The sequence below is a fragment of the Cavia porcellus genome, unplaced genomic scaffold (genome assembly GCF_034190915.1).
Source record: "Cavia porcellus strain 051 isolate PalLab524CR breed Dunkin Hartley unplaced genomic scaffold, mCavPor4.1 scaffold_19, whole genome shotgun sequence".
In the NCBI taxonomy this organism is placed as follows: Eukaryota; Metazoa; Chordata; class Mammalia; order Rodentia; family Caviidae; genus Cavia; species Cavia porcellus.
This window is the reverse complement of record NW_026947502.1, coordinates 68416060-68488148: the sequence shown is the minus strand read 5'-3', so window position 1 is coordinate 68488148 and position 72089 is coordinate 68416060.

Genomic DNA, 72089 nt, shown 5'->3' with positions numbered 1-72089 from the left:
TTCCCACCACCCCGTGATGTTTTTCTCACTCCTAATAATGAATGGCCTATTAGAAACCCTTCCAATGCACACCACCCTGCCATGTTTTTCAGAAAACTATCCTACATTGCGCCTGCATGTTTCCTGACCTCCCCATGCTGACCATCCCGAGGTGCTTTTCTCCATCCTACATTGCCCCTCACTGCCTATCCTCATTCAGGCCCTACGATGCACACCACCCCGTGATAATTTTCTCACTCCAACTAGTGAATGGCCGGTTAGAATCCGTTACAATGCGCACCACCACGGGACGTTTTTCAGAAACCTATCAGATATTGCCATTGCAAGTTTCCTGACCTCCCCCTGCTGACCAACGCATGGGGCTTTTTTCCATCCTACATTGACATTCACTGCCTGTCCTAATACAGGCCCTCCGATTCACACCCCCCCGTGAAGATTTTCTCACTCCTACTAGTGAATGGCCTGTTAGAAACCCTTACATTGCGCACCACACCGCGATGTTTTTCCAAAACCTATCCTACATTGCCATGACATGTTTCTTGGCCTCCCCATGCTGACCCCCTGTGGTGCTTTTCTCCATCCTACATTGCCACTCACTGCCTATTCTAATTCTGACCATCCAAATCACACTACCCCGTGATGTTTTTCTCACTCCTACTAGTGAATGATCTGTTAGAAACCCTTACAATGCGCACCATCCCGCGATGTTTTTCAGAAACCTATCCTATATTACCACTGCATGTTAACTGTCTTCCCCATGCTGACCACCCTGTGGTGCTTTTCTCAATCCTACATTGCCCCTCACTGCCTATCCTAATTCAGGCCCTCCGATTCACACAACCCCGTGATGTTTTTCTCACTCCTACTAGTGAATGGCCTGTTAGAAACCTTTACAATGTGCATCACCCCTCGATGTTTTTCAGAATCCTATCCTACATTTCCACTGCATGTTTCCTGACCTCCTCATGCTGACCAACGCGTGGTGCTTTTCTCCATCCTACAGTGAAACTCACGGCCGATCCTAATTCAGGCCCTCAGATTCACACATCCCCGTGATGTTTTTCTCCCTACTGCTAGAGAATGGCCTTTTAGAAATCCTTACAATGCGCAACATCCGCGATGTTTTTCAGAAACCTATCCTACATTTCCACTGCATGTTTCCTGCCCTCCCCATGCTGACCACACCTTGGTGCTTTTCTCCAACCTACATTGCCACTCAATGCCTATCCTAATTCAGGAGCTCTGGTTCACACCACCCCGTGATGTTTTTCTCACTCACTCTAGAGAATGGCCTATTAGAAACACTTACAATGCGCACCAACCCGCAATGTTTTTCAGAAACATATCCTAAATTGCCAATGCATGCTTCCGACCTCCCCATGGTGAAAAACCAGTGTTGCTTTTCTCCTTCGTACATTGCCACTCACTGTCTATCCTAATTCAGGCCTTCCAATTCCCACCACCCCGTAATGATTTTCTCACTCCTACTAATGAATGGCCTGTTAGAAACCCTTCCAATGCGCACCACCCTGCGATGTTTTTCAGAAACCTATCCTACATTGCCACTGCATGTTTCCTGACCTCCCCATGCTGACCACCCCGTGGTGCTTTTCTCCGTCCTACATTGCCTCTCACTGCCTATCTTCATTCAGGCCCTACGATTCACACCATCCCGTGATGATTTTCTCACTCCTACTATTTAATGGCCTGTTAGAAACCTTTCCAATGCGCACCACCCCGCGATGTTTTTCAGAAACCTATCCTACATTGCCACTGCATGTTTCCTGACCTCCCCCTGCTTACCACCCCGTGGTGCTTTTCTCGGTCCTACATTGCCTATCACTGCCTATCCTCATTCAGGAACTACGATTTACACCACCCCGTGATGATTTTCTCACTCCTACTATTGAATGGCCTGTTAGATACCTTTACAATGCGCACCACCCAGCGATGTTTTTCAGAATCCTATCCTACCTTGCCACTGCATGTTTCCTGACCTCCTCATGAAGACGACCCCGTGGTGCTTTTCTCCATCCTACATAGATACTCACTGCCTATCCTAATTCAGGCCCTCCGATTCACACAACCCCGTGGTGTTTTTCTCCCTACTGCTAGAGAATGGCCTTTTAGAAACCCTTACAATGCGCAATACCCCGCGATGTTTTTCACAAACCTATCCTACATTGCCACTGCATGTTTCCTGACCTCCACTTGCTGACCAGCCCGTGGTGCTTTTCTCCACCCTACATTGCCACTCACTGCCTATCCTAATTCAGGCTCTCCGATTCACACCACCCCGTGATATTTTTCTCACTCCTACTACGGAATGGCCTGTTAGAAATCCTTACAATGCGCACCTCCCTGCGATGTTTTTCACAAACCTATGCTACATTGGCACTGCATGTTTCTTGGCATCCACATGGTGACACCCCATGGTGCTTTTCTCCATCCTACATTGCCACTCACTGCCTATACTAATTCAGGCCCTCCAATTCACACCACCCCGTGATGTTTTTCTCACTCCTACTAGTGAATGGTCTGTTAGAAACCCTTACAATGCACACCATCCCGCGTTGTTTTTCAGAAACCTAACATACGTTGCCACTGTATGTTTCCTGTCTTCCCCATGGTGACCAACCGTGGTTTTTTTCTCAATCCTACATTGCCCCTCACTGCCTATCCTAATACAGGCCCTACAATTCACACAACCCCGTGATGTTTTTCTCACTCCTACTAGTGAATGGCCTGTTAGAAACCTTTACAATGCGCACCACCCCACGATGTTTTTCAGAATCCTCTCCTTAATTGCCACTGCATGTTTCCTGACCTCCTCATGCTGACCACCCCGTGGTTGTTTTCTCCATGCTACATTGCCACTCACTGCCTATCCTAATTCAGGTCCTCTGATTCACACCACCCCGTGATGCTTTCTCACTCCTACTTGTGAATGGCCTGTAATAAACCCTTACAATGCGCACCACCCTGCGATGTTTTTCACAAACCTATACTACATTGGCACTGCATTTTTCTTGGCCTCCTCATGTGACACCCCACGGTGCTTTTCTCCATCCTACATTGCCACTCACTGCCTATCCTAATTCAGGCCCTCCGAATCACACCACCCCGTGATGTTTTTCTCACTCCTACTAGTGAATGGTCTGTTAGAAACCCTTACAATGCACACCATCCCGCGATGTTTTTCAGAAACCTAACATACATTGCCACTGCATGTTTCCTGTCTTCCCCATGCTGACCAACCGTGGTGATGTTCTCAATCCTATATTGCCCCTCACTGCCTATACTAATACAGGCCCTACGATTCACACAACCCCGTGATGTTTTTCTCACTCCTACTAGTGAATGGCCTGTTAGAAACCCTTACAATGCATACCACCCCGTGATGTTTATGAGAAACCTATAATACAATGCCACTGCATATTTCCCGACCTCCAAATACGGACCACCCCATGGTGCTTTTCTCCACTCTACATTGCCACTCACTGCCTATCCTAATTCAGGCCATCCGATTCACACCACCCCGTGATGTTTTTCTCACTCCTACTAGTGAATGGACTTTTAGAAACCCTTACAATGCACACCACCCCGCGATGGTTTTCAGAAACATACCCTACATTGCCACTGCATGTTTCCTCACCTCCCGATGCTGACCACCCCGTTGTGCTTTAGTCCATCCTACATTGCCACTCACTGCCTATCCTAATTCAGGCCCTCCGATTCACACCACCCCGTGATATTTTTCCCACTCCTACTAGGGAATGGCCTGTTAGAAATGCTTACAATCCGCACCACCCTGCGATGTTTTTTCACAAACCTATCCTACACTGGCACTGCATGTTTCTTGGCCTCCCCATGCTGACACACCATGGTGCTTTTCTCCATCCTACATTGCCACTCACTGCCTATCCTAACTCAGGCCCTCTAAATCACACCACCCCGTGATGTTTTTCTCACTCCTACTAGTGAATGGTCTCTTAGAAACCCTTACAATGCACACCATCCCGCGATGTTTTTCAGAAACCTAACATACATTGCCACTGCATGTTTCCTGTCTTCCGCATGATGACCAACCATGGTGCTTTTCTCAAGCCTACATTGCTACTCACTGCCGATCCTCCTTCATTCCCTCCGATTCACACCACCCTGTGATGGTTTTCTCACTCCTACTAGTGAATGGCGTGTTACAAACCCTTACAATGTGCACCACCCCGCGATCTTTTTTTCAGAAACCTATCCTACATTGCCACTGCATGTTTCCTGAACTACCCATGCTGACCACTCCGTGGTGCTTTTCTCCATCCTACATTGCCACTCACTGCCTATCCTAATTCAGGCCTTCCGATTCACTCCACCGGGAGATGTTTTTCTCACTCCTACTAGTGAATGGCGAGTTAGAACCCCTTACAATGCGCAGCACCCGGCGATGTTTTTTTTCAGAAACCTATCCTACATTGTCACTGCATGTTTCCTGAACTACCCATGCTGACCACCCCGTGGTGCTTTTCTCAAGCCTACATTGCCACTCACTGCCTATCCTAATTCAGGCCTTCCCATTCACTCCACCGGGAGATGTTTTTCTCACTCCTACTAGTGAATGGCGAGTTAGAACCCCTTACAATGCGCAGTACCCCGCGATGTTTTTCAGAAACCTATGCTACATTGTCACTGCATGTTTCCTGAACTCCGCATGCTGACCACCCCGTAGTGCTTTTCTACATCATACATTACCACTCACTGCCTATCCTAATTCAGGTTCTCTGATTCACACCACCCCGTGATATTTTCCTCACTCCTACTAGTGAATGACCTGTTTGAAACCCTTACAATGCGTACCACCCCTTGATGTTTATGAGAAACCTATACTACTATGCCAGTGCCTATTTCCCAACTTCCAAATGCTGACCACCCCATGGTGATTTTCTCCGTCCTACATTGCCACTAACTGCCTATCCTATTTCAGGCACTCCAATTCACAGGACCCCGTGATGTTTTTATCACTCCTACTAGTGAATGGCCTGTTAGAAAACTGTACAATGCACACCACACCGCGATGTTTTTCAGAAACCTAAACGATCTTGCCGATGCATGTTGCTTGATCTCACCATGTTGTCCACCCCGTGGTGCTTTTCTGCATCCTATATTGCCACTCACTGCCTATCCTAATTCAGGTTATGTGATTGACACCAGCCCGCAATGATTTTCCCACTCTTACTAGTGAATCGCCTGCTAGAAACCCTTTCAAAGCGCACCACCATGCGATGTTTTTAAGAAACCTATCCTGCATTGCCACTGCATGTTTCATGACCTTCTCATGCTGACCACCCCTTGGTGATTTTCTCCATCCTACATTGCCACTCACTGCCTCTCCTAATTAAGGCCCTCTGAATCCACCACCCAGTGATGTGTTTCTCACTCCTAGTACTGAATGGCCTGTCAGGAACCCTTACAATGGGCACTACCACGCGATGTTTTTCAGAAACCTATCCTACATTGCCACTGCATGTTTACTGACCTCCCCATACCGACCACCCCGTTGTGCTTTCTCCATCCTATATTGCCACTCAGTGCCTATCGTAATTCAGGCCCTCTGATTCACAGCATCTTGTGATTTTTTTCTATCTCCTACTAAGGAATGGCCTGTTAGAAACCCTTACAATGCGCACTACGCCGCAATGTTTTTCAGAAACCCATCCTACATTTCCACTGCATGTTTCTTGACGTCCGTATGCTGACCACCCCTTGGTGCTTTTCTCCATCCTACTTTGCCACTCACTGCCTATCCAAATTCAGGCGATCCGACTCACACAACCCCGTGATGTTTTTCTCACTCCTACTATTGAATGGCCTTTTAGAAACACTTACAATGCGCACCACCCTGCGATGGTTTTCAGAAACATATCCTACATTGCCCCTGCATGTTTCATGACCTCCCCATGCTGACCACCCTGTTGTGCTTTAGTCCATCCTACATTGCCACTCACTGCCTGTCCAAATTCAGGTTCTCTGATTCACACCACCCCGTGATGTTTTTCTCACTCCTACTAGGGAATGGCCTGTAAGAAACCCTTACAATGTGCACCACCCTGCGATGTTTTTCACAAACTTATCCTACATTGGCAGTGCATGTTTCCTGGCCTCACCATGCTGAACCCCTTGGTGCTTTTCTCCATCCTACATTGCCACTCACTGCCTATTCTAATTCAGACCATCTGAATCATACTACCCCGTGATGTTTTACTCTCTCCTACTAGTGAATGTTCTGTTAGAAACCCTTACAATGCAAACCATCCTGCGATGTTTTTCAGAAACCTATCCTTCCTTGCCACTGCATGTTTCCTGACCTCCTCATGCTGACCAACCCGTGGTGCTTTTCTCCATCCTACATTGCCACTCACTGCCTATCCTAATTCAGGTTCTCTGATTCACACCAGCCCGCAATGATTTTCCCACTCCTACTAGTGAATCGCCTGCTAGAAACCCTTTCAATGCGCACCACCATGTGATGTTTTTAAGAAACCTATCCTACATTGCCACTGCATGTTTCTTGACCTTCTCATGCTGACCACCCCTTGGTGATTTTCTCCATCCTACATTGCCACTCACTGCCTCTCCTAATTCAGGGCCTCTGAATAGACCACCCAGTGATGTGTTTCTCGGACCTAGTAGTGAATGGCCTGTTAGGAACCCTTACAATGCGCACTACCACGCGATGTTTTTCAGAAACCTATCCTACATTTCCACTGCATGTTTCTTGACGTCCGTATGCTGACCACCCCTTGGTGCTTTTCTCCATCCTACTTTGCCACTCACTGCCTATCCAAATTCAGGCGATCCGACTCACACAACCCCGTGATGTTTTTCGCACTCCTACTATTGAATGGCCTTTTAGAAACCCTTACAATGCGCACCACCCTGCGATGGTTTTCAGAAACCTATCCTACATTGCCACTGCATGTTTCATGACCTCCCCATGCTGACCACCCTGTTGTGCTTTAGTCCATCCTACATTGCCACTCACTGCCTGTCCAAATTCAGGTTCTCTGATTCACACCACCCCGTGATGTTTCTCTCACTCCTACTAGGGAAGGGCCTGTAAGAAACCCTTACAATGTGCACCACCCTGCGATGTTTTTCACAAACCTATCCTACATTGGCAGTGCATGTTTCCTGGCCTCACCATGCTGAACCCCTTGGTGCTTTTCTCCATCCTACATTGCCACTCACAGCCTATTCTAATTCAGACCATCTGAATCATACTACCCCGTGATGTTTTACTCTCTCCTACTAGTGAATGTTCTGTTAGAAACCCTTACAATGCAAACCATCCTGCGATGTTTTTCAGAAACCTATCCTTCCTTGCCACTGCATGTTTCCTGACCTCCTCATGCTGACCAACCCGTGGTGCTTTTCTCCATCCTACATTGCCAATCACTGCCTATCCTAATTCAGGTTCTCTGATTCACACCAGCCCGCAATGATTTTCCCACTCCTACTAATGAATCGCCTGCTAGAAACCCTTTCAATGCGCACCACCATGTGATGTTTTTAAGAAACCTATCCTACATTGCCACTGCATGTTTCTTGACCTTCTCATGCTGACCACCCCTTGGTGATTTTCTCCATCCTACATTGCCACTCACTGCCTCTCCTAATTCAGGGCCTCTGAATGCACCACCCAGTGATGTGTTTCTTGCACCTAGTAGTGAATGGCCTGTTAGGAACCCTTACAATGCGCACTACCACGCGATGTTTTTCAGAAACCTATCCTACATTGCCACTGCATGTTTACTGACCTCCCCATACCGACCACCCCGTTATGCTTTCTCCATCCTACATTGCCCCTCAGTGCCTATCGTAATTCAGGCCCTCTGATTCACAGCACCTTGTGATTTTTTTCTATCTCCTACTAAGGAATGGCCTGTTAGAAACCCTTACAATGCGCACTACGCCGCGATGTTTTTCAGAAACCTATCCTACATTTCCACTGCATGTTTCTTGACGTCCGTATGCTGACCACCACTTGGTGCTTTTCTCCATCCTACTTTGCCACTCACTGCCTATCCAAATTCAGGCCATCCGACTCACACCACCCCATGATGTTTTTCTCACTCCTACTATTGAATGGCCTTTTAGAAACCCTTACAATGCGCACCACCCTGCGATGGTTTTCAGAAACATGTCCTACATTGCCACTGCATGTTTAATGACCTCCCCATGCTGACCACCCTGTTGTGCTTTAGTCCATCCTACATTGCCACTCACTGCCTATCCAAATTCACACTCTCCGATTCACACCACCCCGTGATGTTTTTCTCAACCCTACTAGGGAATGGCCTGTGAGAAAACCTTACAATGTGCACCACACTGCGATGTTTTTCACAAACCTATCCAACATTGGCAATGCATGTTTCCTGGCCTCCCCATGCTGAACCCCCTTGGTGCTTTTCTCCATCCTACATTGCCACTCACTGCCTATTCTAATTCAGACCATCCGAATCATAGTACCCCATGATGTTTTACTCACTCCTACTAGTGAATGTTCTGTTAGAAACCCTTACAATGCACACCATCCTGCGATGTTTTTCAGAAACATATCTTTCCTTGCCACTGCATGTTTCCTGACCTCCTCATGCTGACCAACCCGTGGTGCTTTTCTCCATCATACATTGCCACTCACTGCCTATCCTAATTCAGGCTTTCTGATTCACACAATCCCGTGATGTTTTTCTCCCTCCTGCTAGAGTATGGCCTGTAAGAAACCCTTACAATGGGCACTACGACACGATTTTTTTCAGAAACCTATCCAACATTTCCACTGCATGTTTCCGACCTCCCCATGGTGACAAACCAGTGTTTCTTTTCTCCTTCGTACATTGCCACTCACTGTCTATCCTAATTCAGGCCGTCCAATTCCCACCACCCCGTGATGTTTTTCTCACTCCTACTAATGAATGTCCTGTTAGAAACCCTTCCAATGCACACCACCCTGCGATGTTTTTCAGAAAACTATCCTACATTGCCACTGCATGTTTCCTGACCTCCCCATGCTGACCACCCCGTGGTGCTTTTCTCAAGCCTACATTGCTACTCACTGCCGATCCTAATTCATCCCCTCCTGTTCACACCACCCTGTGATTGTTTTCTCACTCCTACTAGTGAATGGCGTGTTACAAACCCTTACAATGTGCACCACCCCGCGATGTTTTTTTTCAGAAACCTATCCTACATTGCCACTGCATGTTTCCTGAACTCCGCATGCTGACCACCCTGTAGTGCTTTTCTACATCATACATTACCACTCACTGCCTATCCTAATTGAGGTTCTCTGATTCACACCACCTCGTGATGTTTTCCTCACTCCTACTAGTGAATGGCTTGTTAGAAACCCTTACAATGCATACCACCCCTTGATGTTTATGAGAAACCTATCCTACTATGCCAGTGCCTATTTCCCAACTTCCAAATGCTGACCACCCCATGGTGATTTTCTCCACACTACATTGCCACTAACTGCCTATCCTAATTCAGGCCCTCCAATTCACAGGACACCGTGATGTTTTTTATCACTCCTACTAGTGAATGGCCTGTTAGAAAACTGTACAATGCGCACCACACCACGATGTTTTTCAGAAACCTAAACGACATTGACAATGCATGTTGCTTGATCTCACCATGCTGTCCACCCCGTGGTGCTTTTCTGCATCCTATATTGCCACTCACTGCCTATCCTATTTCAGGTTCTCTGATTAACACCAGCCCGGGATGATTTTCCCACTCCTACTAGTGAATCGCCTGCTAGAAACCCTTTCAATGAGGACCACCATGCGATGTTTTTAAGAAACCTATCCTACATTGCCACTGCATGTTTCATGACCTTCTCATGCTGACCACCGCTTGGTGATTTTCTCCATCCTACATTGCCACTCACTGCCTCTCCTAATTCAGGCCCTCTGAATGCACCACCCAGTGATGTGTTTCTCGCTCCTAGTAGTGAATGGCCTGTTAGGAATCCTTACAATGCGCACTACCACGCGATGTTTTTCAGAAACCTATCCTACATTGCCAATGCATGTTTACTGACCTCACGATACTGACCACCCTGTTATGCTTTCTCCATCATATATTGCCACTCACTGCCTATCCAAATTCAGGCTCTCCGATTCACACCACCCCGTGATGTTTTTCTCACTCCTACTAGAGAATGGCCTGTAAGAAACCCTTACAATGTGCACCACCCTGCGATGTTTTTCACAAACCTATCCTACATTGGCAGTGCATGTTTGCTGGCCTCCCCATGCTGACCCCCCGTGGTGCTTTTCTCCATCCTACATTGCCACTCACAGCCTATTCTAATTCAGACCATCCGAATCATACTACCCCGTGATGTTTTTCTCACTCCTACTAGTGAATGTTCTGTTAGAAACCCTTACAATGCACACCATCCTGCGATGTTTTTCAGAAACCTATCCTTCCTTGCCACTGCATGTTTCCTGACCTCCTCGTGCTGACCACCCCGTGGTGCTTTTCTCCATCCTACATTGCCACTCACTGCCTATCCTAATTCAGGCTTTCTGATTCACACAATCCCGTGATGTTTTTCTCCCTCCTGCTAGAGTATTGCCTGTAAGAAACCCTTACAATGGGCACTACCACGCGATTTTTTTTTCAGAAACCTATCCTACATTTCCACTGCATGTTTCCGACTTCCCCATGGTGACAAACCAGTGTTTCTTTTCTCCTTCGTACATTGCCACTCACTGTCTATCCTAATTCAGGCCGTCCAATTCCCACCACCCCGTGATGTTTTTCTCACTCCTACTTATGAATGGCCTGTTAGAAACCCTTCCAATGCACACCACCCTGCGATGTTTTTCAGAAAACTATCCTACATTGCCCCTGCATGTTTCCTGACCTCCCCATGTTGACCACACCGAGGTGCTTTTCTCCATCCTACATTGCCCCTCACTGCCTATCCTCATTCAGGCCCTACGATGCACACCACCCCGTGATGATTTTCTCACTCCTACTAGTGAATGTCCTGTTAGAATCCATTACAATGCGCACCACCCCGCGACGTTTTTCAGAAACCTATCCTATATTGCCACTGCATGTTTCCTTACCTCCCCATGCTGACCAACACATGGGGCTTTTTTCAATCCTACATTGACATTCACTGCCTATCCTAAAACAGGCCCTCCCATTCACACCCCCCCCCGTGAAGATTTTCTCACTCCTACTAGTGGATGGCGTGTTAGAAACCCTTACATTGCCCACCACACCGCGATGTTTTTCCAAAACCTATCCTACATTGCCATGACATGTTTCTTGGCCTCCCCATGCTGACCCCCTGTGGTGCTTTGCTCCATCCTACATGGCCACTCACTGCCTATTCTAATTCTGACCATCCAAATCACACTACCCCGTGATGTTTTTCTCACTCCTATTAGTGAATGATCTGTTAGAAACCTTTACAATGTGCACCATCCCGCGATGTTTTTTAGAAACCTATCCTACATTGCCATCGCATGTTTCCTGTCTTCCCCATGCTGACCACCCCGTGGTGCTTTTCTCCATCCTACATTGCCCCTCACTGCCTATCCTAATTCAGGCCCTCCGATTCACACAACCCCGTGATGTTTTTCTCACTCCTACTAGTGAATGGCCTGTTAGAAACCTTTACATTGTGCATCACCCCTCGATGATTTTCAGAATCCTATCCAACATTTCAACTGCATGTTTCCTGACCTCCTCATGCTGACCAACGCGTGGTGCTTTTCTCCATCCTACAGTGATACTCACGGCCGATCCTAATTCAGGCCCTCTGATGCACACAACCCCGTGATGTTTTTCTCCCTACTGCCTTTTTGAAATCCTTACAATGCGCAACACCCCGCGATGTTTTTCAGAAACCTATCCTACATTTCCACTGCATGTTTCCTGCCCTCCCCATGCTGACCACACCTTGGTGCTTTTCTCCATCGTACATTGCCACTCACTCCCTATCCTAATTCAGGCCCTCTGGTTCACACCACCCCGTGATGTTTTTCTGACTCACTCTAGAGAATGGCCTGTTAGAAACACTTACAATGCGCACCACTCCGCGATGTTTTTCAGAAACATATCCTAAATTGCCAATGCATGTTTCTGACCTCCCCATGGTGACAAACCAGTGTTGCTTTTCTCCTTCGTACATTGCCACTCACTGTCTATCCTAATTCAGGCCGTCCAATTCCCACCACCCCGTAATGATTATCTCACTCCTACGAATGAATGGCCTGTCAGAAACCCTTCCAATGCGCACCACCCCGCGATGTTTTTCAGAAACTTATCCTACATTGCCACTGCATGTTTCCTGACCTCCCCATGCTGACCACCCCGTGGTGCTTTTCTCCGTCCTACATTGCCTCTCACTGCCTATCCTCATTCAAGCCCTACGATTCACACGATCCTGTGATGATTTTCTCATTCCTACTATTGAATGGCCTGTTAGAAAACTTTCCAATGCGCACGACCCCGTGATGTTTTTCAGAAACCTATCCTACATTGCCACTGCATGTTTCCTGACCTCCCCATGCTGACCAACCCGTGGTGCTTTTCTCCATCCTACATTGCCACTCACTGCCTATCCTAACTCAGACCCTATGATTCACACTACCCCGTGATGTTTTTCTCACTCCTACTAGTGAATGTAATGTTGCACACCCATACAATGCGCACCACCCCGCGATGTTTTTCAGAAACCTATCCTACATTGCCACTGCATGTTTCCTGACATCCCCATGCTGACCACCCCGTGGTGCTTTTCTCCGTCCTACATTGCCTATCACTGCCTATCCTCATTCAGGACCTACGATTCACACCACCCCGTGATGTTTTTCTCACTCCTACTAGGGAATGGCCTGTGAGAAACCCTTACAATGTGCACCACCCTGCGATATTTTTCACAAACCTATCCTACATTGGCAGTGCATGTTTCCTGGCCTCCCCATGCTGAACCCCCTTGGTGCTTTTCTCCATCCTAGATTGCCACTCACTGCCTATTCTAATTCAGACCATCCGAATCATACTACCCCATAATGTTTTACTCACTCCTACTGGTGAATGTTCTGTTAGAAACCCTTACAATGCACACCATCCTGCGATGTTTTTTAGAAACCTATCCTTCCTTGCCACTGCATGTTTCCTGACCTCCTCATGCTCACCACCCCGTGGTGCTTTTCTCCGTCCTACATTGCCACTCACTGCCTATCCTAATTCAGGCTTTCTGATTCACAAAATCCCGTGATTTTTTTTCTCCCTCTTGCTAGAGTATGGCCTGTAAGAAACCCTTACAATGGGCACTACCACGCGATTTTTTTCAGAAACCTATCCAACATTTCCACTGCATGTTTCCGACCTCCCCATGGTGAAAAACCAGTGTTTCTTTTCTCCTTCGTACATTGCCACTCACTGTCTATCCTAATTCAGGCCGTCCAATTCCCACCACCCCGTGATGTTTTTCTCACTCCTACTAATGAATGTCCTGTTAGAAACCCTTCCAATGCACACCACCCTGCGATGTTTTTCAGAAAACTATCCTACATTGCCACTGCATGTTTCCTGACCTCCCCATGCTGACCACCCCGTGGTGCTTTTCTCAAGCCTACATTGCTACTCACTGCCGATCCTAATTCATCCCCTCCTGTTCACACCACCCTGTGATTGTTTTCTCACTCCTACTAGTGAATGGCGTGTTACAAACCCTTACAATGTGCACCACCCCGCGATGTTTTTTTTCAGAAACCTATCCTACATTGCCACTGCATGTTTCCTGAACTCCGCATGCTGACCACCCTGTAGTGCTTTTCTACATCATACATTACCACTCACTGCCTATCCTAATTGAGGTTCTCTGATTCACACCACCTCGTGATGTTTTCCTCACTCCTACTAGTGAATGGCCTGTTAGAAACCCTTACAATGCGTACCACCCCTTGATGTTTATGAGAAACCTATCCTACTATGCCAGTGCCTATTTCCCAACTTCCAAATGCTGACCACCCCATGGTGATTTTCTCCACACTACATTGCCACTAACTGCCTATCCTAATTCAGGCCCTCCAATTCACAGGACCCCGTGATGTGTTTTATCACTCCTACTAGTGAATGGCCTGTTAGAAAACTGTACAATGCGCACCACACCACGATGATTTTCAGAAACCTAAACGACATTGACAATGCATGTTGCTTGATCTCACCATGCTGTCCACCCCGTGGTGCTTTTCTGCATCCTATATTGCCACTCACTGCCTATCCTAATTCAGGTTCTCTGATTCACACCAGCCCGGGATGATTTTCCCACTCCTACTAGTGAATCGCCTGCTAGAAACCCTTTCAATGAGGACCACCCTGCGATGTTTTTAAGAAACCTATCCTACATTGCCACTGCATGTTTCATGACCTTTTCATCTGACCACCCCTTGGTGATTTTCTCCATCCTACATTGCCACTCACTGCCTCTCCTAATTCAGGCCCTCTGAATCCACCACCCAGTGATGTGTTTCTCGCTCCTAGTAGTGAATGGCCTGTTAGGAACGCTTACAATGCGCACTACCACGCGATGTTTTTCAGAAACCTATCCTACATTGCCACTGCATGTTTACTGACCTCCCGATACTGACCACCCCGTTATGCTTTCTCCATCATATAGTGCCACTCACTGCCTATCCAAATTCAGGCTCTCCGATTCACACCACCCCGTGATGTTTTTCGCACTCCTACTAGGGAAAGGCCTGTAAGAAACCCTTACAATGTGCACCACCCTGCGATGTTTTTCACAAACCTATCCTACATTGGCAGTGCATGTTTCCTGGCCTCCCCATGCTGACACCCCGTGGTGCTTTTCTCCATCCTACATTGCCACTCACAGCCTATTCTAATTCAGACCATCCGAATCATACTACCCCGTGATGTTTTTCTCACTCCTACTAGTGAATGTTCTGTTAGAAACCCTTACAATGCACACCATCCTGCGATGTTTTTCAGAAACCTATCCTTCCTTGCCACTGCATGTTTCCTGACCTCCTCATGCTGACCACCCCGTGGTGCTTTTCTCCATCCTACATTGCCACTCACTGCCTATCCTAATTCAGGCCCTCCAATTGACAGGACCCCGTGATGTTTTTTATCACTCCTACTAGTGAATGGCCTGTTAGAAAACTGTACAATGCGCACCACACCACGATGATTTTCAGAAACCTAAACGACATTGACAATGCATGTTGCTTGATCTCACCATGCTGTCCACCCCGTGGTGCTTTTCTGCATCCTATATTGCCACTCACTGCCTATCCTAATTCAGGTTCTCTGATTCACACCAGCCCGGGATGATTTTCCCACTCCTACTAGTGAATCGCCTGCTAGAAACCCTTTCAATGAGGACCACCATGCGATGTTTTTAAGAAACCTATCCTACATTGCCACTGCATGTTTCATGACCTTCTCATGCTGACCACCCCTTGGTGATTTTCTCCATCCTACATTGCCACTCACTGCCTCTCCTAATTCAGGCCCTCTGAATCCACCACCCAGTGATGTGTTTCTCGCTCCTAGTAGTGAATGGCCTGTTAGGAACCCTTACAATGCGCACTACCACGCGATGTTTTTCAGAAACCTATCCTACATTGCCACTGCATGTTTACTGACCTCCCGATACTGACCACCCCGTTATGCTTTCTCCATCATATAGTGCCACTCACTGCCTATCCATATTCAGGCTCTCCGATTCACACCACCCCGTGATGTTTTTCTCACTCCTACTAGGGAAAGGCCTGTAAGAAACCCTTACAATGTGCACCACCCTGCGATGTTTTTCACAAACCTATCCTACATTGGCAGTGCATGTTTGCTGGCCTCCCCATGCTGACCCCCCGTGGTGCTTTTCTCCATCCTACATTGCCACTCACAGCTTATTCTAATTCAGACCATGCGAATCATACTACCCCGTGATGTTTTTCTCACTCCTACTAGTGAATGTTCTGTTAGAAACCCTTACAATGCACACCATCCTGCGATGTTTTTCAGAAACCTATCCTTCCTTGCCACTGCATGTTTCCTGACCTCCTCATGCTGACCACCCCGTGGTGCTTTTCTCCATCCTACATTGCCACTCACTGCCTATCCTAATTCAGGCCCTCCAATTGACAGGACCCCGTGATGTTTTTTATCACTCCTACTAGTGAATGGCCTGTTAGAAAACTGTACAATGCGCACCACACCACGATGATTTTCAGAAACCTAAACGACATTGACAATGCATGTTGCTTGATCTCACCATGCTGTCCACCCCGTGGTGCTTTTCTGCATCCTATATTGCCACTCACTGCCTATCCTAATTCAGGTTCTCTGATTCACACCAGCCCGGGATGATTTTCCCACTCCTACTAGTGAATCGCCTGCTAGAAACCCTTTCAATGAGGACCACCATGCGATGTTTTTAAGAAACCTATCCTACATTGCCACTGCATGTTTCATGACCTTCTCATGCTGACCACCCCTTGGTGATTTTCTCCATCCTACATTGCCACTCACTGCCTCTCCTAATTCAGGCCCTCTGAATCCACCACCCAGTGATGTGTTTCTCGCTCCTAGTAGTGAATGGCCTGTTAGGAACCCTTACAATGCGCACTACCACGCGATGTTTTTCAGAAACCTATCCTACATTGCCACTGCATGTTTACTGACCTCACGATACTGACCACCCCGTTATGCTTTCTCCATCATATAGTGCCACTCACTGCCTATCCAAATTCAGGCTCTCCGATTCACACCACCCCGTGATGTTTTTCTCACTCCTACTAGGGAAAGGCCTGTAAGAAACCCTTACAATGTGCACCACCCTGCGATGTTTTTCACAAACCTATCCTACATTGGCAGTGCATGTTTCCTGGCCTCCCCATGCTGACCCCCCGTGGTGCTTTTCTCCATCCTACATTGCCACTCACAGCCTATTCTAATTCAGACCATCCGAATCATACTACCCCGTGATGTTTTTCTCACTCCTACTAGTGAATGTTCTGTTAGAAACCCTTACAATACACACCATCCTGCGATGTTTTTCAGAAACCTATCCTTCCTTGGCACTGCATGTTTCCTGACCTCCTCATGCTGACCACCCCGTGGTGCTTTTCTCCATCCTACATTGCCACTCACTGCCTATCCTAATTCCGGCTTTCTGATTCACACAATCCCGTGATGTTTTTCTCCCTCCTGCTAGAGTATGGCCTGTAAGAAACCCTTACAATGGGCACTACCACGCGATTTTTTTTTTCAGAAACCTATCCTACATTTCCACTGCATGTTTCCGACTTCCCCATGGTGACAAACCAGTGTTTCTTTTCTCCTTCGTACATTGCCACTCACTGTCTATCCTAATTCAGGCCGTCCAATTCCACCACCCCGTGATGTTTTTCTCACTCCTACTAGTGAATGGCCTGTTAGAAACCTTTACATTGTGCATCACCCCTCGATGATTTTCAGAATCCTATCCAACATTTCAACTGCATGTTTCCTGACCTCCTCATGCTGACCAACGCGTGGTGCTTTTCTCCATCCTACAGTGATACTCACGGCCGATCCTAATTCAGGCCCTCCGATGCACACAACCCCGTGATGTTTTTCTCCCTACTGCCTTTTTGAAATCCTTACAATGCGCAACACCCGCGATGTTTTTCAGAAACCTATCCTACATTTCCACTGCATGTTTCCTGCCCTCCCCATGCTGACCACACCTTGGTGCTTTTCTCCATCGTACATTGCCACTCACTCCCTATCCTAATTCAGGCCCTCTGGTTCACACCACCCCGTGATGTTTTTCTGACTCACTTTAGAGAATGGCCTGTTAGAAACACTTACAATGCGCACCACTCCGCGATGTTTTTCAGAAACATATCCTAAATTGCCAATGCATGTTTCCAACCTCCCCATGGTGACAAACCAGTGTTGCTTTTCTCCTTCGTACATTGCCACTCACTGTCTATCCTAATTCAGGCCGTCCAATTCCCACCACCCCATAATGATTATCTCACTCCTACGAATGAATGGCCTGTTAGAAACCCTTCCAATGCGCACCACCCCGTGATGTTTTTCAGAAACCTATCCTACATTGCCACTGCATGTTTCCTGACCTCCCCATGCTGACCACCCCGTGGTGCTTTTCTCCGTCCTACATTGCCTATCACTGCCTATCCTCATTCAGGACCTACGATTCACACCACCCCGTGATGTTTTTCTCACTCCTACTAGGAAATGGCCTGTGAGAAACCCTTACAATGTGCACCACCCTGCGATATTTTTCACAAACCTATCCTACATTGGCAGTGCATGTTTCCTGGCCTCCCCATGCTGAACCCCCTTGGTGCTTTTCTCCATCCTAGATTGCCACTCACTGCCTATTCTAATTCAGACCATCTGAATCATACTACCCCGTGATGTTTTTCTCACTCCTACTAGTGAATGTTCTGTTAGAAACCCTTACAATGCACACCATCCTGCGATGGTTTTCAGAAACCTATCCTTCCTTGCCACTGCATGTTTCCTGACCTCCTCATGCTGACCACCCCGTGGTGCTTTTCTCCGTCCTACATTGCCACTCACTGCCTATCCTAATTCAGGCTTTCTGATTCACACAATCCCGTGATGTTTTTCTCCCTCCTGCTAGAGTATGGCCTGTAAGAAACCCTTACAATGGGCACTACCACGCGATTTTTTTTTTCAGAAACCTATCCTACATTTCCACTGCATGTTTCCGACTTCCCCATGGTGACAAACCAGTGTTTCTTTTCTCCTTCGTACATTGCCACTCACTGTCTATCCGAATTCAGGCCGTCCAATTCCCACCACCCCGTGATGTTTTTCTCACTCCTACTTATGAATGGCCTGTTAGAAACCCATCCAATGCACACCACCCTGCGATGTTTTTCAGAAAACTATCCTACATTGCCCCTGCATGTTTCCTGACCTCCCCATGTTGACCACCCCGAGGTGCTTTTCTCCATCCTATATTGCCCCTCACTGCCTATCCTCATTCAGGCCCTACGATGCACACCACCCCGTGATGATTTTCTCACTCCTACTAGTGAATGTCCTGTTAGAATCCATTACAATGCGCACCACCCCGCGACGTTTTTCAGAAACCTATCCTATATTGCCACTGCATGTTTCCTGACCTCCCCATGCTGACCAACACATGGGGCTTTTTTCAATCCTACATTGACATTCACTGCCTGTCCTAAAACAGGCCCTCCGATTCAAAACCCCCCCCGTGAAGATTTTCTCACTCCTACTAGTGGATGGCGTGTTAGAAACCCTTACATTGCCCACCACACCGCGATGTTTTTCAAAAACCTATCCTACATTGCCATGACATGTTTCTTGGCCTCCCCATGCTGACCCCCTGTGGTGCTTTGCTCCATCCTACATGGCCACTCACTGCCTATTCTAATTCTGACCATCCAAATCACACTACCCCGTGATGTTTTTCTCACTCCTATTAGTGAATGATCTGTTAGAAACCTTTACAATGTGCACCATCCCGCGATGTTTTTTAGAAACCTATCCTATATTGCCATCGCATGTTTCCTGTCTTCCCCATGCTGACCACCCCGTGGTGCTTTTCTCCATCCTACATTGCCACTCACTGCCTATCCTAATTCAGGCCCTCCGATTCACACAACCCCGTGATGTTTTTCTCACTCCTACTAGTGAATGGCCTGTTAGAAACCTTTACATTGTGCATCACCCCTCGATGATTTTCAGAATCCTATCCTACATTTCCACTGCATGTTTCCTGACCTCCTCATGCTGACCAACGCGTGGTGCTTTTCTCCATCCTACAGTGATACTCACGGCCGATCCTAATTCAGGCCCTCCGATGCACACAACCCCGTGATGTTTTTCTCCCTACTGCTTTTTTGAAATCCTTACAATGCGCAACACCCGCGATGTTTTTCAGAAACCTATCCTACATTTCCACTGCATGTTTCCTGCCCTCCCCATGCTGACCACACCTTGGTGCTTTTCTCCATCGTACATTGCCACTCACTCCCTATCCTAATTCAGGCCCTCTGGTTCACACCACCCCGTGATGTTTTTCTGACTCACTCTAGAGAATGGCCTGTTAGAAACACTTACAATGCGCACCACTCCGCGATGTTTTTCAGAAACATATCCTAAATTGCCAATGCATGTTTCCGACCTCCCCATGGTGACAAACCAGTGTTGCTTTTCTCCTTCGTACATTGCCACTCACTGTCTATCCTAATTCAGGCCGTCCAATTCCCACCACCCCATAATGATTATCTCACTCCTACGAATGAATGGCCTGTTAGAAACCCTTCCAATGCGCACCACCCCGTGATGTTTTTCAGAAACCTATCCTACATTGCCACTGCATGTTTCCTGACCTCCCCATGCTGACCACCCCGTGGTGCTTTTCTCCGTCCTACATTGCCTCTCACTGCCTATCCTCATTCAGGCCCTACGATTCACACGATCCTGTGATGATTTTCTCATTCCTACTATTGAATGGCCTGTTAGAAACCTTTCCAATGCGCACGATCCCGTGATGTTTTTCAGAAACCTATCCTACATTGCCACTGCATGTTTCCTGACCTCCCCATGCTGACCACCCCGTGGTGCTTTTCTCCGTCCTACATTGCCTATCACTGCCTATCCTCATTCAGGACCTACGATTCACACCACCCCGTGATGTTTTTCTCACTCCTACTAGGGAATGGCCTGTGAGAAACCCTTACAATGTGCACCACCCTGCGATATTTTTCACAAACCTATCCTACATTGGCAGTGCATGTTTCCTGGCCTCCCCATGCTGAACCCCCTTGGTGCTTTTCTCCATCCTAGATTGCCACTCACTGCCTATTCTAATTCAGACCATCCGAATCATACTACCCCATAATGATTTACTCACTCCTACTAGTGAATGTTCTGTTAGAAACCCTTACAATGCACACCATCCTGCGATGTTTTTTAGAAACATATCCTTCCTTGCCACTGCATGTTTCCTGACCTCCTCATGCTCACCACCCCGTGGTGCTTTTCTCCGTCCTACATTGCCACTCACTGCCTATCCTAATTCAGGCTTTCTGATTCACACAATCCCGCGATTTTTTTTCTCCCTCTTGCTAGAGTATGGCCTGTAAGAAACCCTTACAATGGGCACTACCACGCGATTTTTTTCAGAAACCTATCCAAAATTGCCACTGCATGTTTCCAACCTCCCCAAGGTGACAAACCAGTGTTTCTTTTCTCCTTGGTACATTGCCACTCACTGTCTATCCTAATTCAGGCCGTCCAATTCCCACCACCCCGTGATGTTTTTCTCACTCCTACTAATGAATGGCCTGTTAGAAACCCTTCCAATGCACACCACCACGCGATGTTTTTTAGAAACCTATCCTACATTTCCACTGCATGTTTCCTGCCCTCCCCATGCTGACCACACATTGGTGCTTTTCTCCATCGTACATTGCCACTCACTCCCTATCCTAATTCAGGCCCTCTGGTTCACACCACCCCGTGATGTATTTCTGACTCACCCTAGAGAATGGCCTGTTAGAAACACTTACAATGCGCACCACTCCGCGATGTTTTTCAGAAACATATCCTAAATTGCCAATGCATGTTTCCGACCTCCCCATGGTGACAAACCAGTGTTGCTTTTCTCCTTCGTACATTGCCACTCACTGTCTATCCTAATTCAGGCCGTCCAATTCCCACCACCCCATAATGATTATCTCACTCCTACGAATGAATGGCCTGTTAGAAACGCTTCCAATGCGCACCACCCCGTGATGTTTTTCAGAAACCTATCCTACATTGCCACTGCATGTTTCCTGACCTCCCCATGCTGACCACCCCGTGGTGCTTTTCTCCGTCCTACATTGCCTCTCACTGCCTATCCTCATTCAGGCCCTACGATTCACACGATCCTGTGATGATTTTCTCATTCCTACTATTGAATGGCCTGTTAGAAACCTTTCCAATGCGCACGATCCCGTGATGTTTTTCAGAAACCTATCCTACATTGCCACTGCATGTTTCCTGACCTCCCCATGCTGACCACCCCGTGGTGCTTTTCTCCGTCCTACATTGCCTATCACTGCCTATCCTCATTCAGGACCTACAATTCACACCACCCCGTGATGTTTTTCTCACTCCTACTAGGGAATGGCCTGTGAGAAACCCTTACAATGTGCACCACCCTGCGATATTTTTCACAAACCTATCCTACATTGGCAGTGCATGTTTCCTGGCCTCCCCATGCTGAACCCCCTTGGTGCTTTTCTCCATACTAGATTGCCACTCACTGCCTATTCTAATTCAGACCATCCGAATCATACTACCCCATAATGTTTTACTCACTCCTACTAGTGAATGTTCTGTTAGAAACCCTTACAATGCACACCATCCTGCGATGTTTTTTAGAAACCTATCCTTCCTTGCCACTGCATGTTTCCTGACCTCCTCATGCTCACCACCCCGTGGTGCTTTTCTCCGTCCTACATTGCCACTCACTGCCTATCCTAATTCAGACTTTCTGATTCACACAATCCCGTGATTTTTTTTCTCCCGCTTGCTAGAGTATGGCCTGTAAGAAACCCTTACAATGGGCACTACCACGCGATTTTTTTCAGAAACCTATCCAAAATTGCCACTGCATGTTTCCGACCTCCCCAAGGTGACAAACCAGTGTTTCTTTTCTCCTTGGTACATTGCCACTCACTGTCTATCCTAATTCAGGCCGTCCAATTCCCACCACCCCGTGATGTTTTTCTCACTCCTACTAAAGAATGGCCTGTTAGAAACCCTTCCAATGCACACCACCACGCGATGTTTTTCAGAAACATATCCTACATTTACACTGCATGTTTCCTGCCCTCCCCATGCTGACCACACCTTGGTGCTTTTCTCCATCGTACATTGCCACTCACTCCCTATCCTAATTCAGGCCCTCTGGTTCACACCACCCCGTGATGTTTTTCTGACTCACTCTAGAGAATGGCCTGTTAGAAACACTTACAATGCGCACCACTCCGCGATGTTTTTCAGAAACATATCCTAAATTGCCAATGCATGTTTCCGACCTCCCCATGGTGACAAACCAGTGTTGCTTTTCTCCTTCGTACATTGCCACTCACTGTCAATCCTAATTCAGGCCGTCCAGTTCCCACCACCCCATAATGATTATCTCACTCCTACGAATGAATGGCCTGTTAGAAACCCTTCCAATGCGCACCACCCCGTGATGTTTTTCAGAAACCTATCCTACATTGCCACTGCATGTTTCCTGATCTCCCCATGCTGACCACCCCGTGGTGCTTTTCTCCCTCCTACATTGCCTCTCACTGCCTATCCTCATTCAGGCCCTACGATTCACACGATCCTGTGATGATTTTCTCATTCCTACTATTGAATGGCCTGTTAGAAACCTTTCCAATGCGCACGATCCCGTGATGTTTTTCAGAAACCTATCCTACATTGCCACTGCATGTTTCCTGACCTCCCCATGCTGACCACCCCGTGGTGCTTTTCTCCATCCTACATTGCCTATCACTGCCTATCCTCATTCAGGACCTACGATTCACACCACCCCGTGATGTTTTTCTCACTCCTACTAGGGAATGGCCTGTGAGAAACACTTACAATGTACACCACCCTGCGATATTTTTCACAAACCTATCCTACATTGGCAGTGCATGTTTCCTGGCCTCCCCATGCTGAACCCCCTTGGTGCTTTTCTCCATCCTAGATTGCCACTCACTGCCTATTCTAATTCAGACCATCTGAATCATACTACCCCATAATGTTTTACTCACTCCTACTAGTGAATGTTCTGTTAGAAACCCTTACAATGCACACCATCCTGCGATGTTTTTTAGAAACCTATCCTTCCTTGCCACTGCATGTTTCCTGACCTCCTCATGCTCCCCACCCCGTGGTGCTTTTCTCCGTCCTACATTGCCACTCACTGCCTATCCTAATTCAGGCTTTCTGATTCACACAATCCCGTGATTTTTTTTCTCCCTCTTGCTAGAGTATGGCCTGTAATAAACCCTTACAATGGGCACTACCACGCGATTTTTTTCAGAAACCTATCCAAAATTGCCACTGCATGTTTCCGACCTCCCCAAAGTGACAAACCAGTGTTTCTTTTCTCCTTGGTACATTGCCACTCACAGTCTATTATAATTCAGGCCGTCCAATTCCCACCACCCCGTGATGTTTTTCTCACTCCTACTAATGAATGGCCTGTTAGAAACCCTTCCAATGCACACCACCCTGCGATGTTTTTCAGAATCCTATCCTACATTTCCACTGCATGTTTCCTGACCTCCTCATGCTGACCAACGCGTGGTGCTTTTCTCCATCCTACAGTGATACTCACGGCCGATCCTAATTCAGGCCCTCCGATGCACACAACCCCGTGATGTTTTTCTCCCTACTGCTAGAGAATGGACTTTTAGAAATCCTTACAATTCGCAACACCCCGCGATGTTTTTCAGAAACCTATCCTACATTTCCACTGCATGTTTCCTGCCCTCCCCATGCTGACCACACCTTGGTGCTTTTCTCCATCGTACATTGCCACTCACTGCCTATCCTAATTCAGGCCCTCTGGTTCACACCACCCCATGATGTTTTTCTCACTCACTCTAGAGAATGGCCTGTTAGAAACACTTACAATGCGCACCACTCCGCGATGTTTTTCAGAAACATATCCTAAATTCCCAATGCATGTTTCCGACCTCCCCATGGTGATAAACCAGTGTTGCTTTTCTCCTTCGTACATTGCCACTCACTGTCTATCCTAATTCAGGTCGTCCAATTCCCACCACCCCGTAATGATTCTCTCACTCCTACTAATGAATGGCCTGTTAGAAACCCTTCCAATGCACACCACCCCGCGATGTTTTTCAGAAACCTATCCTACATTGCCACTGCATGTTTCCTGACCTCCCCATGCTGACCACCCCGTGGTGCTTTTCTCCGTCCTACATTGCCACTAACTGCCTATCCTAATTCAGGCCCTCTAATTCACAGGACCCCGTGATGTTTTTATCACTCCTACTAGTGAATGGCCTGTTAGAAAACTGTACAATGCGCACCACACCGTGATGTTTTTCAGAAACCTAAACGATCTTGCCGATGCATGTTGCTTGATCTCACCATGCTGTCCACCCCGTGGTGCTTTTTTGCATCCTACATTGCCACTCACTGCCTATCCTAATTCAGGTTCTCTGATTGACACCAGCCCGCAATGATTTTCCCACTCTTACTAGTGAATCGCCTGCTAGAAACCCTTTCAATGCGCACCACCATGCGATGTTTTTAAGAAACCTATTCAGGCCCTCTGAATCCACCACCCAGTGATGTGTTTCTCACTCCTAGTACTGAATAGCCTGTTAGGAACCCTTACAATGCGCACTACCACGCGATGTTTTTCAGAAACCTCTCCTACATTGCCACTGCATGTTTCCTGACCTCCTCATGCTGACCAACCCGTGGTGCTTTTCTCCATCCTACATTGCCACTCACTGCCTATCCTAATTCAGGCTTTCTGATTCACACAATCCCGTGATATTTTTCTCCCTCCTGCTAGAGTATGGCCTGTAAGAAACCCTTACAATGGGCACTACGACGCGATTTTTTTCAGAAACCTATCCAACATTGCCACTGCATGTTTCCGACCTCCCCATGGTGACAAACCAGTGTTTCTTTTCTCCTTCGTACATTGCCACTCACTGTCTATCCTAATTCAGGCCGTCCAATTCCCACCACCCCGTGATGTTTTTCTCACTCCTACTAATGAATGGCCTGTTAGAAACCCTTCCAATGCACACCACCCTGCGATGTTTTTCAGAAAACTATCCTACATTGCCACCGCATGTTTCCTGACCTCCCCATGCTGACCACCCCGTGGTGCTTTTCTCAAGCCTACATTACTACTCACTGCCGATCCTAATTCATCCCCTCCTATTCACACCACCCTGTAATGGTTTTCTCACTCCTACTAGTGAATGGCGTGTTACAAACCCTTACATTGTGCACCACCCCGCGATGTTTTTTTTCAGAAACCTATCCTACATTGCCACTGCATGTTTCCTGAACTACCCATGCTGACCACCCCGTGGTGCTTTTCTCAAGCCTACATTGCCACTCACTGCCTATCCTAATTCAGGCCTTCCGATTCACTCCACCGGGAGATGTTTTTCTCACTCCTACTAGTGAATGGCGAGTTAGAACCCCTTACAATGCGCAGTACCCCGCGATGTTTTTCAGAAACCTATGCTACATTGTCACTGCATGTTTCCTGAACTCCGCATGCTGACCACCCCGTAGTGCTTTTCTACATCATACATTACGACTCACTGCCTAGCCTAATTCAGGTTCTCTGATTCACACCACCCCGTGATGTTTTCCTCACTCCTACTAGTGAATGGCCTGGTAGAAACCCTTACAATGCGTACCACCCCTTGATGTTTATGAGAAACCTATACTACTATGCCAGTGCCTATTTCCCAACTTCCAAATGCTGACCACCCCATGGTGATTTTCTCCACACTACATTGCCACTAACTGCCTATCCTAATTCAGGCCCTCCAATTGACAGGACCCCGTGATGTTTTTTATCACTCCTACTAGTGAATGGCCTGTTAGAAAACTGTACAATGCGCACCACACCACGATGATTTTCAGAAACCTAAACGACATTGACAATGCATGTTGCTTGATCTCACCATGCTGTCCACCCCGTGGTGCTTTTCTGCATCCTATATTGCCACTCACTGCCTATCCTAATTCAGGTTCTCTGATTCACACCAGCCCGGGATGATTTTCCCACTCCTACTAGTGAATCGCCTACTAGAAACCCTTTCAATGAGGACCACCATGCGATGTTTTTAAGAAACCTATCCTACATTGCCACTGCATGTTTCCTGAACTCCCCATGCTGACCACCCTGTTGTGCTTTAGTCCATCCTACATTGCCACTCACTGCCTATCCAAATTCAGGCTCTCCGATTCACACCACTCCGTGATGTTTTTCTCACTCCTACTAGGGAATGGCCTGTAAGAAACCCTTACAATGTGCACCACCCTGCGATGTTTTTCACAAACCTATCCTACATTGGCAGTGCATGTTTCCTGGCCTCCCCATGCTGACCCCCCGTGGTGCTTTTCTCCATCCTACATTGCCACTCACAGCCTATTCTAATTCAGACCATCCGAATCATACTACCCCGTGATGTTTTTCTCACTCCTACTAGTGAATGTTCTGTTAGAAACCCTTACAATGCACACCATCCTGCGATGTTTTTCAGAATCCTATCCTTCCTTGCCACTGCATGTTTCCTGACCTCCTCATGCTGACCACCCCGTGGTGCTTTTCTCCATCCTACAGTGATACTCACGGCCGATCCTAATTCAGGCCCTCCGATGCACACAACCCCGTGATGTTTTTCTCCCTACTGCTAGAGAATGGCCTTTTAGAAATCCTTACAATGCGCAACACCCCGCGATGTTTTTCAGAAACCTATTCTACATTTCCACTGCATGTTTCCTGCCCTCCCCATGCTGACCACACCTTGGTGCTTTTCTCCATCGTACATTGCCACTCACTGCCTATCCTAATTCAGGCCCTCTGGTTCACACCACCCCGTGATGTTTTTCTCACTCACTCTAGAGAATGGCCTGTTAGAAACACTTACAATGCGCACCACTCCGCGATGTTTTTCAGAAACATATCCTAAATTGCCAATGCATGTTTCCGACTTCCCCATGGTGATAAACCAGTGTTGCTTTTCTCCTTCGTACATTGCCACTCACTGTCTATCCTAATTCAGGCCGTCCAATTCCCACCACCCCGTAATGATTCTCTCACTCCTACTAATGAATGGCCTGTTAGAAACACTTCCAATGCACACCACCCCGCGATGTTTTTCAGAAACCTATCCTTCCTTGCCACTGCATGTTTCCTGACCTCCCCATGCTGACCACCCCGTGGTGCTTTTCTCCGTCCTACATTGCCACTAACTGCCTATCCTAATTCAGGCCCTCCAATTCACAGGACCCCGTGATGTTTTTATCACTCCTACAAGTGAATGGCCTGTTAGAAAACTGTACAAGGCGCACCACACCGTGATGTTTTTCAGAAACCTAAACGATCTTGCCGATGCATGTTGCTTGATCTCACCATGCTGTCCACCCCGTGGTGCTTTTCTGCATCCTATATTGCCACTCACTGCCTATCCTAATTCAGGTTCTCTGATTGACGCCAGCCCGCAATGATTTTCCCACTCTTACTAGTGAATCGCCTGCTAGAAACCCTTTCAATGCGCACCACCATGCGATGTTTTTAAGAAACCTATCCTACATTGCCACTGCATGTTTCATGACCTTCTCATGCTGACCACCCCTTGGTGATTTTCTCCATCCTACATTGCCACTCACTGCCTCTCCTAATTCAGGCCCTCTGAATCCACCACCCAGTGATGTGTTTCTCACTCCTACTACTGAATAGCCTGTTAGGAACCCTTACAATGCCCACTACCACGCGATGTTTTTCAGAAACCTATCCTACATTGCCACTGCATGTTTACTGACCTCCCCATACCGACCACCCCGTTGTGCTTTCTCCAACCTACATTGCCACTCAGTGCCTATCCTAATTCAGGCCCTCTGATTTACAGCACCTTGTGATTTTTTTCTATCTCCTACTAAGGAATGGCCTGTTAGAAACCCTTACAATGTGCACTACGCCGCGATGTTTTTCAGAAACCTATGCTACATTGCCACTGCATGTTTCTTGATGTCCATAGGCTGACCACCCCTTGGTGCTTTTCTCCATCGTACTTTGCCACTCACTGCCTATCCAAATTCAGGCGATCCGACTCACACAACCCCGTGATGTTTTTCTCACTCCTACTATTGAATGGCCTTTTAGAAACCCTTACAATGCGCACCACCCTGCGATGGTTTTCAGAAACATATCCTACATTGCCACTGCATGTTTCATGACCTCCCCATGCTGACCACCCTGTTGTGCTTTAGTCCATCCTACATTGCCACTCACTGCTTATCCAAATTCAGACTCTCCGATTCACACCACCCCGTGATGTTTTTCTCACTCCTACTAGGGAATGGCCTGTAAGAAACCTTTACAATGTGCACCACCCTGCAATGTTTTTCACAAACCTATCCTACATTGGCAGTGCATGTTTCCTGGCCTCCCCATGCTGACCCCCTTGGTGCTTTTCTCCATCCTACATTGCCACTCACTGCCTATTCTAATTCAGACCATTCGAATCATACTACCCCGTGATGTTTTACTCAATCCTACTAGTGAATGTTCTGTTAGAAACCCTTACAATGCACACCATCCTGCGATGTTTTTCAGAAACCTATCCTTCCTTGCCACTGCATGTTTCCTGACCTCCTCATGCTGACCACCCCGTGGTGCTTTTCTCGATCCTACATTGCCACTCACTGCCTATCCTAATTCAGATTCTCTGATTCACACCAGCCCAAAATGATTTTCCCACTCCTACTAGTGAATCGCCTGCTAGAAACCCTTTCAATGCCCACCACCATGCGATGTTTTTAAGAAACCTATCCTACATTGCCACTGCATGTTTCATGACCTTCTCATGCTGACCACCCCTTGGTGATTTTCTCCATCCTACATTGCCACTCACTGCCTCTCCTAATTCAGGCCCTCTGAATCCACCACCCAGTAATGTGTTTCTCGCTCCTAGTAGTGAATGGCCTGTTAGGAACCCTTACAATGCGCACTACCCCGCGATGTTTTTCAGAAACCTATCCTACATTGCCACTGCATGTTTCTTGATGTCCGTATGCTGACCACCCCTTGGTGCTTTTCTCCATTCTACTTTGCCACTCACTGCCTATCCTAATTCAGGCCATCCGACTCACACAACCCCATGATGTTTTTCTCAATCCTACTATTGAATGGCCTTTTAGAAACCCTTACAATGCGCACCACCCCGAGATGGTTTTCAGAAACATAACCTACATTGCCACTGCATGTTTCATGACCTCCCCATGCTGACCACCCTGTTGTGCTTTAGTCCATCCTACATTGCCACTCACTGCCTCTCCTAATTCAGGCCCTCTGAATCCACCACCGAGTGATGTGTTTCTCGCTCCTAGTAGTAAATGGCCTGTTAGGAACCCTTACAATGCGCACTACCACGCGATGTTTTTCAGAAACCTATCTTATATTGCCACTGCATGTTTACTGACCTCCCCATACCGACCACCCCGTTGTGCTTTCTCCATCCTATATTGCCACTCAGTGCCTATCGTAATTCAGGCCCTCTGATTCACAGCACCTTGTGATTTTTTTCTATCTCCTACTAAGGAATGGCCTGTTAGAAACCCTTACAATGCGCACTACGACGCGATGTTTTTCAGAAACTTATCCTACATTGCCACTGCATGTTTACTGACCTCCCCATACCGACCACCCCGTTGTGCTTTCTCCATCATATATTGCCACTCACTGCCTATCGTAATTCAGGCCCTCTGATTCACAGCACCTTGTGATTTTTTTCTATCTCCTACTAAGGAATGGCCTGTTAGATAACCTTACAATGCGCACTACCCCGCGATTTTTTTCAGAAACCTATCCTACATTGCCACTGCATGTTTCTTGATGTCCGTATGCTGACCACCCCTTGGTGCTTTTCTCCATCCTACTTTGCCACTCACTGCCTATCCTAATTCAGGCCATCCGACTCACACAAACCCGTGATGTTTTTCTCACTCCTACTATTGAATGGCCTTTTAGAAACCCTTACAATGCGCACCACCCCGAGATGGTTTTCAGAAACATATCCTACATTGCCACTGCATGTTTCCTGACTTCCTCATGCTGACCACCCTGTTGTGCTTTAGTCCATCCTACATTGCCACTCACTGCCTATCCAAATTCAGGCCACTCCGTGATGTTGTTCTCACTCCTACTAGGGAATGGCCTGTAAGAAACCCTTACAATGTGCACCACCGTGCGATGTTTTTCACAAACCTATCCTACATTGGCAGTGCATGTTTCCTGGCCTCTCCATGCTGACCCCATGTGGTGCTTTTCTCCATCCTACATTGCCACTCACAGCCTATTCTAATTCAGACCATCCGAATCATACTACCCCGTGATGTTTTTCTCACTCCTACTAGTGAATGCTCTGTTAGAAACCCTTACAATGCACACCATCCTGCGATGTTTTTAAGAAACCTATCCTTCCTTGCCACTGCATGTTTCCTGACCTCCTCATGCTGACCACCCCGTGGTGCTTTTCTCCATCCTACATTGCCACTCACTGCCTATCCTAATTCAGATTCTCTGAATCACACCAGCCCGCAATGATTTTCCCACTCCTACTAGTGAATCGCCTGCTAGAAACCCTTTCAATGCGCACCACCATGCGATGTTTTTAAGAAACCTATCCTACATTGCCACTGCATGTTTCTTGACCTTCTCATGCTGACAACCCCTTGGTGATTTTCTCCATCCTACATTGCCACTCACTGCCTCTCCTAATTCAGGCCCTCTGAATCCACCACCCAGTGATGTGTTTCTCGCTCCTAGTAGTGAATGGCCTGTTAGGAACCCTTACAATGCGCACTACCACGCAATGTTTTTCAGAAACCTATCTTATATTGCCACTGCATGTTTACTGACCTCCCCATACCGACCACCCCGTTGTGCTTTCTCCATCCTATATTGCCACTCAGTGCCTATCGTAATTCAGGCCCTCTGATCCACAGCACCTTGTGATTTTTTTCTATCTCCTACTAAGGAATGGCCTGTTAGAAACCCTTACAATGCGCACTACGACGCGATGTTTTTCAGAAACCTATCCTACATTTCCACTGCATGTTTCTTGACGTCCGTATGCTGACCACCCCTTGGTGCTTTTCTCCATCCTACTTTGCCACTCACTGCCTATCCAAATTCAGGCGATCCGACTCACACAACCCCGTGATGTTTTTCTCACTCCTACTATTGAATGGCCTTTTAGAAACCCTTACAATGCGCACCACCCTGCGATGGTTTTCAGAAACATATCCTACATTGCCACTGCATGTTTCATGACCTCCCCATGCTGACCACCCCGTGGTGCTTTTCTCAAGCCTACATTACTACTCACTGCCGATCCTAATTCATCCCCTCCTATTCACACCACCCTGTGATGGTTTTCTCACTCCTACTAGTGAATGGCGTGTTACAAACCCTTACAATGTGCACCACCCCGCGATGTTTTTTTTCAGAAACCTATCCTACATTGCCACTGCATGTTTCCTGAACTACCCATGCTGACTACCCCGTGGTGCTTTTCTCAAGCCTACATTGCAACTCACTGCCTATCCTAATTCAGGCCTTCCGATTCACTCCACCGGGAGATGTTTTTCTCACTCCTTCTAGTGAATGGCGAGTTAGAACCCCTTACAATGCACAGCACCCCGCGAAGTTTTTTTTCAGAAACCTATCCTACATTGTCACTGCATGTTTCCTGAACTCCCCATCCTGACCACCCCGTGGTGCTTTTCTCCATCCTACATTGCCACTCACTGCCTATCCTAATTCAGGCCTTCCCATTCACTCCACCGGGAGATGTTTTTCTCACTCCTACTAGTGAATGGCGAGTTAGAACCCCTTACAATGCGCAGTACCCCGCGATGTTTTTCAGAAACCTATGCTACATTGTCACTGCATGTTTCCTGAACTCCGCATGCTGACCACCCTGTAGTGCTTTTCTACATCATACATTACCACTCACTGCCTATCCTAATTCAGGTTCTCTGATTCACACCACCCCGTGATGTTTTCCTCACTCCTACTAGTGAATGGCCTGTTAGAAACCCTTACAATGCGTACCACCCCTTGTTGTTTATGAGAAACCTATCCTACTATGCCAGTGCCTATTTCCCAACTTCCAAATGCTGACCACCCCATGGTGATTTTCTCCACACTACATTGCCTCTAACTGCCTATCCTAATTCAGGCCCTCCAATTGACAGGACCCCGTGATGTTTTTTATCACTCCTACTAGTGAATGGCCTGTTAGAAAACATACAATGCGCACCACACCGCGATGTTTTTCAGAAACCTAAACGACATTGACAATGCATGTTGCTTGATCTCACCATGCTGTCCACCCCGTGGTGCTTTTCTGCATCCTATGTTGCCACTCACTGCCTATCCTAATTCAGGTTCTCTGATTCACAGCAGCCCGCAATGATTTTCCCACTCCTACTAGTGAATCGCCTGCTAGAAACCCTTTCAATGCGCACCACCATGCGATGTTTTTAAGAAACCTATCCTACATTGCCACTGCATGTTTCATGACCTTCTCATGCTGACCACCCCTTGGTAATTTTCTCCATCCTACGTTGCCACTCACTGCCTCTCCTAATTCAGGCCCTCTGAATCCACCACCGAGTGATGTGTTTCTCGCTCCTAGTAGTGAATGGCCTGTTAGGAACCCTTACAATGCGCACTACCACGCAATGTTTTTCAGAAACCTATCTTATATTGCCACTGCATGTTTACTGACCTCCCCATACCGACCACCCCGTTGTGCTTTCTCCATCCTATATTGCCACTCAGTGCCTATCGTAATTCAGGCCCTCTGATTCACAGCACCTTGTGATTTTTTTCTATCTCCTACTAAGGAATGGCCTGTTAGAAACCCTTACAATGCGCACTACGACGCGATGTTTTTCAGAAACCTATCCTACATTGCCATTGCATGTTTCTTGACGTCCGTATGCTGACCACCCCTTGGTGCTTTTCTCCATCCTACTTTGCCACTCACTGCCTATCCTAATTCAGGCGATCCGACTCACACAACCCCGTGATGTTTTTCTCACTCCTACTATTGAATGGCCTTTTAGAAACCCTTACAATGCGCACCACCCTGCGATGGTTTTCAGAAACATATCCTACATTGCCACTGCATGTTTCATGACCTCCCCATGCTGACCACCCTGTTGTGCTTTAGTCCATCCTACATTGCCACTCACTGCCTATCCAAATTCAGACTCTCTGATTCACACCACCCCGTGATGTTTTTCTCACTCCTACTAGGGAATGGCCTGTGAGAAACCCTTACAATGTGCACCACCCGGCAATGTTTTTCACAAACCTATCCTACATTGGCAGTGCATGTTTCCTGGCCTCCACATGCTGACCGCCCTTCGTGCTTTTCTCCATCCTACATTGCCACTCACTGCCTATTCTAATTCAGACCATCCGAATCATACTACCCCGTGATGTTTTACTCACTCCTACTAGTGAATGTTCTGTTAGAAACCCTTACAATGCACACCATCCTGCGATGTTTTTCAGAAACATATCTTTCCTTGCCACTGCATGTTTCCTGACCTCCTCATGCTGACCAACCCGTGGTGCTTTTCTCCATCCTACATTGCCACTCACTGCCTATCCTAATTCAGGCTTTCTGATTCACACAATCCCGTGATGTTTTTCTCCCTCCTGCTAGAGTATGGCCTGTAAGAAACCCTTACAATGGGCACTACGACGCGATTTTTTTCAGAAACCTATCCAACATTGCCACTGCATGTTTCCGACCTCCCCATGGTGACAAACCAGTGTTTCTTTTCTCCTTCGTATATTGCCACTCACTGTCTATCCTAATTCAGGCCGTCCAATTCCCACCACCCCGTGATGTTTTTCTCACTCCTACTAATGAATGGCCTGTTAGAAACCCTTCCAATGCACACCACCCTGCGATGTTTTTCAGAAAACTATCCTACATTGCCACTGCATGTTTCCTGACCTCCCCATGCTGACCACCCCATGGTGCTTTTCTCAAGCCTACATTACTACTCACTGCCGATCCTAATTCATCCCCTCCTATTCACACCACCCTGTGATGGTTTTCTCACTCCTACTAGTGAATGGCGTGTTACAAACCCTTACAATGTGCACCACCCCGCGATGTTTTTTTTCAGAAACCTATCCTACATTGCCACTGCATGTTTCCTGAACTACCCATGCTGACTACCCCGTGGTGCTTTTCTCAAGCCTACATTGCAACTCACTGCCTATCCTAATTCAGGCCTTCCGATTCACTCCACCGGGAGATGTTTTTCTCACTCCTTCTAGTGAATGGCGAGTTAGAACCCCTTACAATGCACAGCACCCCGCGAAGTTTTTTTTCAGAAACCTATCCTACATTGTCACTGCATGTTTCCTGAACTCCCCATCCTGACCACCCCGTGGTGCTTTTCTCCATCCTACATTGCCACTCACTGCCTATCCTAATTCAGGCCTTCCCATTCACTCCACCGGGAGATGTTTTTCTCACTCCTACTAGTGAATGGCGAGTTAGAACCCCTTACAATGCGCAGTACCCCGCGATGTTTTTCAGAAACCTATGCTACATTGTCACTGCATGTTTCCTGAACTCCGCATGCTGACCACCCTGTAGTGCTTTTCTACATCATACATTACCACTCACTGCCTATCCTAATTCAGGTTCTCTGATTCACACCACCCCGTGATGTTTTCCTCACTCCTACTAGTGAATGGCCTGTTAGAAACCCTTACAATGCGTACCACCCCTTGTTGTTTATGAGAAACCTATCCTACTATGCCAGTGCCTATTTCCCAACTTCCAAATGCTGACCACCCATTGGTGATTTTCTCCACACTACATTGCCACTAACTGCCTATCCTAATTCAGGCCCTCCAATTGACAGGACCCCGTGATGTTTTTTATCACTCCTACTAGTGAATGGCCTGTTAGAAAACATGCAATGCGCACCACACCGCGATGTTTTTCAGAAACCTAAACGACATTGACAATGCATGTTGCTTGATCTCACCATGCTGTCCACCCCGTGGTGCTTTTCTGCATCCTATGTTGCCACTCACTGCCTATCCTAATTCAGGTTCTCTGATTTACAGCAGCCCGCAATGATTTTCCCACTCCTACTAGTGAATCGCCTGCTAGAAACCCTTTCAATGGGCACCACCATGCGATGTTTTTAAGAAACCTATCCTACATTGCCACTGCATGTTTCATGACCTTCTCATGCTGACCACCCCTTGGTGATTTTCTCCATCCTACATTGCCACTCACTGCCTCTCCTAATTCAGGCCCTCTGAATCCACCACCGAGTGATGTGTTTCTCGCTCCTAGTAGTGAATGGCCTGTTAGGAACCCTTACAATGCGCACTACCACGCAATGTTTTTCAGAAACCTATCTTATATTGCCACTGCATGTTTACTGACCTCCCCATACCGACCACCCCGTTGTGCTTTCTCCATCCTATATTGCCACTCAGTGCCTATCGTAATTCAGGCCCTCTGATTCACAGCACCTTGTGATTTTTTTCTATCTCCTACTAAGGAATGGCCTGTTAGAAACCCTTACAATGCGCACTACGACGCGATGTTTTTCAGAAACCTATCCTACATTGCCACTGCATGTTTACTGACCTCCCCATACCGACCACCCCGTTGTGCTTTCTCCATCATATATTGCCACTCACTGCCTATCGTAATTCAGGCCCTCTGATTCACAGCACCTCGTGATTTTTTTCTGTCTCCTACTAAGGAATGGCCTGTTAGATAACCTTACAATGCGCACTACCCCGCGATTTTTTTCAGAAACCTATCCTACATTGCCACTGCATGTTTCTTGATGTCCGTATGCTGACCACCCCTTGGTGCTTTTCTCCATCCTACTTTGCCACTCACTGCCTATCCTAATTCAGGCCATCCGACTCACACAACCCCGTGATGTTTTTCTCTCTCCTACTATTGAAATGGCCTTTTAGAAACCCTTACAATGCGCACCACCCCGAGATGGTTTTCAGAAACATATCCTACATTGCCACTGCATGTTTCCTGACCTCCTCATGCTGACCACCCTGTTGTGCTTTAGTCCATCCTACATTGCCACTCACTGCCTATCCTAATTCAGGCTCTCCGATTAATACCACCCTGTGGTATTTTTCTCACTCCTACTAATGAATGGCCTGTTAGAAACCCTTGCAATGCGCACCACCCCGCGATGTTTTTCAGAAACCTATCCTACATTTCCACTGCATGTTTCCTGCCCTCCCCATGCTGACCACACCTTGGGGCTTTTCTCCATCGTACATTGCCACTCACTGCCTAACCTAATTCAGGCCCTCTGGTTCACACCACCCCGTGATGTTTTTCTCACTCACTCTAGAGAATGCCCTGTTAGAAACAATTACAATGCGCACCACCCCGCGATGTTTTTCAGAAACATATCCTAAATTGCCAATGCATGTTTCCGACCTCCCCATGGTAACAAACCAGTGCTGTTTTTCTCCTTCGTACATTGCCACTCACTGTCTATCCTTATTCAGGCCGTCCAATTCCCACCACCCCATAATGATTATCTCACTCCTACTAATGAATGGCCTGTTAGAAACCCTTGCAATGCGCACCACCCCGCGATGTTTTTCAGAAACCTATCCTACATTGCCACTGCATGTTTCCTGACCTCCCCATGCTGACCACCCCGTGGTGCTTTTCTCCATCCTACATTGCCTCTCACTGCCTATCCTCATTCAGGCCCTACGATTCACACGATCCTGTGACGATTTTCTCACTCCTACTATTGAATGGCCTGTTAGAAACCTTTCCAATGCGCACGACCCCGCGATGTTTTTCAGAAACCTATCCTACATTGCCACTGCATGTTTCCTGACCTCGCCCTGCTGACCACCCCGTGGTGCTTTTCTCCATCCTACATTGCCTATCACTGCCTATCCTCATTCAGGACCTACGATTCACACCACCCCGTGATGTTTTTCTCACTCCTACTAGGGAATGGCCTGTGAGAAACCCTTACAATGTGCACCACCCTGGGATGTTTTTCACAAACCTATCCTACATTGGCAGTGTATGTTTTCTGGCCTCCCCATGCTGACCCCCCTTGGTGCTTTTCTCCATCCTACATTGCCACTCACTGCCTATTCTAATTCAGACCATCCGAATCATACTACCCCGTGATGTTTTTCTCAATCCTACTAGTGAATGTTCTCTTAGAAACCCTTACAATGCACACCATCCCGCGATGTTTTTCAGAAACCTATCCTTCCTTGCCACTGCATGTTTCCTGACCTCCTCATCCTGACCACCCCGTGGTGCTTTTCTCCATCCTACATTGCCACTCACTGCCTATCCTAATTCAGGCTTTCTAATTCACACAATCCAGTGATGTTTATCTCACTCCTGCTAGAGTATGGCCTGTAAGAAAACCTTACAATGGGCACTACCACGCGATTTTTTTCAGAAACCTATCCAACATTGCCACTGCATGTTTCTGACCTCCCCAAGGTGACAAACCAGTGTTTCTTTTCTCCTTAGTACATTGCCACTCACTGTCTATCCTAATTCAGGCCGTCCAATCCCCACCACCCCGTGATGTTTTTCTCACTCCTACTAATGAATGGCCTGTTAGAAACCCTTCCAATGCACACCACCCTGCGATGTTTTTCAGAAAACTATCCTACATTGCCACTGCATGTTTCCTGACCTCCCCATGCTGACCACCCCGTGGTGCATTTTTCAAGCCTACATTGCTACTCACTCCGAATCCTACTTCATCCCCTCCTATTGACACCACCCTGTGATGGTTTTCTCACTCCTACTAGTGAATGGCGTGTTACAAACCCTTCCAATGTGCACCACCCCGCGATGTTTTTTTTCAGAAACCTATCCTACATTGCCACTGCATGTTTCCTGAACTACCCATGCTGACCACCCCGTGGTGCTTTTCTCAAGCCTACATTGCCACTCACTGCCTATCCTAATTCAGGCCTTCCGATTCACTCTACCGGGAGATGTTTTTCTCACTCCTACTAGTGAATGGCGAGTTAGAACCCCTTACAATGTGCAGCATCCCGTGATGTTTTTTTTCAGAAACCTATCCTACATTGCCACTGCATGTTTCCTGAACTACCAATGCTGACCACCCTGTGGTGCTTTTCTCCATCCTACATTGCCACTCACTGCCTATCCTAATTCAGGCCCTCCGATTAACACAACCCCGTGATGTTTTTCTCACTCCTACTAGTGAATGGCCTGTTAGAAACCTTTACAATGTGGATCAGCCCTCGATGATTTTCAGAATCCTATCCTACATTTCCATTGCATGTTTCCTGACCTCCTCATGCTGACCAACGCGTGGTGCTTTTCTCCATCCTACAGTGATACTCACGGCCGATCCTAATTCAGGCCCTCCGATGCACACAACCCCGTGATGTTTTTCTCCCTACTGCCTTTTAGATATCCTTACAATGCGCAACACCCGGCGATGTTTTTCAGAAACCTATCCTACATTTCCACTGCATGTTTCCTGCCCTCCCCATACTGACCACACCTTGGTGCTTTTCTCCATCGTACATTGCCACTCACTGCCTATCCTAATTCAGGCCCTCTGGTTCACACCACCCCGTGATGTTTTTCTCACTCACTCTAGAGAATGCCCTGTTAGAAACACTTACAATGCGCACCACCCCGCGATGTTTTTCAGAAACATATCCTAAATTGCCAATGCATGTTTCCGACCTCCCCATGGTAACAAACCAGTGTTGTTTTTCTCCTTCGTACATTGCCACTCACTGTCTATCCTAATTCAGGCCGTCCAATTCCCACCACCCCGTAATGATTATCTCACTCCTACTAATGAATGGCCTGTTAGAAACCCTTCCAATGCGCACCACCCCGCGATGTTTTTCAGAAACCCATCCTACATTGCCACTGCATGTTTCCTGACCTCCCCATGCTGACCACCCCGTGGTGCTTTTCTCCGTCCTACATTGCCTCTCACTGCCTATCCTCATTCAGGCCCTACGATTCACACGATCCTGTGACGTTTTTCTCACTCCTACTATTGAATGGCCTGTTAGAAACCTTTCCAATGCGCACGACCCCGCGATGTTTTTCAGAAACCTATCCTACATTGCCACTGCATGTTTCCTGACCTGGCCCTGCTGACCACCCCGTGGTGCTTTTCTCCATCCTACATTGCCTATCACTGCCTATCCTCATTCAGGACCTACGATTTACACCACCCCGTGACGTTTTTCTCACTCCTACTAGGGAATGGCCTGTGAGAAACCCTTACAATGTGCACCACCCTGCGATGTTTTTCACAAACCTATCCTACATTGGCAGTGCATGTTTCCTGGCCTCCCCATGCTGACCCCCTTGGTGTTTTTCTCCATCCTAAATTGCCACTCACTGCCTATTCTAATTCAGACCATCCGAATCATACTACCCCGTGATGTTTTACTCACTCCTACTAGTGAATGTTCTGTTAGAAACCCTTACAATGCACACCATCCCGCGATGTTTTTCAGAAACCTATCCTTCCTTGCCACTGCATGTTTCCTGACCTCCTCATGCTGACCACCCCGTGGTGCTTTTCTCCATCCTACATTGCCACTCACTGCCTATCCTAATTCAGGCTTTCTAATTTACACAATCCAGTGATGTTTATCTCCCTCCTGCTAGAGTATGGCCTGTAAGAAACCCTTACAAATTGCACTACCACGCGATTTTATTCAGAAACCTATCCAACATTGCCACTGCATGTTTCCGACCTCCCCAACGTGACAAACCAGTGTTTCTTTTCTCCTTCGTACATTGCCACTCACTGTCTATCCTAATTCAGGCCGTCCAATTCCCACCACCCCGTGATGTTTTTCTCACTCCTACTAATGAATGGCCTGTTAGAAACCCTTCCAATGCACACCACCCTGCGATGTTTTTCAGAAAACTATCCTACATTGCCACTGCATGTTTCCTGACCTCCCCATGCTGACCACCCCGTGGTGCTTTTTTCAAGCCTACATTGCTACTCACTCCGAATCCTAATTCATCCCCTCCTATTGACACCACCCTGTGATGGTTTTCTCACTCCTACTAGTGAATGGCATGTTACAAACCCTTACAATGTGCACCACCCCGCGATGTTTTTTTTCAGAAACCTATCCTATAATGCCACTGCATGTTTCCTGAACTACCCATGCTGACCACCCTGTGGTGCTTTTCTCAAGCCTACATTGCCACTCACTGCCTATCCTAATTCAGGCCTTCCGATTCACTCCACCGGGAGATGTTTTTCTCACTCCTACTAGTGAATGTCGAGTTAGAACCCCTTACAATGTGCAGCACCCCGCGATGTTTTTTTTCAGAAACCTATCCTACATTGCCACTACATGTTTCCTGAAGTACCAATGCTGACCACCCCGTGGTGCTTTTCTCCATCCTACATTGCCACTCACTGCCTATCCTAATTCAGGCCTTCCGATTCACTCCACCGGGAGATGTTTTTCTCACTCCTACTAGTGAATGGCGAGTTAGAATCCCTTACAATGCGCAGTACCCCGCGATGTTTTTCAGAAACCTATGCTACATTGTCACTGCATGTTTCCTGAACTCCGCATGCTGACCACCCCGTAGTGCTTTTCTACATCATACATTACTACTCACTGCCTATCCTAATTCAGGTTCTCTGATTCACACCACCCCGTGATGTTTTCCTCACTCCTACTAGTGAATGGCCTGTTAGAAACCCTTACAATGCGTACCACCCCTTGATGTTTATGAGAAACCTATTCTACTATGCCAGTGCCTATTTCCCAACTTCCAAATGCTGACCACCCCATGATGATTTTCTCCACACTACATTGCCACTAACTGCCTATCCTAATTCAGGCGCTCCAATTCACAGGACCCTGTGATGTTTTTAACACTCCTACTAGTGAATGGCCTGTTAGAAAACTGTACAATGTGCACCACACCGCGATGTTTTTCAGAAACCTAAACGATATTGCCGATGCATGTTGCTTGATCTCACCATGCTGTCCACCCCGTGGTGCTTTTCTGCATCCTATATTGCCACTCACTGCCTATCCTAATTCAGGTTCTCTGATTCACACCAGCCCGCAATGATTTTCCCACTCCTACTAGTGAATCGCCTGCTAGAAACCCTTTCAATGCGCACCACCATGCGATGTTTTTCACAAACCTATCCGATATTACCACTGAATGTTTCCTGACCTCCCCATGCTGACCAACGCATGGGGCTTTTTTCCATCCTACATTGACATTAACTGCCTGTCCTAATACAGGCCCTCCGATTCACACCCCCCCGTGAAGATTTTCTCACTCCTACTAGTGAATGGCCTGTTAGAAACCCTTAAATTGCGCACCACACCGCGATATTTTTCCAAAACCTATCCTACATTGCCATGATATGTTTCTTGGCCTCCCCATGCTGACCCCCTGTTGTGCTTTTCTCCATCCTACATGGCCACTCACTGCCTATTCTAATTCTGACCATCCAAATCACACTACCCCGTGATGTTTTTCTCACTCCTATTAGTGAATGATCTGTTAGAAACCCTTACAATGTGCACCATCCCGCGATGTTTTTCAGAAACCTATCCTATATTGCCACTGCATGTTTCCTGTCTTCCCCATGCTGACCACACCGTGGTGCTTTTCTCCATCCTACATTGCCCCTCACTGCCTATCCTAATCAGGCCCTCCAATACACACAACCCCGTGATGTTTTTCTCACTCCTACTAGTGAATGGCCTGTTAGAAACCTTTACAATGTGCATCACCCCTCGATGTTTTTCAGAATCCTATCCTACATTTCCACCGCATGTTTCCTGACCTCCTCATGCTGACCAACGCGTGGTGCTTTTCTCCATCCTACAGTGATACTCACGGCCGATCCTAATTCACGCCCTCCGATGCACACAACCCCGAGATGTTTTTCTCCCTACTGCTAGAGAATGGCCTTTTAGAAATCCTTACAAGTTGCAACACCCCGCGATTTTTTCAGAAACCTATCCTACATTTCCACTGCATGTTTCCTGCCCTCCGCATGCTGACCACACCTTGGTGCTTTTCTCCATCGTACATTGCCACTCACTGCCTATCCTAATTCAGGCCCTCTGGTTCACACCACCCCATGATGTTTTTCTCACTCACTCTAGAGAATGGCCTGTTAGAAACACTTACAATGCGCACCACCCCGCGATGTTTTTCAGAAACATATCCTAAATTGCCAATGCATGTTTCCGACCTCCCCATGGTGACAAACCAGTGTTGCTTTTCTCCTTCGTACATTGCCCCTCACTGCCTATCCTAATACAGGCCCTACGATTCACACAACCCCGTGATGTTTTTCTCACTCCTACTAGTGAATGGCCTGTTAGAAACCTTTACAATGCGCACCACCCCGCGATGTGTTTCAGAATCCTCTCCTTCCTTGCCACTGCATGTTTCCTGACCTCCTCATGCTGACCACCCCGTGGTGGTTTTCTCCATCCTAAATTGTCACCCGCTGCCTATCCTAATTCAGGTCCTCTGATTCACACCACCCCGTGATGCTTTCTCACTCCTACTTGTGAATGGCATGTTAGAAACCCTTACAATGCATACCACCCCGTGATGTTTATGAGAAACCTATCCTACAATGCCACTGCATATTTCCCATCCTCCAAATGCTGACCACCCCATGGTGCTTTTCTCCACCCTACATTGCCACTCACTGCCTATCCTATTTCAGGCCATCCGATTCACACCACCCCGTGAAGTTTTTCTCACTCCTACTAGTGAATGGACTTTTAGAAACCCTTACAATGCACACCACCCCGCGATGGTTTTCAGAAACATACCCTACATTGCCACTGCATGTTTCCTGACCTCCCGATGCTGAGGACCCCGTTGTGCTTTAGTCCATCCTACATTGCCACTCACTGCCTATCCTAATTCAGGCCCTCCTATTCACACAACCCCGTGATATTTTTCTCACTGCTACTAAGGAATGGCCTGTTAGAAATCCTTACAATGCGCACCACCCTGCGATGTTTTTTCACAAACCTATCCTACATTGGCACTACATGTTTCTTGGCCTCCCCCTGCTGACACCCCATGGTGCTTTTCTCCATCATACATTACCACTCACTGCCTATCCTAATTCAGGTTCTCTGATTCACACCAGCCCGCAATGATTTTCGCACTCCTACTAGTGAATCGCCTGCTAGAAACCCTTTCAATGCGCACCACCATGCGAGGTTTTAAGAAACCTATCCTACATTGCCACTTCATGTTTCGTGACCTTCTCATGCTGACCACCCCTTGGTGATTTTCTCCATCCTACATTGCCACTCACTGCCTCTCCTAATTTAGGCCCTCTGAATCCACCACCCAGTGATGTGTTTCTCGCTCCTAGTAGTGAATGGCCTGTTAGGAACCCTTACAATGCGCACTACCACGCGATGTTTTTCAGAAACCTATCCTACATTGCCATTGCATGTTTACTGACCTCCCCATACCGACTGCCCCGTTGTGCTTTCTCCATCCAATATTGCCACTCAGTGGCTATCGTAATTCAGGCCCTCTAATTCACAGCACCTTGTGATTTTTTTCTATCTCCTACTAAGGAATGGCCTGTTAGAAACCCTTACAATGCGCACTACCCCGCGATGTTTTTCAGAAACCTATCCTACAATTCCACTGCATGTTTTTGACGTCCGTATGCTGACCACCCCTTGGTGCTTTTCTCCATCCTACTTTGCCACTCACTGCCTATCCAAATTCAGGCCATCCGACTCACACAACCCCGTTAAATTTTTCTAACTCCTACTATTGAATGGCCTTTTAGAAACCCTTACAATGCGCACCACCCTGCGATGGTTTTCAGAAACATATCCTACATTGCCACTGCATGTTTCATGACCTCCACATGCTGACCAACCTGTTGTGATTTAATCCATCCTACATTGCCACTCACTGCCTATCCAAATTCAGACTCTCCGATTCACACCACCCGGTGATGTTTTTCTCACTCCTACTAGGGAATGGGCTGTGAGAAACCCTTACACTGTGCACCACACTGCGATGTTTTTCACAAACCTATCCTACATTGGCAGTGCATGTTTCCTGGCCTCCCCATGCTGACCCCCCTTGGTGCTTTTCTCCATCCTACATTGCCACTCACTGCCTATTCTAATTCAGACCATCCGAATCATACTACCCCGTGATGTTTACTCATTCCTACTAGTTAATGTACTGTTAGAAACCCTTACAATGCACACCATCCTGCGATGTTTTTCAGAAACATATCTTTCCTTGCCACTGCATGTTTCCTGACCTCAACATGCTGACCACCCCGTGGTGCTTTTCTCCATCCTACCTTGCCACTCACTGCCTATCCTAATTCAGGCTTTCTGATTCACACAATCCCGTGATGTTTTTCTCCCTCCTGCTAGAGTATGGCCTGTAAGAAACCCTTACAATGGGCACTACGACGCGATTTTTTTCAGAAACCTATCCAACATTGCCACTGCATGTTTCCGACCTCCCCATGGTGACAAACCAGTGTTTCTTTTCTCCTTCATACATTGCCACTCACTGTCTATCCTAATTCAGGCCGTCCAATTCCCACCACCCCGTGATGTTTTTCTGACTCCTACTAATGAATTGCCTGTTAGAAACCCTTCCAATGCACACCACCCTGCGATGTTTTTCAGAAAACTATCCTACATTGCCACTGCATGTTTCCTGACCTCCGCATGCTGACCACCCCGTGGTGCTTTTCTCAAGCCTACATTGCTACTCACTGCCGATCCTAATTCATCCCCTCCTGTTCACACCACCTTGTGAAGGTTTTCTCACTCCTACTAGTGAATGGCGAGTTAGAACCCCTTACAATGCGCAGTACCCCGCGATGTTTTTCAGAAACCTATGCTACATTGTCACTGCATGTTTCCTGAACTCCGCATGCTGACCACCCCGTAGTGCTTTTCTACATCACACATTACCACTCACTGTCTATCCTAATTCAGGTTCTCTGATACACACCACGACGTGATGTTTTCCTCACTCCTACTAGTGAATGGCCTGTTAGAAACACTTACAATGCGTACCACCCCTTGATGTTTATGAGAAACCTATCCTACTATGCCAGTGCCTATTTCCCAACTTCCAAATGCTGACCACCCCATGGTGATTTTCTCCACACTACATTGCCACTAACTGCCTATCCTAATTCAGGCCCTCCAATTCACAGGACCCCGTGATGTTTTTTATCACTCCTCCTAGTGAATGGCCTGTTAGAAAACTGAACAATGCGCACTACACCGCGATGTTTTTCAGAAACCTAAACGACATTGACAATGCATGTTGCTTGATCTCACCATGCTGTCCACCCCGTGGTGCTTTCCTGCATGCTATATTGCCACTCACTGCCTATCCTAATTCAGGTTCTCTGATTCACACCAGCCCGCGATGATTTTCCCACTCCTACTAGTGAATCGCCTGCTAGAAACCCTTTCAATGCGCACCACCATGCGATTTTTTTGAGAAACCTATCCTACATTGCCACTGCATGTTTCGTGACCTTCTCATGCTGACCACCCCTTGGTGATTTTCTCCATCCTACATTGCCACTCACTGCCTCTCCTAATTCAGGCCCTCTGAATCCACCACCCAGTGATGTGTTTCTCGCTCCTAGTAGTGAATGGCCTATTATGAACCCTTACAATGCGCACTACCACGCGATGTTTTTCCGAAACCTATCCTACATTGCCACTGCATGTTTACTGACCTCCCCATACCGACCACCCCGTTGTGCTTTCTCCATCCTATATTGCCACTCACTGCCTATCCTAATTCAGGCCCTCTGGTTCACACCACCCTGTGATGTTTTTCTCACTCCTACTAGTGAATTGCTTGTTACAAACCATTACAATGCGCACCACCCCGCGTTGTTTTTCAGAAACCTATCCAAAATTGCGACTGCCTGTTTCCTGAACTATCCATACTGACCACCACGTGGTGCCTTTCTCCATCCTACATTGCCACTCACGGCCTATTCTAATTCAAACCATCCGAGTCATACTACCCCGTGATGATTTTCTCACTCCTACTAGTGAATGGCCTTTTAGAAACCTTTACAAGCACACCACCGCGCGATGTTTTCCCGAATCCTATCCTACCTTGCCACTGCATGTTTCCTGACCTACTCATGAAGACGACCCCATGGTGCTTTTCTCCATCCTACATTGATACTCACTGCCTATCCTAATTCAGGCCCTCCGATTCACACAACCCCGTGATGTTTTTCTCCCTAATGCTAGAGATTGGCATTTTAGAAACCCTTACAATGCGCAACACCCCGCGATGTTTTTCAGAAACCTATCCTACTTTTCCACTGCATGTTTCCTGCCCTCCCCATGCTGACCACACCTTGGTGCTTTTCTCCATCCTACATTCCCACTCCCTGCCTATCCTAATTCAGGCCCTCTAATTCACAAACCCCGTGATGTTTTGCTCACCCATCCTAGAGAATGGCCTGTTAGAAACCCTTACAATGCGCACCACCTCGCGATGTTTTTCAGAAAACTATCCTACATTGCCACTGCATGTTTCCTGTCTTCCCCATGCTGACCACCCCGAGGTGCTTTTCTCCATCCTACATTGCCCCTCACTGCCTATCCTAATTCAGGCCCTCAGAATGACACAACCCCGTGATGTTTTTCTCACTCCTACTAGTGAATGGCCTGTTAGAAACCTTTACAATGCGCACCACCCTTCGATGTTTTTCAGAATCCTATCCTACTTTGGCACTGCATGTTTCCTGACCTCCTCATGCTGACCACCCCGTGGTACTTTTCTCTATCCTACATTGATACTCACTGCCGATCCTAATTCAGGCCCTCCGATACACACAACCCGGTGATGTTTTTCTCCCTACTGCTAGAGAACGGCCTTTTAGAAACCCTTACAATGCGCACCATCCCGCGATGTTTTTCAGAAACCTATCCTACATTTCCACTGCATGTTTCCTGCCCTCCACATGCTGACCACACCTTGGTGCTTTTCTCCATCCTACATTTCCACTCACTGCCTAACCTATTTCAGCCCATCCAATTCCCACCACCCCGTGATGTTTTTCTCACTCCTACTAGTGAATGGTCTGTTAGAAACCCTTACAATGTGCACAACCACGCGATGTTTTTCAGAAACCTATCCTACATTGCCACTGCATGTTTCCTGTCTTCCCCATGCTGACCACCCCGTGGTGCTTTTCTCCATCCTACATTGCCACTCACTGCCTATCCTAATTCAGGCCCGCTGGTTCACCAAACCATGTGATGTTTTTCTTACTCATCCTAGAGAATGGCCTGTTAGAAACTCTTGCAATGCGCACAAACCCGCGATGATTTTCAGAAACCTATCCTACATTGCCACTGCAAGTTTCCTGACCTCCCCATGCTGACCAACCCGTGGTGCGTTTCTTCATCCTACATTGCCACTCACTGCCTATCCTAATTCAGACCCAATGATTCACACCACCACCTGATATTTTTCTCACTCCTACTAGTGAATGCACTGTTACACACCCATACAATGCGCACCACCCCGCGATGCTTTTCAGAAACCTATTATACATTGCCACTGCATGTTTCCTGACCTTCACATGCTGACCAACCCGTGGTGCTTTTCTCCGTGCTACATTGCCTCTCACTGGCTATCCTCATTCAGGCCCTCTGAATCCACCACCCAGTGATGTCTTTCTCGCTCCTAGTAGTGAATGGCCTGTTAGGAACCCTTACAATGCGCACTACCACACGATGTTTTTCCGAAACCTATCCTACATTGCCACTGCATGTTTACTGACCTCCCCATACCGATCACCCCTTTGTGCTTTCTCCATCCTATATTGCCACTCACTGCCTATCGTAATTCAGGCCCTATGATTCACAGCATCTTGTGATTTTTTTCTATGTCCTACTAAGGAATGGCCTGTTAGAAACCCTTACAATGCCCACTACGCCACGATGTTTTTCAGAAACCTATCCTACATTGCCACTGTATGTTTCTTGACGTCCGTATGTTGACCACCCCTTGGTGCTTTTCTCCATCCTACTTTGCCACTCACTGCCTATCTTAATTCAGGCCGTCCGACTCACACAACCCCGTGATGTTTTTCTCACTCCTACTATTGAGTGGCCTTTTAGAAACCCTTAAAATGCGCACCACCCCGCGATGTTTTTCAGAAACATATCCTACATTGCCACTGCATGTTTCCTGACCTCCCCATGCTGACCACCCCGTTGTGATTTAGTCCATCCTACATTGCCACTCACTGCCTATCGAAATTCAGGCTCTCCGATTCACACCACCCCGTGATGTTTTTCTCACTCCTACTAGGGTATGGCCTGTTAGAGACCCTTACAATGTGCACAATCCTGCGATGTTTTTCACAAACCTATCCTACATTGGCAGTGCATGTTTCTTGGCCTCCCCATGCTGAACCCCCTGGTGCTTTTCTCCATCCTACATTGCCACTCACTGCCTATTCTAATTCAGACCATCCGAATCATACTACCCCGTGATGTTTTTCTCACTCCTACTAGTGAATGTTCTGTTAGAAACCCTTACAATGCACACCATCCCGCGATGTTTTTCAGAAACCTATCCTTCCTTGCCACTGCATTTTTCCTGACCTCCTCATGCTGACCACCCCGTGGTGCTTTTCTCCATCCTACATTGCCCCTCACTGCCTATCCTAATTCAGGCTTTCTGATTCACACAATCCCGTGATGTTTTTCTCCCTCATGCTAGAGTATGTCCTGTAAGAAACCCTTACAATGGGCAATACCACGCGATTTTTTTTCAGAAACCTATCCTACATTGCCACTGCATGTTTACTAACCTCCCCATACCGACCACCCCATTGTGCTTTCTCCATCATACATAGCCACTCACTGCCTATCGTAATTCAGGCCCTCTGAATCACACAAGACCGTGATGATTTTCTCCCTACTGCTAGAGAATGGCCTTTTAGAAACCCTTACAATGCGCACAACCCCACCATGTTTTTCAGAAATCTATCCTACATTGCCACTGCATGTTTCCTGAACTCCCAGTGCTGACCACCCCGTGGTGCTTTTCTCAAGCCTACATTGCTACTCACTGCCGATCCTAATTCAGCTCCTCCGATTCACACCACCCTGTGATGTTTTTCTCACTCCTACTAGTGAATTGCTTGTTACAATGCCTTACAATGCGCACCAACCGCGTTGTTTTTCAGAAACCTATCCAACATTGCCACTGCATGTTTCCTGAACTATCCATGCTGACCACCACGTGGTACTTTTCTCCATCCTACATTGCCACTCATTGCCTATCCTCATTCAGGCCCTCCATCGTACATTGCCACTCACTGCCTATCCTAATTCAGGTCTTCTGGTTCACACCACCCCGTGATGTGTTTCTCACTCATCCTAGAGAATGACCTGTTAGAAACCATTACAATTCGCACCACCCAGCGATGTTTCTCAGAAACCTATCCTACCTTGCCACTGCATGTTTCCTGACCTCCCCAGGCTGACCACCTGTGGTGCTTTTCTCCATCCCACGTTGCCACTAACTGATTATCCTAATTCAGGCCCATCCGATTCACAGGACCTCGTGATGTTTTTTTCACTCCTACTAGTGAATAGCCTGTTAGAAACTGTACAATGCACACCACACCGCAAAGTTTTTCAGAAACCTGAACAACATTGCCAATGCATGTTGCTTGATCTAACCATGCTGTCCACCCCACTGTACTTTTCTCCATCCTTAATAGCCCCTCAGTGCCTATCCTAATTCAGGCCCTTAGATTCACAGCACCCCTTGATGTTTTTCTCACTTCTACTAGTGAATGGCCTGTTAGAAACCCTTACAATACGCACCACCACGCGATGATTTTCAGAAACCTATCTTACATTGCCATTGCATGTTTCCGACCTCCCCATGGTGACAAACCTGTGTTGCTTTTCTCCTTCGTACATTGCCACTGACTGTCTATCCTAATTCCGGCCGTCCAATTCCCACCACCCCGTGGTGTTTTTCTCACTCCTACTAATGAATGGCCTCTTAGAAACCCTTCCAATGCACACCACCCGCGATGTTTTTCAGAAACCTATCCTACATTGCCACTGCATGTTTCCTGACCTCCCCATGCTGACCACCCCGAGGTGTTTTCTCCATCCTACATTTCTCCTCACTGCCTATCCTCATTCAGGCCCTATGATGCACACCACCCCGTGATGATTTTCTCACTCCTTCTAGTGAATGGCCTGTTAGAAACCCTTACAATGTGCAACAACACGCGATGATTTTCAGAAACCTATCCTACATTGCCACTGCATGTTTCCGACCTCCCCATGGTGACAAACCTGTGTTGCTTTTCTCCTTCGTACATTGCCACTCACTGTCTATCCTAATTCAGGCCGTCCAATTCCCACCACCCCGTGATGTTTTTCTCACTCTTACTAAAGAATGGCCTCTTAGAAACCCTTCCAATGCACACCACCCCACGATGTTTTTCAAAAACCTATCCTACATTGCCACTGCATGACTCCTGACCTCCCCCTGCTGACCACTGCGTGTGGCTTTTTTCCATCCTACATTGCCATTCACTGCCTATCCTAATTCAGGCCCTCCGATTCACACCACCCCGTGATGATTTTCTCACTCCTACTAGTGAATGGCCTGTTAGAAACCCTTACAATGTGCACCACCCCGCAATGTTTTTCTGAAACCTATCCTTCATTGGCACTGCATGTTTCTTGGCCTACCCATGCTGACACCCTGTGGTGCTTTTCTCCATTGTACATTGCCACTCACTGCCTATTCTAATTCTGACCATCCGAATCACACTACCCCATGATGTTTTTCTCACTACTACTAGTGAATGATCTGTTAGAAACCCTTACAATGTGCACCATCCAGCGATGTTTTTCAGAAACACAACTCTGCCATGTTTTTCTGAAACCTATACTACATTGCCAATGCATGTTTCTTGATCTCCCCATGCTGACAACCTCCTGTTGCTTTTCTCCATCTTACATTGCCAGTCACTGCCTATCGTAATTCAGGCCCCCTGATTCACACCACCCCGTGATGTTTTTCTTACTTCTAGTATTGTGTGGCCTGTTAGAAACCCTGACAATGCGCACCACCCTGCAATGTTTTTCAGAAACCTAACCTACATTGCCACTGCATGTTTCCTGACGTCCCCATGCGGACAACCTGGTGCTTTTCTCCATCCTACATTGCCACTCACTGCCTATCCTAATTCAACCACTCTGATTCACACAACCCCGTGATGTTTTTCTCACTCCTACTAGTGAATGGCCTGTTAGAAACACTTACATTGCGCACATCCCGCAATATTTTTCAGAAACCTATCCTACATTGCCACTGCATGTTTCGTGACCTCCCCTTGCTGACCATCCCGTGGTGCTTCTTTCCATCCTACGTTGCCACTTACTGCCTATCCTAATTCAGGCCCTCTGATTCAAACCACCCCATGATGTTTTTCTCACTCCTTCTAGTGAATGTCCTGTTAGAAACCCTTACAATTCACACCACCACTCGATGTTTTTCAGAAAGCTATCCTACATTGCCACTGCATGTTTCCTGACCTCCCCTTGCTGATCACCCCGTGGAGCGTTTCTACAGCCTACATTGCCACTCACTGCCTATCCTAATTCAGGACCTCCGATTCACAGCACCCTTGATGTTTTTCTCAATCCTACTAGTGAATGGCCTGTTAGAAAACATTACAATGCGCACCACCTCGCGATGTTTTTCAGAAACCTATCCTATATTGCCACTGCATTTATCCTGACCCTACCATGCTGACAACCCCGTGGTGCTTTTCTCCAAGCTACGTTGCCACTCACTGCCTATCCTAATTCAGGCCCTCTGATAAACACCACCCCGTGATGTTTTTCTCACTCCTACTTGTGAATTGCCTGTTAGAAACCCTTACAATGCCCATGACCCCGCGATGTTTTTCAGAAACCTATCCTACATTGCCACTGCATGTTTCCTGACGTCCACATGCTGACCACCCCGTGGTGCTTTTCTCCATCCTATATTGATACTCACTGCTGATCCAAATTCAGGCGCTCCAATTCACACAACCCCATGATTTTTTTCTCCCTACTGCTAGAGATTGGCATTTTAGAAACCCTTACAATGCGCAACACCCCACGATATTTTTCAGAAACCTATCCTACATTGCCACTGCATGTTTGCTGTCTTCCCCATGCTGACCACCCCGAGGTGCTTTTCTCCATCCTACATTGCCCCTCACTGCCTATCCTAATTCAGGCCCTCAGATTGACACAACCCCGTGATGTTTTTCTCACTCCTACTAGTGAATGGCCTGTTAGAAACCTTTACAATGCGCACCACCCTTCGATGTTTTTCAGAATCCTATCCTACCTTGCCTCTGCATGTTTCCTGACCTCCTCATGCTGACCACCCCGTGGTGCTTTTCGCCAACCTACATTGCCACTCACTGCCTATTCTAATTCAGAACATCCGAATCACACTACCCCATGATGTTTTTCTCACTCCTACTAGTGAATGATCAGTTAGAAACCCTTACAATGCGCACCATCCCGCGATGTTTTTCAGAAACCTATCCTACATTGCCACTGCATGTTTCCTGTCTTCCCCATGTTGACCACCCCGTGTTGCTTTTCTCCGTCCTACATTGCCTCTCACTGGCTATCCTAATCAGGCCCTCCAATTCACACAACCCCGTGATGTTTTTCTCACTCCTACTAGTGAATGGCCTGTTAGAAACCTTTACAATGTGCATCACCCCTCGATGTTTTTCAGAATCCTATCCTACATTTCCACCGCATGTTTCCTGACCTCCTCATGCTGACCAACGCGTGGTGCTTTTCTCCATCCTACAGTGATACTCACGGCCGATCCTAATTCACGCCCTCCGATGCACACAACCCCGAGATGTTTTTCTCCCTACTGCTAGAGAATGGCCTTTTAGAAATCCTTACAATGCGCAACACCCCGCGATTTTTTCAGAAACCTATCCTACATTTCCACTGCATGTTTCCTGCCCTCCCCATACTGATCACACCTTGGTGCTTTTCTCCATCGTACATTGCCACTCACTGCCTATCCTAATTCAGGCCCTCTGGTTCACACCACCCCATGATGTTTTTCTCACTCACTCTAGAGAATGCCCTGTTAGAAACACTTACAATGCGCACCACCCCGCGATGTTTTTCAGAAACATATCCTAAATTGCCAATGCATGTTTCCGACCTCCCCATGGTGACAAACCAGTGTTGCTTTTCTCCTTCGTACATTGCCCCTCACTGCCTATCCTAATACAGGCCCTACGATTCACACAACCCCGTGATGTTTTTCTCACTCCTACTAGTGAATGGCCTGTTAGAAACCTTTACAATGCGCACCACCCCGCGATGTGTTTCAGAATCCTCTCCTTCCTTGCCACTGCATGTTTCCTGACCTCCTCATGCTGACCACCCCGTGGTGGTTTTCTCCATCCTAAATTGTCACCTGCTGCCTATCCTAATTCAGGTCCTCTGATTCACACCACCCCGTGATGCTTTCTCACTCCTACTTGTGAATGGCATGTTAGAAACCCTTACAATGCATACCACCCCGTGATGTTTATGAGAAACCTATCCTACAATGCCACTGCATATTTCCCATCCTCCAAATGCTGACCACCCCATGGTGCTTTTCTCCACCCTACATTGCCACTCACTGCCTATCCTATTTCAGGCCATCTGATTCACACCACCCCGTGAAGTTTTTCTCACTCCTACTAGTGAATGGACTTTTAGAAACCCTTACAATGCACACCACCCCGCGATGGTTTTCAGAAACATATCCTACATTGCCACTGCATGTTTCCTGACCTCCCGATGCTGAGGACCCCGTTGTGCTTTAGTCCATCCTACATTGCCACTCACTGCCTATCCTAATTCAGGCCCTCCTATTCACACAACCCCGTGATATTTTTCTCACTGCTACTAAGGAATGGCCTGTTAGAAATCCTTACAATGCGCACCACCCTGCGATGTTTTTTCACAAACCTATCCTACATTGGCACTACATGTTTCTTGGCCTCCCCCTGCTGACACCCCATGGTGCTTTTCTCCATCATACATTACCACTCACTGCCTATCCTAATTCAGGTTCTCTGATTCACACCAGCCCGCAATGATTTTCGCACTCCTACTAGTGAATCGCCTGCTAGAAACCCTTTCAATGCGCACCACCATGCGAGGTTTTAAGAAACCTATCCTACATTGCCACTTCATGTTTCGTGACCTTCTCATGCTGACCACCCCTTGGTGATTTTCTCCATCCTACATTGCCACTCACTGCCTCTCCTAATTTAGGCCCTCTGAATCCACCACCCAGTGATGTGTTTCTCGCTCCTAGTAGTGAATGGCCTGTTAGGAACCCTTACAATGCGCACTACCACGCGATGTTTTTCAGAAACCTATCCTACATTGCCATTGCATGTTTACTTACCTCCCCATACCGACTGCCCCGTTGTGCTTTCTCCATCCAATATTGCCACTCAGTGGCTATCGTAATTCAGGCCCTCTAATTCACAGCACCTTGTGATTTTTTTCTATCTCCTACTAAGGAATGGCCTGTTAGAAACCCTTACAATGCGCACTACCCCGCGATGTTTTTCAGAAACCTATCCTACAATTCCACTGCATGTTTTTGACGTCCGTATGCTGACCACCCCTTGGTGCTTTTCTCCATCCTACTTTGCCACTCACTGCCTATCCAAATTCAGGCCATCCGACTCACACAACCCCGTTAAATTTTTCTAACTCCTACTATTGAATGGCCTTTTAGAAACCCTTACAATGCGCACCACCCTGCGATGGTTTTCAGAAACATATCCTACATTGCCACTGCATGTTTCATGACCTCCACATGCTGACCAACCTGTTGTGATTTAATCCATCCTACATTGCCACTCACTGCCTATCCAAATTCAGACTCTCCGATTCACATCACCCGGTGATGTTTTTCTCACTCCTACTAGGGAATGGCCTGTGAGAAACCCTTACACTGTGCACCACACTGCGATGTTTTTCACAAACCTATCCTACATTGGCAGTGCATGTTTCCTGGCCTCCCCATGCTGACCCCCCTTGGTGCTTTTCTCCATCCTACATTGCCACTCACTGCCTATTCTAATTCAGACCATCCGAATCATACTACCCCGTGATGTTTACTCATTCCTACTAGTTAATGTACTGTTAGAAACCCTTACAATGCACACCATCCTGCTATGTTTTTCAGAAACCTATCTTTCCTTGCCACTGCATGTTTCCTGACCTCCACATGCTGACCACCCCGTGGTGCTTTTCTCCATCCTACCTTGCCACTCACTGCCTATCCTAATTCAGGCTTTCTGATTCACACAATCCCGTGATGTTTTTCTCCCTCCTGCTAGAGTATGGCCTGTAAGAAACCCTTACAATGGGCACTACGACGCGATTTTTTTCAGAAACCTATCCAACATTGCCACTGCATGTTTCCGACCTCCCCATGGTGACAAACCAGTGTTTCTTTTCTCCTTCATACATTGCCACTCACTGTCTATCCTAATTCAGGCCGTCCAATTCCCACCACCCCGTGATGTTTTTCTGACTCCTACTAATGAATTGCCTGTTAGAAACCCTTCCAATGCACACCACCCTGCGATGTTTTTCAGAAAACTATCCTACATTGCCACTGCATGTTTCCTGACCTCCGCATGCTGACCACCCCGTGGTGCTTTTCTCAAGCCTACATTGCTACTCACTGCCGATCCTAATTCATCCCCTCCTGTTCACACCACCTTGTGAAGGTTTTCTCACTCCTACTAGTGAATGGCGAGTTAGAACCCCTTACAATGCGCAGTACCCCGCGATGTTTTTCAGAAACCTATGCTACATTGTCACTGCATGTTTCCTGAACTCCGCATGCTGACCACCCCGTAGTGCTTTTCTACATCACACATTACCACTCACTGCCTATCCTAATTCAGGTTCTCTGATACACACCACGACGTGATGTTTTCCTCACTCCTACTAGTGAATGGCCTGTTAGAAACACTTACAATGCGTACCACCCCTTGATGTTTATGAGAAACCTATCCTACTATGCCAGTGCCTATTTCCCAACTTCCAAATGCTGACCACCCCATGGTGATTTTCTCCACACTACATTGCCACTAACTGCCTATCCTAATTCAGGCCCTCCAATTCACAGGACCCCGTGATGTTTTTTATCACTCCTCCTAGTGAATGGCCTGTTAGAAAACTGAACAATGCGCACTACACCGCGATGTTTTTCAGAAACCTAAACGACATTGACAATGCATGTTGCTTGATCTCACCATGCTGTCCACCCCGTGGTGCTTTCCTGCATGCTATATTGCCACTCACTGCCTATCCTAATTCAGGTTCTCTGATTCACACCAGCCCGCGATGATTTTCCCACTCCTACTAGTGAATCGCCTGCTAGAAACCCTTTCAATGCGCACCACCATGCGATTTTTTTGAGAAACCTATCCTACATTGCCACTGCATGTTTCGTGACCTTCTCATGCTGACCACCCCTTGGTGATTTTCTCCATCCTACATTGCCACTCACTGCCTCTCCTAATTCAGGCCCTCTGAATCCACCACCCAGTGATGTGTTTCTCGCTCCTAGTAGTGAATGGCCTATTATGAACCCTTACAATGCGCACTACCACGCGATGTTTTTCCGAAACCTATCCTACATTGCCACTGCATGTTTACTGACCTCCCCATACCGACCACCCCGTTGTGCTTTCTCCATCCTATATTGCCACTCACTGCCTATCCTAATTCAGGCCCTCTGGTTCACACCACCCTGTGATGTTTTTCTCACTCCTACTAGTGAATTGCTTGTTACAAACCATTACAATGCGCACCACCCCGCGTTGTTTTTCAGAAACCTATCCAAAATTGCGACTGCCTGTTTCCTGAACTATCCATACTGACCACCACGTGGTGCCTTTCTCCATCCTACATTGCCACTCACGGCCTATTCTAATTCAGACCATCCGAGTCATACTACCCCGTGATGATTTTCTCACTCCTACTAGTGAATGGCCTTTTAGAAACCTTTACAAGCACACCACCGCGCGATGTTTTCCCGAATCCTATCCTACCTTGCCACTGCATGTTTCCTGACCTACTCATGAAGACGACCCCATGGTGCTTTTCTCCATCCTACATTGATACTCACTGCCTATCCTAATTCAGGCCCTCCGATTCACACAACCCCGTGATGTTTTTCTCCCTAATGCTAGAGATTGGCATTTTAGAAACCCTTACAATGCGCAACACCCCGCGATGTTTTTCAGAAACCTATCCTACTTTTCCACTGCATGTTTCCTGCCCTCCCCATGCTGACCACACCTTGGTGCTTTTCTCCATCCTACATTCCCACTCCCTGCCTATCCTAATTCAGGCCCTCTAATTCACAAACCCCGTGATGTTTTGCTCACCCATCCTAGAGAATGGCCTGTTAGAAACCCTTACAATGCGCACCACCTCGCGATGTTTTTCAGAAAACTATCCTACATTGCCACTGCATGTTTCCTGTCTTCCCCATGCTGACCACCCCGAGGTGCTTTTCTCCATCCTACATTGCCCCTCACTGCCTATCCTAATTCAGGCCCTCAGAATGACACAACCCCGTGATGTTTTTCTCACTCCTACTAGTGAATGGCCTGTTAGAAACCTTTACAATGCGCACCACCCTTCGATGTTTTTCAGAATCCTATCCTACTTTGGCACTGCATGTTTCCTGACCTCCTCATGCTGACCACCCCGTGGTACTTTTCTCTATCCTACATTGATACTCACTGCCGATCCTAATTCAGGCCCTCCGATTCACACAACCCGGTGATGTTTTTCTCCCTACTGCTAGAGAACGGCCTTTTAGAAACCCTTACAATGCGCACCATCCCGCGATGTTTTTCAGAAACCTATCCTACATTTCCACTGCATGTTTCCTGCCCTCCCCATGCTGACCAAACCTTGGTGCTTTTCTCCATCCTACATTTCCACTCACTGCCTAACCTATTTCAGCCCATCCAATTCCCACCACCCCGTGATGTTTTTCTCACTCCTACTAGTGAATGGTCTGTTAGAAACCCTTACAATGTGCACAACCACGCGATGTTTTTCAGAAACCTATCCTACATTGCCACTGCATGTTTCCTGTCTTCCCCATGCTGACCACCCCGTGGTGCTTTTCTCCATCCTACATTGCCACTCACTGCCTATCCTAATTCAGGCCCGCTGGTTCACCAAACCATGTGATGTTTTTCTTACTCATCCTAGAGAATGGCCTGTTAGAAACTCTTGCAATGCGCACAAACCCGCGATGATTTTCAGAAACCTATCCTACATTGCCACTGCAAGTTTCCTGACCTCCCCATGCTGACCAACCCGTGGTGCGTTTCTTCATCCTACATTGCCACTCACTGCCTATCCTAATTCAGACCCAATGATTCACACCACCACCTGATATTTTTCTCACTCCTACTAGTGAATGCACTGTTACACACCCATACAATGCGCACCACCCCGCGATGCTTTTCAGAAACCTATTATACATTGCCACTGCATGTTTCCTGACCTTCACATGCTGACCAACCCGTGGTGCTTTTCTCCGTGCTACATTGCCTCTCACTGGCTATCCTCATTCAGGCCCTCTGAATCCACCACCCAGTGATGTCTTTCTCGCTCCTAGTAGTGAATGGCCTGTTAGGAACCCTTACAATGCGCACTACCACGCGATGTTTTTCCGAAACCTATCCTACATTGCCACTGCATGTTTACTGACCTCCCCATACCGATCACCCCTTTGTGCTTTCTCCATCCTATATTGCCACTCACTGCCTATCGTAATTCAGGCCCTATGATTCACAGCATCTTGTGATTTTTTTCTATGTCCTACTAAGGAATGGCCTGTTAGAAACCCTTACAATGCCCACTACGCCACGATGTTTTTCAGAAACCTATCCTACATTGCCACTGTATGTTTCTTGACGTCCGTATGTTGACCACCCCTTGGTGCTTTTCTCCATCCTACTTTGCCACTCACTGCCTATCTTAATTCAGGCCGTCCGACTCACACAACCCCGTGATGTTTTTCTCACTCCTACTATTGAGTGGCCTTTTAGAAACCCTTAAAATGCGCACCACCCCGCGATGTTTTTCAGAAACATATCCTACATTGCCACTGCATGTTTCCTGACCTCCCCATGCTGACCACCCCGTTGTGATTTAGTCCATCCTACATTGCCACTCACTGCCTATCGAAATTCAGGCTCTCCGATTCACACCACCCCGTGATGTTTTTCTCACTCCTACTAGGGTATGGCCTGTTAGAGACCCTTACAATGTGCACAATCCTGCGATGTTTTTCACAAACCTATCCTACATTGGCAGTGCATGTTTCTTGGCCTCCCCATGCTGAACCCCCTGGTGCTTTTCTCCATCCTACATTGCCACTCACTGCCTATTCTAATTCAGACCATCCGAATCATACTACCCCGTGATGTTTTTCTCACTCCTACTAGTGAATGTTCTGTTAGAAACCCTTACAATGCACACCATCCCGCGATGTTTTTCAGAAACCTATCCTTCCTTGCCACTGCATGTTTCCTGACCTCCTCATGCTGACCACCCCGTGGTGCTTTTCTCCATCCTACATTGCCCCTCACTGCCTATCCTAATTCAGGCTTTCTGATTCACACAATCCCGTGATGTTTTTCTCCCTCATGCTAGAGTATGTCCTGTAAGAAACCCTTACAATGGGCAATACCACGCGATTTTTTTTCAGAAACCTATCCTACATTGCCACTGCATGTTTACTAACCTCCCCATACCGACCACCCCATTGTGCTTTCTCCATCATACATAGCCACTCACTGCCTATGGTAATTCAGGCCCTCTGAATCACACAAGACCGTGATGATTTTCTCCCTACTGCTAGAGAATGGCCTTTTAGAAACCCTTACAATGCGCACAACCCCACCATGTTTTTCAGAAATCTATCCTACATTGCCACTGCATGTTTCCTGAACTCCCAGTGCTGACCACCCCGTGGTGCTTTTCTCAAGCCTACATTGCTACTCACTGCCGATCCTAATTCAGCTCCTCCGATTCACACCACCCTGTGATGTTTTTCTCACTCCTACTAGTGAATTGCTTGTTACAATGCCTTACAATGCGCACCAACCGCGTTGTTTTTCAGAAACCTATCCAACATTGCCACTGCATGTTTCCTGAACTATCCATGCTGACCACCACGTGGTACTTTTCTCCATCCTACATTGCCACTCATTGCCTATCCTCATTCAGGCCCTCCATCGTACATTGCCACTCACTGCCTATCCTAATTCAGGTCTTCTGGTTCACACCACCCCGTGATGTGTTTCTCACTCATCCTAGAGAATGACCTGTTAGAAACCTATACAATTCGCACCACCCAGCGATGTTTCTCAGAAACCTATCCTACCTTGCCACTGCATGTTTCCTGACCTCCCCAGGCTGACCACCTGTGGTGCTTTTCTCCATCCCACGTTGCCACTAACTGATTATCCTAATTCAGGCCCATCCGATTCACAGGACCCCGTGATGTTTTTTTCACTCCTACTAGTGAGTAGCCTGTTAGAAACTGTACAATGCACACCACACCGCAAAGTTTTTCAGAAACCTGAACAACATTGCCAATGCATGTTGCTTGATCTAACCATGCTGTCCACCCCACTGTACTTTTCTCCATCCTTAATAGCCCCTCAGTGCCTATCCTAATTCAGGCCCTTAGATTCACAGCACCCCTTGATGTTTTTCTCACTTCTACTAGTGAATGGCCTGTTAGAAACCCTTACAATACGCACCACCACGCAATGATTTTCAGAAACCTATCTTACATTGCCATTGCATGTTTCCGACCTCCCCATGGTGACAAACCTGTGTTGCTTTTCTCCTTCGTACATTGCCACTGACTGTCTATCCTAATTCCGGCCGTCCAATTCCCACCACCCCGTGGTGTTTTTCTCACTCCTACTAATGAATGGCCTCTTAGAAACCCTTCCAATGCACACCACCCGCGATGTTTTTCAGAAACCTATCCTACATTGCCACTGCATGTTTCCTGACCTCCCCATGCTGACCACCCCGAGGTGTTTTCTCCATCCTACATTTCTCCTCACTGCCTATCCTCATTCAGGCCCTATGATGCACACCACCCCGTGATGATTTTCTCACTCCTTCTAGTGAATGGCCTGTTAGAAACCCTTACAATGTGCAACAACACGCGATGATTTTCAGAAACCTATCCTACATTGCCACTGCATGTTTCCGACCTCCCCATGGTGACAAACCTGTGTTGCTTTTCTCCTTCGTACATTGCCACTCACTGTCTATCCTAATTCAGGCCTTCCAATTCCCACCACCCCGTGATGTTTTTCTCACTCTTACTAAAGAATGGCCTCTTAGAAACCCTTCCAATGCACACCACCCCACGATGTTTTTCAAAAACCTATCCTACATTGCCACTGCATGACTCCTGACCTCCCCCTGCTGACCACTGCGTGTGGCTTTTTTCCATCCTACATTGCCATTCACTGCCTATCCTAATTCAGGCCCTCCGATTCACACCACCCCGTGATGATTTTCTCACTCCTACTAGTGAATGGCCTGTTAGAAACCCTTACAATGTGCACCACCCCGCGATGTTTTTCTGAAACCTATCCTTCATTGGCACTGCATGTTTCTTGGCCTACCCATGCTGACACCCTGTGGTGCTTTTCTCCATTGCACATTGCCACTCACTGCCTATTCTAATTCTGACCATCCGAATCACACTACCCCATGATGTTTTTCTCACTACTACTAGTGAATGATCTGTTAGAAACCCTTACAATGTGCACCATCCAGCGATGTTTTTCAGAAACACAACTCTGCCATGTTTTTCTGAAACCTATACTACATTGCCAATGCATGTTTCTTGATCTCCCCATGCTGACAACCTCCTGTTGCTTTTCTCCATCTTACATTGCCAGTCACTGCCTATCGTAATTCAGGCCCCCTGATTCACACCACCCCGTGATGTTTTTCTTACTTCTAGTATTGTGTGGCCTGTTAGAAACCCTGACAATGCGCACCACCCTGCAATGTTTTTCAGAAACCTAACCTACATTGCCACTGCATGTTTCCTGACGTCCCCATGCGGACAACCTGGTGCTTTTCTCCATCCTACATTGCCACTCACTGCCTATCCTAATTCAACCACTCTGATTCACACAACCCCGTGATGTTTTTCTCACTCCTACTAGTGAATGGCCTGTTAGAAACACTTACATTGCGCACATCCCCGCAATATTTTTCAGAAACCTATCCTACATTGCCACTGCATGTTTCGTGACCTCCCCTTGCTGACCATCCCGTGGTGCTTCTTTCCATCCTACGTTGCCACTTACTGCCTATCCTAATTCAGGCCCTCTAATTCAAACCACCCCATGATGTTTTTCTCACTCCTTCTAGTGAATGTCCTGTTAGAAACCCTTACAATTCACACCACCACTCGATGTTTTTCAGAAAGCTATCCTACATTGCCACTGCATGTTTCCTGACCTCCCCTTGCTGATCACCCCGTGGAGCGTTTCTACAGCCTACATTGCCACTCACTGCCTATCCTAATTCAGGACCTCCGATTCACAGCACCCTTGATGTTTTTCTCAATCCTACTAGTGAATGGCCTGTTAGAAAACATTACAATGCGCACCACCTCGCGATGTTTTTCAGAAACCTATCCTATATTGCCACTGCATTTATCCTGACCCTACCATGCTGACAACCCCGTGGTGCTTTTCTCCAAGCTACGTTGCCACTCACTGCCTATCCTAATTCAGGCCCTCTGATAAACACCACCCCGTGATGTTTTTCTCACTCCTACTTGTGAATTGCCTGTTAGAAACCCTTACAATGCCCATGACCCCGCGATGTTTTTCAGAAACCTATCCTACATTGCCACTGCATGTTTCCTGACGTCCACATGCTGACCACCCCGTGGTGCTTTTCTCCATCCTATATTGATACTCACTGCTGATCCAAATTCAGGCGCTCCAATTCACACAACCCCATGATTTTTTTCTCCCTACTGCTAGAGATTGGCATTTTAGAAACCCTTACAATGCGCAACACCCCACGATATTTTTCAGAAACCTATCCTACATTGCCACTGCATGTTTGCTGTCTTCCCCATGCTGACCACCCCGAGGTGCTTTTCTCCATCCTACATTGCCCCTCACTGCCTATCCTAATTCAGGCCCTCAGATTGACACAACCCCGTGATGTTTTTCTCACTCCTACTAGTGAATGGCCTGTTAGAAACCTTTACAATGCGCACCACCCTTCGATGTTTTTCAGAATCCTATCCTACCTTGCCTCTGCATGTTTCCTGACCTCCTCATGCTGACCACCCCGTGGTGCTTTTCGCCAACCTACATTGCCACTCACTGCCTATTCTAATTCAGAACATCCGAATCACACTACCACATGATGTTTTTCTCACTCCTACTAGTGAATGATCAGTTAGAAACCCTTACAATGCGCACCATCCCGCGATGATTTTCAGAAACCTATCCTACATTGCCACTGCATGTTTCCTGTCTTCCCCATGTTGACCACCCCGTGTTGCTTTTCTCCGTCCTACATTGCCTCTCACTGGCTATTCTCATTCAAGCCCTACGATTCACATCACCCCATGATGATTTTCTCAGTCCTACTATTGAATGGCCTGTTAGAAACCCTTACAATGCACACCACCCCGGGATGTTTTTCAGAAACATATCCTACATTGCCACTGCATGTTTCCTGACCTCCCCCTGCTGACCACCGCGTGGGGCTTTTTTCCATCCTATATTGCCACTCACTGGCTATCCTAATTCAGGCCTCCGATTCACACAACCCCGTGATGTTTTTCTCACTCCTACTAGTGAATGGCCTTTTAGAAACCTTTACAATGCCCACCACCCCGCAATGTTTTCCAGAATCCTATCCTACCTTGCCACTGCATGTTTCCTGACCTCCTCATGAAGACGAACCCGTGGTGCTTTTCTCCATCCTACATTGATACTCACTGCCTATCCTAATTCAGGTCCTCCGATTCACACAACCCCGTGATGTTTTTCTCCCTACTGCTAGAGATTGGCATTTTAGAAACCATTACAATGCGCAACACCCAACGATGTTTTTCAGAAACCTATCCTACATTTCCACTGCATGTTTCCTGCCCTCCACATGCTGACCACACCTTGGTGCTTTTCTCCATCCTACATTCCCACTCACTGCCTATCCTAATTCAGGCCCTCCAATTCACACCACCCCGTGATGTTTTGCTCACCCATCCTAGAGAATGGCCTGTTAGAAACCCTTACAATGCGCACCACCCCGCGATGTTTTTCAGAAAACTATCCTACATTGCCACTGCATGTTTCCTGTCTTCCCCATGCTGAACACCCCGAGGTGCTTTTCTCCATCCTACATTGCCCCTCACTGCCTATCCTAATTCAGGCCCTCAGATTGACACAACCCCGTGATGTTTTTCTCACTCCTACTAGTGAATGGCCTGTTAGAAACCTTTACAATGCGCACCACCCTTCGATGTTTTTCAGAATCCTATCCTACCTTGGCACTGCATGTTTCCTGACCTCCACATGCTTACCACCCCGTGGTGATTTCCTCCATCCTACTTTGATACTCACTGCCGATCCTAATTCAGGACCTCCGATTCACACAACCCCGTGATGTTTTTCTCCCTACTGCTAGAGAATGGCCTTTTAGAAACCCTAACAATGCGCAACACCCTGCGATGTTTTTCAGAAACCTATCCTACATTTCCACTGCATGTTTCCTACCCTCCCCATGCTGACCACACCTTGGTGCTTTTCTCCATCGTACATTGCCACTCACTGCCTAACCTAATCCAGGCTCTCTGGTTCACACGACCCGTGATGTTTTTTTCACTCATCCTAGAGAATGGCCTGTTAGAAACACTTACAATGCGCACCAACCTGCGATGTGTTTCAGAAACCTATCCTATATTGCCACTGCATGTTTCCGACTTCCCCATGGTGACAAACCAGTGTTGCTTTTCTCCTTCGTACATTGCCACTCACTGCCTATCCTAATTCAGGCCGTCCAATTCCCACCACACCGTAATGATTTTCTCACTCCTGCCAATTAAAGGCCTGTTAGAAACCCTTCCAATGCGCACCACCACGCGATGTTTTTCAGAAACCTATCGTACATTGCCACTGCATGTTTCCTGACCTCCCCATGCTCACCACCCCGTGGTGCTTTTCTCCGTCCTACATTGCCTCTCACTGGCTATCCTCATTCAGGCCCTACGATTCACACCACCCCGTGATGATTTTTTCACTCCTACTATTGAATGGCCTGTTAGAAACCCTTACAGTGCGCACCACCCCGCGATATTTTTCATAAACCTATCCTATATTGCCACTGCATGTTTCTGACCTCCCCATGGTGACAAACCAGTGTTGCTTTTCTCCTTCGTACATTGCCACTCACTGCCTATCCTAATTCAGGCCGTCCAGTTCCCACCACACTGTAATGATTTTCTCACTCCTGCTAATGAATGGCCTGTTAGAAACCCTTTAAATGCGCACCACCACGCGATGTTTTTCGGAAACCTATCCTTCATTGCCACTGCATGTTTTCTGACCTCCCCCTGCTGACCACCGCTTGGGGCTTTTTAACATCCTACATTGCCACTCACTGCCTATACTAATTCAGGCCCTCCGATTCACACCACGCGGTGATGATTTTCTCACTCCTACTAGAGAATAGCCTGTTAGAAACCCTTACAATGTGCACCACCCAGCGATGTTTTTCCGAAAACTATCCTACATTGGCACTGCATGTTTCTTGGCCTCCCCATGCTGACCCCCCGTGGTGCTTTTCTCCATCCTACATTGCCACTCACTGCCTATTCTAATTCAGACCATCCGAATCACACTACGCCATGATGTTTTTCTCTCTCCTATTAGTGAATGATCTGTTAGAAACCCTTACAATGCGCACCAACCCGGGATGTTTTTCAGAATCCTATCCTACCTTGCCACTGCATGTTTCCTGAACTCCTCATGAAGAAAGCCACGTGGTGCTTTTCTCCATCCCACATTGGCCCTCACTGCCTATCCTAATTAGGGGCTCCGATTCACACAACCCCGTGATGTTTTTCTCACTCCTACTAGTGAATGGCCTGTTAGAAAGCTTTACAATGCGCACCAACCAGCGATGTTTTTCAGAAACCTATCCTACATTGCCACTGCATGTTTCCGACCTCCCAATGGTGACAAACCAGTGTTGCTTTTCTCCTTCGTACATTGCTACTCACTGCCTATCCTATTTCAGGTTCTCTGATTCACACCAGCCCACGATCATTTTCCCACTCCTACTAGTGAATCGCCTGCTAGAAACCCTTTCAATGCGCACCACCATGCGATTTTTTTGAGAAACCTATCCTACATTGCCACTGCATGTTTCGTGACCTTCTCATGCGGACCACTCCTTGGTGATTTTCTCCATCCTACATTGCCACTCACTGCCTCTCCTAATTCAGGCCCTCTGAATCCACCACCCAGTGATGTGTTTCTCGCTCCTAGTAGTGAATGGCCTATTAGGAACCCTTAAAATGCGCACTACCACGCGATGTTTTTCCGAAACCTATCCTACATTGACACTGCATGTTTACTGACCTCCCCATACCGACCACTCCGTTGTGCTTTCTCCATCCTATATTGCCACTCACTGCCTATTGTAATTCAGGCCCTCTGATAAACAGCACCTTGTGATTTTTTTCTATCTCCTACTAAGGAATGGCCTGTTAGAAACCCTTACAATGCGCACTACCCCGCGATGTTTTTCAGAAACCTATCCTACATTGCCACTGCATGTTTTTGATGTCCATATGTTGACCACCCCTTGGTGCTTTTCTCCATCCTACTTTGCCACTCACTGCGTATCCTAATTCAGACCATCTGACTCACACAACCCCGTGATGTTTTTCTCACTCCTACTATTGAATGGCCTTTTAGAAACCCTTACAATGCGCACCACCCCGCGATGGTTTTCAGAAACATATCCTACATTGCCACTACATGTTTCCTGACCTCCCCATGCTGACCAACCGTTGTGCTTTAGTCCATCCTACATTGCCACTCACTGCCTATCCAAATTCAGGTTCTCCGATTCACACCACCCCGTGATGTTTTTCTCACTCCTACTAGGTAATGGCCTGTTAGAAACCCTTACAATGTGCACAACCCTGCGATGTTTTTCACAAACCCATACTACATTGGCAGTGCATGTTTTTGGCCCCCCCATGCTGACCCCCCGTGGTGCTTTTCTCCATCCTACATTGCCACTCACTGCCTATCCTAATTCAGGCTTTCTGATTCACACAATCCCGTGATGTTTTTCTCCCTCCTGCTAGAGTATGGCCTGTAAGAAACCCTTACAATGGGCACTACCACGCTATTTTTTTCAGAAACCTATTCTACATTGCCACTGCATGTTTACTCACCTCCCCATACCGACCACCCCATTGTGCTTTCTCCATCCTACATTGCAACTCACTGCCTATCGTAATTCAGGCACTGCGAATCACACAAGCCCGTGATGATTTTCTCCCTACTGCTAGAGAATGGCCATTTAGAACCCTTACAATGCGCACAACCCCACGATGTTTTTCAGAAATCTATCCTACATTGCCACTGCATGTTTCCTGACCTCCCAATGCTGACCCCCCCGTGGTGCTTTTCTCAAGCCTACATTGCTACTCACTGCCGATCCTAATTCAGCTCCTCCGATTCACACCACCCTGTGATGTTTTTCTCACTCCTACTAGTGAATGGCTTGTTACAAACCGTTACAATGTGCACTACCCCGCGTTGTTTTTCAGAAACCTATCCAAAATTGTCACTGCATGTTTCCTGAACTATCCATGCTGACCACCACGTGGTGCCTTTCTCCATCCTACATTGACACTCACTGCCTATTCTAATTCAGACCACCCGAGTCATACTACCCCGTGATGATTTGGTCACTCCTACTAGTGAATGGCCTTTTAGAAATCTTTACAAGCACACCACCCCTCGATGTTTTCCCGAATCCTATCCTACCTTGCCACTGCATGTTTCCTGACCTCCTCATGAAGACGACCCCGTGGTGCTTTTCTCCATCCTACATTGATACTCACTGCCTATCCTAATTCAGGCCCTACGATTCACACAACCCCGTGATGTTTTTCTCCCTAATGCTAGAGATTGGCATTTTAGAAACCCTTACAATGCGCAACACCCCGCGATGTTTTTCAGAAACCTATCCTACTTTTCCACTGCATGTTTCCTGCCCTCCCCATGCTGACCACACCTTGGTGCTTTTCTCCATCCGACATTCCCACTCACTGCCTATCCTAATTCAGGCCCTCCAATTCACACAACCCCGTGATGTTTTGCTCACCCATCCTAGAGAATGGCCTGTTAGAAACCCTTACAATGCGCACCACGCCGCTATGTTTTTCAGAAAACTATCCTACATTGCCACTGCATGTTTCCTGTCTTCCCCATGCTGACCACCCTGAGGTGCTTTTCTCCATCCTACATTGCCCCTCACTGCCTATCCTAATTCAGGCTTTCTGATTCACACAATCCCGTGATGTTTTTCTCCCTCCTGCTAGAGTTTGGCCTTTAAGAAACCCTTACGATGGGCACTACCACGCGATTTTTTTTTCAGAAACCTATCCTACATTGCCACTGCATGTTTACTAACCTCCCCATACCGACCACCCAATTGTGCTTTCTCCATCATACATTGCCACTCACTGCCTATCGTAATTCAGGCCCTCCGAATCACACAAGCCCGTGATGATTTTCTCCCTACTGCTAGAGAATGGCCTTTTAGAAACCCTTACAATGCGCACCACCCTGCGATGTTTTTCAGAAAACTATCCTACATTGCCACAGCATGTTTCCTGTCTTCCCCATGCTGAACACCCCGAGGTGCTTTTCTCCATCCTACATTGCCCCTCACTGCCTATCCTAATTCAGGCCCTCAGAATGACACAACCCGGTGATGTTTTTCTCACTCCTACTAGTGAATGGCCTGTTAGAAACCTTTACAATGCGCACCACCCTTCGATGTTTTTCAGAATCCTATCCTACCTTGGCACTGCATGTTTCCTGACCTCCTCATGCTGACCACGCCGTGGTGCTTTTCTCCATCCAACATTGATACTCACGGCTGATCCTAATTCAGGCCCTCCGATTCACACAACCCCGTGATGTTTTTCTCCCTACTGCTAGAGAATGGCCTTTTAGAAACCCTTACAATGCGCAACACCCCGCGATGTTTTTCAGAAACCTATCCTACATTTCCACTGCATGTTTCCTGCCCTCCCCATGCTGACCACACCTTGGTGTTTTTCTCCAGCGTACATTGACACTCACTGTCTATCCTAATTCAGGCCCTCTGGTTCACACCACCCCGTGATGTTTTTCTCACTCATCCTAGAGAATGGCCTGTTAGAAACCCTTACAATGCACACCAACCTGAGATGTGTTTCAGAAACCTATCCTATATTGCCACTCCATGTTTCCGACCTCCCCATGGTGACAAACCAGTGTTGCTTTTCTCCTTCATTCAGTGCGACTCACTGCCTATCCTAATTCAGGCCATCCAATTCCCACAACACCGTTTGTTTTTCTCACTCCTGCTAATGAATGGCCTGTTAGAAACCCTTCCAATGTGCACCACCACGCGATGTTTTTCAGAAACCTATCCTACATTGCCACTGCTTGTTTCCTGACCTCCCCATGCTGACCACCCGTGGTGTTTTTCTCCGTCCTACATTGCCTCTCACAGCCTATCCTCATTCAGGCCCTACGATTCACACCACCCCGTGATGTTTTTCTCACTCCTACTATTGAATGGCGTGTTAGAAACCCTTACAGTGCGCACCACCCCGCGATGTTTTTCAGAAACCTATCCTATATTGCAACTGCATGTTTCTGACCTCCCCATGGTGACAAACCAGTGTTGCTTTTCTCCTTCGTACATTGCCACTCACTGCCTATCCTAATTCAGGCCGGCCAATTCCCACCACACCGTAATGATTTTCTCACTCCTGCTAATGAATGGCCTTTTAGAAACCCTTCCAATGCGCACCACCACGCGATGTTTTTCAGAAACCTATCCTACATTGCCACTGCATGTTTTCTGACTTCACCCTGCTGACCACCGCTTGGGGCTTTTTAACATCCTACATTGCCACTCACTGCCTATACTAATTCAGGCCCTCCGATTCACACCAGCCGGTGATGATTTTCTCACTCCTACTAGAGAATAGCCTCTTAGAAACCCTTACAATGTGAACCACCCCGCGATGTTTTTCCGAAAACTATCCTACATTGGCACTGCATGTTTCTTGGCCTCCCCATGCTGACCCCCCGTGGTGATTTTCTCCATCCTATATTGCCACTCACTGCCTATTCTAATTCAGATCATCTGAATCACACTACCCCATGATGTTTTTCTCACTCCTACTAGTGAATGATCTGTTAGAAACCCTTACAATGCGCACCATCCCGCGATGTTTTTCAGAAACCTATCCTACATTGCCACTGCATGTTTCCTGTCTTCCCCATGCTGACCACCCCGTGATGCTTTTCTCCATCCCACATTGCCCCTCACTGCCTATCCTAATTAGGGCCTCCGATTCACACAACCCCGTGATGTTTTTCTCACTCCTACTAGTGAATGGCCTGTTAGAAACCTTTACAATGCCCACCACCCAGCGATGTTTTTCAGAATCCTATCCTACATTTCCACTGCATGTTTCCTGACCTCCTCATGCTGACCACCCCGTGGTGCTTTTCTACATCCTACATTGCCACTCACTGCTTATCCTAATTCAGGCCCTCTGGTTCACACCACCCTGTGATGTTTTTCTAACTCATCC